The sequence below is a fragment of the Eriocheir sinensis genome, unplaced genomic scaffold (genome assembly GCF_024679095.1).
Source record: "Eriocheir sinensis breed Jianghai 21 unplaced genomic scaffold, ASM2467909v1 Scaffold353, whole genome shotgun sequence".
Lineage (NCBI taxonomy): Eukaryota > Metazoa > Arthropoda > Malacostraca > Decapoda > Varunidae > Eriocheir > Eriocheir sinensis.
Genome location: NW_026111669.1, coordinates 335,850 through 407,938, shown reverse-complemented (window position 1 = coordinate 407,938; position 72,089 = coordinate 335,850). Strand labels below are relative to the sequence as shown.

The 72,089-nt window shown below is 43.7% G+C and overlaps 1 long non-coding RNA gene across 1 annotated transcript; it reads left to right on the top strand.

The window, feature by feature from the left end:
* The first annotated feature begins 29,108 nt into the window (after positions 1-29,108).
* Positions 29,109-43,662, top strand: LOC126991874 (uncharacterized). The gene is made up of 2 exons (XR_007745900.1): positions 29,109-29,283; positions 43,490-43,662. It is a non-coding gene; the product is annotated as an uncharacterized LOC126991874 (long non-coding RNA).
* Positions 43,663-72,089: the final 28,427 nt, after the last annotated feature.

Here is a 72,089-nt window from a genome sequence, read left to right as displayed (position 1 = left end):
CCTCAGTCATGAATCGTGTGGCGGGTAAACGGCAGGGGTAACGCGCCGGCACCTGATGGCTCGCTTTGCCTCGTGAGCGCTGGCCGAGGCAAGCGGGTAATCTGCGGGGGTAGCTCGCCCGCCCGCCCGCCCGCGGGCGGGTAATCGGCGGAGATAGCTCGCTCGCCTTTAATGGTTCGTTTTGCTTCGTGAGCACTGGACGAGGCAAGCTGAGCGAGCCCGTTCACGTTACTTAAGATGACAAGGACGCATCGGTCACGTATGAATTGGAACTGAGCCCGTTCACGTTACTTAAGATGACAAGGACGCGTCGGTCACGTATGAATTGGGACTGAGCCCGTTCACGTTACTTAAGATGACGAGGACGCATCGGTCATGTATGAATTGGGACTGAGCCCGTTCACGTTACTTAAGATGACAAGGACGCATCGGTCACGTATGAATTGGGACTGAGCCTGTTCACGTTACTTAAGATGCCAAGGACGCATCGGTCACGTATGAATTGGGACTGAGACCGTTCACGTTACTTAAGATGCCAAGGACGCATCGGTCACGTATGAATTGGGACTGAGCCCGTTCACGTTACTTAAGATGACGAGGACGCATCGGTCACGTATGAATTAGAACTGAGCCCGTTCACGTTACTTACGATGACAAGGACGCGTCGGTCACATATGAATTGGGACTGAGGCCCACAAACATAAACATTCCCTTCCCCCTTCCCTGAAGGATCCACATGACGGGACCGCAGACTCCGGGTAAACTTAATCAGTCAATTCCCTCCCCCTTTCTATGGGACCCGTTCTATGGGACAAAACTTCGAGGACAATAGCTGAAAAGCGCCGGGTTGTGAAAGTCTCTCTCGTGACCGAGGCTCAGGACAAGCGATTGGTCTTTGAGGCGTTTTCAAGACCCTGTGGGAGCGAACTCCCAGTGTTGGAGGCATCTAACACAGCAGTATCTAATTTCCATGCACAATTTTTATACAATTCAATTTATGGTCACAATTTAAGTTATTTCGAAAGCGCTTTTAAAATTTGCCCAAACTGTTAATTCGCTTAAATTTCTAACAATGCCTTCGAACCTTAAGTGTGACGTCTGTCCCGGACGTTTTGCAGCTCAGTTCTTCCAGCTGAGTAAAACTTGCCGCCTCTGCGTTCAAAGATTACATCTTCAGAAGGCTGTGACTGAATGGAAAGTCAAGCACAATGATCTTGAAAAGAAATTTGTAGCCCTTCAGGAATTTGTTTTAACTAATGTGGCAGTGACTCCACCATCGATGGTGGAGAGGCCCTCCACCGAGACTGTGCCCTCTCCAGACGACCCTCCTGCTTCACGAGAGGACGTGTTACCTGCCTCACAGGTTGACTCCCAGCCTGCCTCACAGGATAACCCCCAGCCTGCCTCACAGGCTAACCCCCAGCCTGCCTCACAGGCTAACCCCCAGCCTGCCTCACAGGCTAACCCCCGGCTTGCTTCACAGAACAACCGCCAGCCTGCCTCACAGGCTGACACCCAGCCTGCCTCACAGGCTAACACCCAGCCTGCTTCACAGGCTAACTCCCAGCCTGCCTCACAGGACAACTTCCAGCCTGCCCCACTTAACGCTTCTCTTCCTGCTTCACAGGATGTCGGGTTCCAACCTGTAAGGAATGGAGCCAAACCGAAGCAGGCAACCAAGGATTTACTGACCCCCAAAACCTTCAATAGGTTCCAGGTGCTGGCAGGCACCATGGAGGATGAGTTCGAGACTCGCCTAGTTGGGAACTCCATGGTGCGTGGCCAGCTGGTTGAGTTCTGTGGTCGTTCATCAAACGGCCGCAGAAAACGTTACTGCTATCCAGGTGCCAGACTGGACGACATCACCGCAGCGTGCGATGATGTCACGAGAAATGCTGACCGAAACATCCTCTTTGTCATTCACGCGGGGACAAATGACGTAAAGAGAACCCTTTCTGAGAAACTGCTTGAGAAATACCGCCGCATGATCAAGCAGTATAAACGTAAAACGGATGCCAGTAACATCATAATCTCAGGAATCCTCCCGAGGGTCGGTGCCGAATCTAGCTTTTACAATAATCCCTTCAGCACAAACAACATACTTCAGTCCCTTTGCTCACAAGAAAACGTCCAGTTCGCTAACTTGTGGAACAATTTTACGACGATTCAGACTTGTTCCTTCCTGATGGCATTCACTTAAACCCTGTTGGAGCAGCCCGTTTCGGGAAGCTGCTCTGTGACCAAGTGGCTCTTCGAAAGCCAAAAAACGCGGAGGCGTGAATACCAGCAGCTCCACCGTAAGGGTGCACTCAACCCGCAAAACTCCCGACTCGAATCACATTAAAGCTTGCTATGTAAACGCTCGTAGCCTACGTAACAAATTTGAAGACTTAGAAGTCCTCGCAGCTACAAATCATTATCACATCATCGGAGTCACAGAATTTTGGATAGACACTTCAAATAGAGATTTCATTGCGGAATATAGAATACCGGGTTATACCATCTTTAGTCATGAAAGAGAGAACAGACAGGGTGGAGGCGTTATCTTTTATATCCACAACTCTCTCCATCCAGTATCCGTGATAACATATTATAACCAATGTAGACACGGTCTTCATTGAAATTAAAAATAAATCTCGTAAAATAGTAATTGGACTTATCTACAGACCGCCAAGGCAGACTCTTGATATCGACCACGCATTAAGTGAATTATTATTAGAAACAAGTAGCAGTTGCGAGGCAGTAATTGTTGGGGACTTTAACTTGCCAGTGAAAAGATGGGGTGAACCGTTGAACTGTCATACAGGGCTCAACCTGTACACAAATTTACTAGAAAGTGATTTGCATCAACACGTTCAAGAACCGACTCGGGAAAATAATATACTTGACCTTATCTTTTCAACGACAGCTGATCTAGTTAACGAAGTAAATGTTGGTCCAATTTTTTAGTTCTAGCGATCACCGATCAATCACATTCAGCATCAATATGAAAGAAATTAAAGTAACTCCTAGTAAAGAAAAGGTGCCTGATTATCAGAGAGCGAATTTCGTAGGACTCCGATCAATTCTAAATAATTCTGACTGGACTGAAATCACGGCGGAAACATATATTGATAAATATTGGGGGGCCTTCACCACAATATTGAACAATGCCATAAGCATATGCGTACCCCATCGAAACAGACGTTCAGCTTCTAAGAAGAAACCCAAATGGTGGAATAACGAAATTCAAAATAGCCTATCTCTTAAAAAATGCGTATACAGTAGATACATATCAACTCAGAGCGAGGCTGACAAACCAGAGTTGGACAGAATTCGCCGCGAAACCAAGAAATTAATAAAATGAAGCAAGAAAAATCTTGAAGAATATATAGCGGAAACAAGTAAATCGAATCCTAAAGAATTTTTTAGCTATGCAAATAATAAAAAGTCACTCACTTGTGGTATCGGATCGCTTGCTAATGAAAATGGTAACCACACGAACGATGAAAATGAAATGGCTACAATCCTAAATAGCTTTTTCGCATGCGTATTTACCGACGAAGATTGTTTATCACCTCAACCGCCGGAGGTTAGAAGGGCCGAAAAGATGTTAAGTGGCGTGCTCATCGTAGAAAGTGACATTTTACGCACAATTGAAAAGATTAAAGTAAGCAAAGCTCCTGGTCCAGACAAAATTACCCCTAGGGTCTTAAAAGAAATCAAACATCAAATTTGTAAACCGCTCTCCATCATATTCAATAAATCTTTAACAGCTGGAAAAGTTCCGTCGGATTGGAAACTTGCAAATGTCACACCAATTTTCAAAAAGGGGGACAAGTCTCATCCAGGAAACTATCGACCAATTAGCCTGACATCTATTGTTTGTAAGTTAATGGAGACTATCATTTGCGACAATATGGTGAAATTCTTCGAAGAAAATAATATAATAAATAATTCGCAACATGGCTTCCGTAGTAAACGTTCGTGGTTGACTAACTTACTTGATTTTTTTCACTATATTTTTGAGGTGTTCGATGAAAGCAGATCAGTAGATATCATATATCTGGATTTTCAAAAGGCATTTGATAAGGTCCCCCACTATCGATTGCTCAGCAAACTACTGGCGCACGGTATCTCGGTTAACATTCACAATTGGCTTGCGGACTGGCTCTCTGAGCGGAAACAGAGAGTAGTTCTAAACGGTGTTACATCTAACTGGCTCGATGTCAAAAGCGGTGTACCTCAAGGATCAGTGCTTGGCCCCATGCTCTTCTTAATTTATGTTAATGATATCGATGATGGGCTCACTTGCAAAGTATCAAAATTTGCTGATGACACAAAAATTGCAAGTAAAGTAACTGCGACACTCGACGAAGAAGCTTTACAATCAAATCTAGATCGACTTGCACGTTGGGCCAATCAATGGCAAATGAAATTTAACGTTGACAAATGTAAAGTGTTGCACATCGGAAAAAATAACAATCGCGTTCGGTACGTAATGAATGGCCAACAACTTTCTGCAGTAAGTAAAGAAAAGGATCTTGGAATCACTATATCAAGCGATTTAAAGCCCGGTCAGCATTGTTCAGAGGTAGTTAAAACTGCAAACAAATTGGTTGGCTTCATCGGACGAGTCTTTAATAATAAATCGGAAAAAGTAATATTAAAACTGTATAATTCGTTGGTTCGACCCTGTCTAGAGTACTGTGTACAGTTTTGGTCTCCCTACTACAGAAAAGACAGAAAAGTTGGAACGGGTCCAACGAAGAGTAACAAAGATGATTCCTAGGTTGAGAAATTTGTCATATGAACAAAGGCTTAAAGAAGTAAATTTATTCAGCCTATGAAAACGAAGAATGCGAGGCGATCTAATAGAAGTGTTTAAAATGTTTAAAGGATTCAGTGATATTAATGCGGAAGATTACTTTACAATTGATCGATCAAATAGAACAAGAAGAAATCACAATTTGAAGATTACTGGTAAAAGATTATCGTCGCACGAAGCTAAACACTTCTTCTTCAATCGAGTTGTTAATGTTTGGAACTCTCTACCTTGTGATGTCGTTGATAGTACAACAGTTACGGCCTTCAAGAATAGATTAGACAAGTATTTTGAATCCAACCAGCAACTAAGATATTACTCATTGTCGTAATAACGTTAAGTTCCTTCGAATACTGGTGTCCTTGTCCGCTTTTATCGCCCGGTTAGTGGTAGCAGTAATGGTAGTTCTTTCCTCTTTCCTACATAAATTCAATGCCCGTATTCCTTGCTGCATGGTTATTTTACCTTTCCTGCCAGCTTTGGCGGGACGGAGGGGGGGAGGAGCCTTCGCCTTTGCTGTCCTTCATCTTTCACCTTTGATTAGATAGTTAGTGTAGCTTGTCACAAACAACCTTGTAAGGACCAGCATGTCTGCTGTTGTTTGTTCTTCCTTTGTGTTACTTTGTGTTCGTGCGGACCGATCAGTCGCTAGCACGGAAAGGTTGGTATGTCGGAAGTGCGGAGTGCGCTTCTTGATCTTCATCACTGCTGGTTTTGTTTACATTTCCACACGACAACGAGAGCAGCCCCAGTTTATTCATCCGATTATTGGACCAGGTAAGCACATTTCCTTATCATAATGTTAGTTTTTAGCAGTTTAATGACAGAGGTTACCTATATGAACAAGTAAAACAGTCGAGTGTAGCCCTCATTGCTTAGAGTAGATGATGCCAGCCTGCACATGGACGAGACCCTCACAAAGATTATTTCCCTTCCATTATTTGCCCAAGTAAGCACATTTCCCTGTCATAGTTTTAGTTTTTAGCTGTTTAATGACAGGGTTGACCTATGTGAACAAGTAATAAGGTCGCGTGTGGCCCTCAAAACACACATGGATGAGGCCCAGACTAAGGCTATTTTCATCTCATTATTGGAGCAGGTGAGCACATTTCCCTGTCATAGTGTTAGTTTTTAGCTGTTTAATGACAGGGTTGACCTATATGGACAGGTAAAAAGGTCGAGGGTTGCCTTCATAGCTCAGAGTAGCCTATCATAATGTTAGTTGTTGGGTAATTATGCTGCTGAAATCGGCATGTCCTTTTCAGGACTCAGGGTCATCATGGGCAAATATGTTTTTTTTGGAGAAAGCAGTTGTATTTTATGGTTACCATATGCAAAGTTGTGCTAGTATGTCAGAATCTACAGGTACGAGTTCATGAATAAGGTTATTTTCAGCCCTTTATATGATCAGATTGAATCATTTTCCGGATAATGTTGACATAGCTATTGCCTTCCATCCCAGGTCTAGCACATTTTTTTTATTCATTTGTGCATCTATATATAGTCCAGGACAAACAAACTATTAACCTAGTAGCCTTAACCACCCCTGTAGTAGGGACTAGGTTACTGATAATGGGCTAAAAGTCTCATATTTTTTTGGCTAATTTACATTATTTATTTATTTATTTATTACTGCTTCATGTTTTGTCTTCTTTCTCAGGGAACGTAGGATTTCTAGAAATGGAAGGAACACTGAGTGCCAGAAGAAGTCCAATGTCACCTCCTGAGCGAGACCTTCTCATGGGCCTCATCTGTGAGGAGAAGATCCTCCAAGATAAGAGGACAGACGGGAAGGTCGTCCTCCAGAAGAGGGCAGCGTGGGCCCGAATCACGCGCCTGTTCAATTCCCACAACCTGGGACCGCAGCGCACTGAGCAGCAGCTCAAGAAAGAACGACTGAAAAATAATGCTATTTACATGACTTTCTAACTGAGAGATATATTCCATTGTTGAACACGTCGTAATATAAATAGCAACTTAATGCACTTAACCTGGAATGCAATTTTTGCACTGATCCCATGAATTACCTGTGATCGATCACTATTGTTCAGTGCATTTATGGATTTTCAGATCATATGTATAGAACATTCATCCATCCATTAATAAAATATATAGGTCTTTATGTAAGGGTAACTGCCAAGTTAGGGTTCAGGAAGGTAACCATACCCGTCAATTTCTTATTTGCATCTTTTTTTCATTGTGGGATAAAATAGATAAGAGGTTTCCAGGCCCATCAACCCATCCAATTAATCCCAATTCAAAAATCATATGAACTAAAGTGAAATTTTTCTTACAGGGTCTATGATTTATCCTAATTAAAGCACACATAAAACTACATTATTGAATTCGTTGAAAAAAAAAAAACAAAAAAAAAAGCACAAATACAATGTAAAAATATATATATATATATATATAGATATATATATATATATATATATATATATATATATATATATATATATATATATATATATATATATATATATATATATATTTACTGTTTCTTCATTTTAGGGCAAAACAAGAACATGCAGTGAAGAGGCGGGAGGACATGAGAACTGGTGGAGGTGCCCTCCTGCGGATCTGCCAAAGAATCGGACCAAGTGCTGACAATACTTGGCACGGATTTGCACGACATAGGAAATCCGTTTGACCTCGATGCAATGCCAGCCACGTGTGAGTTCCTATTATGACTTGTTTTGACTGCCATGTTTGTAAACTACGATCATGAGATATCAGAAACTGTGAAGTCGTAAGTATTCAGTCATGTAATATTGCAAAGTATCCAAAAATAATAAATATTTTTTGGTATATAGTAAGAAATTAAAGTAGCTGCACCACACAGTACTCTGCTTCTGTGTACTAAAATACATTTATTATCAGCCAAGTCGCACCGACAAAGTCTCCGATTTACCAAGTCTCTTTGTGAGAGGTAAGATTTTGGAGGTGATAAACCTAAGCAATATAGCTTTTATCAGTAAGCACCCTCTTCAGCCAGAAGGCTTTACAGCCTGTAAGCAATTTGTTCATGTAACCATAATTCAGTTGTTCACAAACTCATAAGTTTTAATGACAGTTGTGTGCAGTGAGAGATACAGTTGATTAACAAGATGTTCCAACTACCTATAGTGTGTTAATCTGCAACTGTGTTATTTTAGGGAATATTTTTCATATACTAATATTCCTCCCTGTTGACAGCAAATTCATATTCAGAAAGTACACTTGTAGTGTGCAGTGTTGTAGCACATCCTGCAACAAATTCCGTGGAAGAGGAGGTTCTAGCATCACCACAAGCAATAGAACCAGAGGAGGTGCCCGCCCCTTCACCATCAACTGTCAGGACAAGGCATCGAAGAAACAGAGCAGCAACCAGCTACAAAAACACGACTACCACACCAGAACTATTAGAAATTAGTAGGGAGAGGTAGATTACAAACAATAGGTTTCTGGAGAAGAGGGAGCATTTGATCGATCTACAAATCAAACACATGAAAGTGGAAATAGCTGAAGCAGAACAAAGGGAGGAAGAGGCTAGATTTAGAAGAGATAACAAAAAAAAGAACTTGAAAAGCTAAATAATAACTAAGGATGTACACAGGTAGGACGTCACAGGGAATGTTTATGTAATATAGACTAAGTTAAGGAAAGAATAAAACTATAAAGTAACTTGTGATGTAATTAACAATGAAAATAAAGATTTTACGAGAACATACATACACACTTCTTCCCACCTCATCATTCATTCATAAAACAAATACACACTCACTTGTCACCACAACATACCAACACTAACAACTACACTTGATTCACTTCCCTCCCCTGCACACTCGGCTCCCTGTCCCCCAACAGCCAACACAAATATGCGTGTTATGCACCTGTACGGGTGCCCTGCGCATTATTGTCCAGATCCAGATCCAGAACAATGGTGGTGTCTACATGATGCTTAGAAGAAGTCCCTGATGATTTGATGCCGTTTCAGTCTGCCTTCTACATTTCCTCGTCTATGTGCAGGAACTTCATTAGGGATGTTATTGACATTTAGGTTCACGTCCCTTCCATCTTGTGGTAAAACCAGCCTAGTTTTCACCGCAATATTGTGTAGTACCACACAAGCAACTACAATAGTTTTGGTGGTGTCTAAACTTGTCCTGACTCTCTTCCCTAAGTACCCAAACCTCCTTTTTAATATCCCAAATGCCCGTTCAACAGTGTTTCTGGTTTGGGAATGACTGTAGTTATAAGCTCTCTCATGAGCATTATCTGGAAATGACACAGGTGTCATTAGATACCTTTTCAAGGGATATCCTGCATCTCCAAGTAGATGATACCTGGGATTTAAATTAACTTATATTTCAGCACAGAGCCTGCTGTTTTCAAAAATTCGACTGTCATGGACGCTCCCAGGCCAACGGGCAACAACATTATGAAACTGCAGGTCTGGCCCACGCACAGCTTGGACATTTAATGAAAAATATCCTTTTCTACACCTAAACATCTCAGGGTTTTCCACAGATGGTCTCAGTATAGATATATGTACGCAATCAATTGCCCCTACCACACCAGGCATTCCACTGATGTCATGGAATTGCTCAATTGTTCGTCGCATGTCATTGCCGCAAGGAGGTTTTATATAACGCTGGCTCAAACTAGCGATTGCTCTTGACACAACCTTCAAATATCTGCTGACAGTCATTTGCGACACATCATGGCAGTCCCCTAATGTCATCTGGTGGTCTCCCGTTGCTATGCAACGTACTGCAATCAGGGTTTTCAGGTGTGGCGGAACAGGGCAGGCTGTAAAGAGAGGAAACTTATATAGTGACTGTAAAACGACCAATGTACTCCAAATTACAATGAAATTAAAGCAACCAGTTATTTTTACTTTACATTAAATTATAAATTACATTTGATCTCTATCTATCGATAGACTTTGGCCAATGTCCCCCATGAAGGGGAGTGGCCCACTCGGCAGATGTTCGTTCACTCCCACCGACACAACCATTCATATAATTTTAGTCCCAAGGGGCTTTAGGGCATTCACCTCTTGAGTCAGTTGGGGCTGAAAGCTGGTCTTTAATTTCTTGAATGAGATCATACATTGAAGTTTTGTTGCATCTGAAGCGCTCGACAAACTCGTCGTCACTCATTGCTGTGAAGGGGTTCATCCGATCTGGAAGTGTACTGTAGTTACGATTTTTATATCAAATGACATCTAAGAAGCATTAGTGACAACAGAAACAGAAAAAGATACAACTTGTCACCACATTTTACCTTTAACAATCCTGCGACGTTTACGTCCGATAACTCCCTGGGCATCTGCCTGATCATCCAGCTCCTCATCCAATTGATCCAAAACTTCCCAGTCATCTCACAGTTGCTGATACTCGTCCATGTTATCAGATATCTCTATAAACAATGACAAAAATTATAACACTCAAGTAACACTAGGTATATTTTCATACCCAACCTACCTGACCTAACCAACTACCATTACCGACTGCCCAGGAATCGAACCCGGGCCTGCAGATTTGTAGATAGGCATGCTAACTACTACACCACAGAGGCACTGAAGCCTACAACTACCCAATTTAAATGTTCACTTAGATTTAGGTAAAATGATACTTTCCCTACACCACTTCATTTCACTATTTATGACTTAATATTATAGTTAGGGGATGCAAATACATGTTCATTAACAATATTAAGGCACGCAGGGTCAGAAATATAAACTAACCTAACCCGACATGACCAAACTGAAGTTAACCTAAAGCAGTTTACCTAAGCTAACCTGTGTCTAGCTGAAACCTCCAATACATTATAAAATATAACCATGGTTATGTCATGTTAGTTTTTTAGGGGGGAGGTTAGATTGCCTTCTGTTATGTCTCGCTAGGTCAGGTTAATTTCCAAACCTGTTTGATTTCATAATACGTATAGTTAAGGGCAGGTATTATTATCCCTAGGGTAAAGTGTGAAGACCTAAATGATATATATAAGTTGTGTTTGGGATGAAAATAGCCTAGTAAGGTCCTCGGCCATGTGTATTTTGGCATATTCTACTCTGAGCAACGAGGGCCACAGGCGACCTTATTACTTGTTCATAGGTCAACCCTGTCATTAAACAGCTAAAAACTAACACTATGACAGGGAAATGTGCTTACTTGGGCAAATAATGGAAGGAAAATAATCTTTGTGAGGGTCTCGTCCATGTGTAGACTGGCATCATCTACTCTAAGTAATGAGGGCTACACTCGACTGTTTTACTTGTTCATAAAGGTAACCTCTGTCATTAAACTGCTAAAAACTAACATTATGACATGGAAATGTGCTCACCTGGTCCAATAATGCGAAGAAAAATACAGGAGAGGTCTCAGCGTCAGGGAGCGGGAAGGGGGAAGAGGCGCCGTCTGCTGTCCCTTCGTGCCTCCCCTTCCCCCGTGATGCGACGGGTTCCGTTGCGGCCCAAAACACTCTAAGATTACGGTTTGTGTGACGAAGGATCCTCATGCCCACGGAAGGGGGAAGGAAATGTTTATGTTTGTGGGCCTGAGCCCGTTCACGTTACTTAAGATGACGAGGACGCGTCGGTCACGTATGAATTGGGACTGAGCCCGTTCATGTTACTTAAGATGACAAGGACGCATCGATCACGTGTGAATTGGGACTGAGCCCGTTCACGTTACTTAAGATGACAATTCCCAGCAAACACAAGTACGTCGGCCCTCCCTCGGGCCGACGTGTGTTGTTGCGGCGGTCCGACGGTGCAAAACTCCGTCGGCCCATGTCCCTTTTGCTCATCGTTTTACCGGAGGCCCGACGTAGTATGCCGGTCATATGTCTCCCATATGCCGATCATATATAATATGCTAGCCCCAGCCCCCACTCACCCACATCGCCCTTCACTTTTACCACAAGCCACACTGGCATAAGGACATAAGAAATTAATGTATTGCAACGACTGAAATTATAACTATAATTCTAGACGAGAGTTACTTAACTAAACCAATAAAAAAATTGCATGAGAAATTATACCACGTGACAAACTTACTTTTTGCATGTTACATGTAAATCAAACGAAGTAAGAATCTTGAAGAGTATAACAGCATATAATGAAATGTCATTGTCCACTTTGAATTAATGAATGATTAAATTACAACAGTAAAATATAATGGTCTTAACAAATAAAATATATACACCTGTAATAGTTTGAGGTAGTTGTCATTACAACTTCAACTAAATTTGTTCCCATACATATATTCATCGTGCAACATACATATATGTCAAACCATTTAAATCTATATTAAATATGATGATATATCAGCTATATAGCTCCCATCAGATTTACCATATCCTCATTATTCTGGCTCAATTATCTGTTCCATAGTTAATGTTAACTTTCCCACAAATGATGCATGAACTATACAACAACCGTTATGTAACTGCTGCTCATTCGTAATTATTCTACTACCTGAACTTGTTTTGGTCCTCCGGCCCATAATTTGAACACAGAAATCCTAGTCATTGACAGTAGGCTGCATGTAGGTAGGCTACTTTAAGTAAATAATAAATAAATAAATAAATAAAATTTCAATTCTTAATTAGTCCGTATAAAATTGTTACTTTTTTTTTATCGCTGGTAGCATGCTGCTACCATCCTGAAAATTACTGGCATAAGTATGTTGTGAAGTCCTGTAGTTAATAAAATATAAAAAAATATAAATCATGCTGCACTTACATTATGCAGTAGGCTATGCGTACTCCTATGCCTACGGACACGTTCTGGAAATTAATAAAAAAAAGCATTATGCACTTACACTATGCAGTAGGCTACTATATTAATAAATGTTATGACAACGAATCTGCCACTAGCACATATAATATTACAGTATTAGGAAAAGAATGCGAGAATTTAAGTAAAAACAAAAAGAAAAAAATCACCAGAAAACAAAGTAAAGCACGTAGCTAGGCTATTGGGTTGTGAATGAGTCATTTCATCAGTTACAGCGAATCTTCTGCACTTATTACAACTAACTACCACAGTGCAGCATAAGATACATAAGAACTTCAGCAAACTTGCATTGCACAGAAACACGCACGTCTCACACCCGCTGACGCCCACGTCACAGTGCACACTGACTTGTGTCACGGCGGCGTGCAGGGAACACATCACCCGACTTTTTTTTCGCATCACAATATGGGTATAGAACTCCACGTAGTACACATGTTCATTTTAATTTACATATATTAATAATGATAACACACTAGTGAATGTTAATTGTGCTGTGTGTGTGTGTGTGTGTGTGTGTGTGTGTGCACATAAGTGTATATACTATATGCCCATGGTCGTTTGCAGTTTCTGAAAAGACCGATCGATTCATTATCCATCACATAGATACCATTGGGCCACATTCATAAAAAAAACGTCTTTTACACACGCATTTACAGCATGTCACTGCAGGACACGATAATTAAAGTCGTTGGAGTACGGAGGCCCTCCGTCGAATTGACGTCACAAATTTTGCCGACGGTGCTGGTTTGCTGGGAAGGACGCGTCGGTCAAGTAAGAATTCGGACTTAGCCCGTTCACGTTTATACTTAAGATGCCAAGGACGCGTCGGTTAAGTAAGTGTTTCAAAGCTTGTTTATCGAAACTCTCTTGCTCTAAGTAGAGGTGTATCTTAAGGATATACCTTAACGAACAGGAATTTGCAAAGCTTAGTATTTTTTTTTTATAATTATTTACTCTGCGCTGGCTTTACTTTGTATTGCAGCTGACCGGCCGCCCTGATGACCAACTCTTCCCTAGCTCGCCTCATGAGAAGGGCGTCTCCGTGGCCGAGTGGTTAAGGCGGGGTATACCCGCCTCGTTGATCGCTGGTTAATCCCCGACGGGAGCAGGATCTCGTGTGTTTCGTTACACAGCTTTCTTATGCATGCCATGACGTCACGCTGCCTTCCAATTGGGGTGGGGATCCGTTAGGATAATATACTATAAGGATAGCTCACTGAAACGTCACCGATGACGTCATGACTGCGGTATGCCACCTGGTTCACTCTCACGGGGTATGAAATGTACTAGAAAACCCTTATTTGTGCTTATTCATGGTCAGATTTTTGCGCTATTTCGATTGTTAAGGATAAGTCATTACATTAGGCAGTTGTTGTGTTGGCTAATAGTATACAATAACATAAATAATGTGGTAAACAAGCTGCAGAAATATTGATTGCTCTGTTTACCATCGATGTTTACGTTTTCTTCCTTTTCTTAACATTAGTTTTCTACAGCTAAATTTGCAGGGTAACTAATCCTGTCATATATATATATATATATATATATATATATATATATATATATATATATATATATATATATATATATATATATATATATATATATATATATATATATATATATATATATATATATATATATATATATATATATATATATATATATATATATATATATATATATATATATATATATATATATATATATATATATATATATATATATATATATATATATATATATATATATATATATATATATATATATATATATATATATATATTTTTTATACATACCTTTTATATTGTACAATATTTACGGAATTTTTAACTAGATCAATTTACCTTTACCAAACTTTCACTATGGAGCTTTATTGGCTTTTTTTAATGTTATCGCTTTCTTGGAAAATGTTTGGACCTCACCTGCGCAGACTTCATCCTCACTTTATTAATCTTTTCGTTTGCAGGCCAAAATCCACTTCTTCAAGGTGTGTTTGTCTCTAGGAAACCTAATTAACTTAACACCTTGACGACTTTCCGCAGTTGAGCAACTGTAACACCCATATACACCACAAATCACCATTTTCACTGAGCACGCTACTTTGATAACATATTGTTGTGCTGGAAGTTTCCCCCGGGGACTATTGGCCTCTGGAAGACTGCGGGAGGAGCGAGCAAGGGCGGGAGCAAGGCCCCACCAGCGCGGGGCCAGCGGTCAGGCGCCAGGCCAACTCGCCCAAACGAAGTATTTGTAACAGTTTAACTATAGCAGTACCCAATGATGATATACTATAAGGATAGCTCACTGAAACGTCATCGATGACGTCATGACTGCGGTATGTCACTCTCACCCTGTTGTCGCGGTATAAAATGTACTAGAAACCAACCCCTTATTTATTCATATTCATGGTCAGATTTTGCGTTTTTTTTTTTTATTGCTAATGATATGCAATTAAATTAGGCAGCTGTTGAGTTGGCAAACAGTACAGAACAGAATCATTTGATAAATATGTTAGAAAAAGGTACCACCACACAGCGACGCTGACGTTCTCTCAAAAATCCACCAACACCCACCCACTACAACTTTACAGGGGTAACCAATCCTGTCATCAATATCGTTATAGATAATATAGAAGTTGCTATAGTCTTTGTGTATTCTTACGTATACATTGATCCCTTTATACATTATTTATTAACCATTTGATACTTGATACTTCACTTAATATATATGTATGTTAGCTATTTTGATGACAGGACTAGTTACCCCTGCAAAATTGCAGAAAACGTAAGCACCGATACATGGCAGACAGCAACATTTCCCAGCAACCCCCACATAACATATTCCTCAAATATCTCCACCACTGGCCACCTCAACAGCTGCCCAATTCAACCACACATCCCCAGCAACCAAAAAAAAAATAAATAAATAAAAATCTGGCCATGAATGAATGACAAGATCAATAAGTAATGGCCCCCCAATACACTTTATATGAACCAGATTGCATACGCGCTGCACTGTGGGTAAAATAAATGCTTAGTGAGCTATCCTTATATTATATAATCCTTGGCAGTACCCGTGGCAATTCTGTGGTCCACCTTCTTCCTCTCACTCCTCCTTTTCTTTCTTTTCGTCTTGTCCTCCTTCCTTCCTTCCTTCATTCATTCCATTACTACAGAAGCCCTTGCTGCCATACACCTACTCTCATCAGCACAGCCACTTTTCAACCCTCCCACACTACTTACGACCCTCATATACCTTATGTTCAACACCCAACATGACCCTCTACCATACCAAACCCCTGCTGTAACTACTATAGCCCCTTGTAACCATCTGCCGTAGTACTGACTACCCTGCAAAACCTACTCCAAACTCGCTACCATACATTGCCATAACCACCTTGAAAACATCTCTCTCTCTCTCTCTTTGATGGCATGTAGCAACGATTATTCTGAGTGGGGGTTGGGGGGGAAAGGAACATGAATCTTCTATCTGTCTGTCTAGCTGGCTGGCTGGCTGGCTGAATCTGTGGATGTTCTCTCTCTCTCTCTCTCTCTCTCTCTCTCTCTCTGTCCGTCCCATGGCGTGAACCGTTACTACGTCTCCACCCCTGACCCCCCCCACCCCCCAAACGTTACCCCTAGAATAGAACGGTAGCGTGACTTTTTTGCCGACAGGGAAATGAATATTCTGTCTGTCTGTCTGTCTGTCTAGCTGGCTGGCTGAATCTGTGGATTTTCTCTCTTCTCTGTCCGTTCCATGGCGGGAACCGTTACTGTCCCCACCCCTGACCCCCCACCTCCCAAACGTTACCCCTAGAACGGGAGCGTGACTGTTTTGCTGACAGGAACATGAATATTCTGTCAGTCTGTCTGTCTGTCTAGCTGGCTGGCTGACTCTGTGGATGCTCTCTCTCTCTCTCTCTCTCTCTCTCTCTCTCTCTCTCTCTCTCTCTCTCTCTCTCTCTCTCTCTCTCTCTCTCACTGATATTAGGAGACTTTAACCTCCCCCATATCGACTGGGCGACACTGTCAGGTACAGAAGGCGAGTCACATAGAATGATCGAATTTCTAGAAGAAAATTATCTACGCCAAATGGTTTCTGAGCCAACTCGACAAAATAATATACTGACCTTGTTATAACGACCCAAGATAACCTAATCAGTAGTGTCACGGTAGGAGAACACCTCGGTTCTTGCGATCATAAATTAGTGCGCGTCGACATTAAAGCTCAATCATCAGTGACTGAAAATAAAGTAAAGGTGCCCAATTTCAAAAGAGCTAACTTCGTAGAAATCCGACAAAAACTAACAGAAATATAACTATCAGATGACGGCAACGTAGAGGAAGCCTGGCTAAGCCTTAAAAATCACTTACTCACTCAGCAGAACACATTCGTCCCCTTGTGCGAGAAGCGAATTAACACTAAAAAAGCCCACCGTGGTTTAATAGCGAAATTAAACAATCAGTCAATGAGAGAAAATTGTTTTACAGGTTAAAGAAAGAACAAAGCACACCCGAAAACATTAGACTTTATAATGATGCCAGGCGACGAGTAAAAAGACTAGTAGGTCAGGCAAAGCGTAGATACGAAGAAAATATTGCAGCCAACTGTAAAATAATCCGAAATCTTTCTTCAGTTACATAAACAACAGAAAGGCGATCAAAAGTGGTATTGGACCTTTAACAAACAGCGACGGTGCACTAGTGACTGACAGCCAACACATTGCAAACCTCTTAAACAATTACTTTTCCTCGGTGTTTAATACTAACAGTCTTCCTCTCGCTACCACCAACACCAGTACTATTGTAAATCTCGAGCATGCATTGCCTAATTTTGAAATAACAACCGATGAAGTCCTTAAAGCTCTCCATTCACTTAAAACAAATAAAAGTCCTGGACCTGACAAAGTATATCCAACTCTGCTGAAAGAAACAAAGAGCGAAATACTCTCCTCCCTCACAACCGTATTCAATATGTCCTTGCGACAAGGCATCGTCCCTTCAGATTGGAAAAGGCTAACGTGACACCGATTTTCAAGAAAGGAGACAAAAAGTACCAGGTAATTACAGGCCCATTAGTCTAACTTCGGTTGTAGGTAAGCTACTTGAGGGCATAATTAGAGACAAAATTGTGAATTACCTTGAAAGCCACTCATTGATTGGGGACTCACAACATGGCTTCGAAACAAAGATCCTGCCTATCAAACCTATTAACCTTTATAATGACCTCTTCACTGTTTATGACGTAACCAAATCACTGGACGTAGTCTATCTTGATTTCAGAAAGCGTTTGATAAAGTCCCGCATCATAAATTACTTTACAAATTAAAGCAAATAGGTATTGACGGTCAAGTAAACCAATGGATCGCGAATTGGTTGAGCAACAGACAACAAAGAGTAGTGATTGACGGATTTAACTCAGAGTGGGCGCCTGTCACTAGTGGCGTCCTCAGGGCTCGGTCCTGGCCCAGTGCTCTTCATTATTTACATCAACGACGTGGATGTTGGACTCAATAACCGCATTAGTAAATTTGCAGACGACACAAAGATTGGCAACTCGGTTCTCACTGACGAAGACAGGCAAAGCCTCAAGAGGATTTGCACAAAATTTCAGCTTGGTCGGATAGATGGAGATGCCCTTTAACGTAGACAAGTGCCAGGTCCTTCAAGTTGAACGAGGAATAAGAAGTTCGAATACGAAATGCGCGGCGTTAAACTCAAAAGCGTTCAATGCGTCAAAGACTTGGGGTCAAAATCGCGTCAAACCTCAAATTCTCACAGCAATGCATCGATGCAGCAAATAAAGCGAACAGAATGTTGGGCTTCATTAAAAGAAACTTTGTATTCAAGAATAAAGATGTAATACTCTGCTCTACAACAGTTTAGTCAGACCCCACTTGAATATGCGGTACAGTTTTGGTCTCCCCACCATGCAAAGGATATTGCTAAATTAGAAGGTGTTCAGCCTCAGGCAACGAAAATGATCCTTCCTTGCGCAACAAATCCTACGAAGAAAGGCTTTCACCCTTAACATGTTCTCTTGAGAAACGTCGCCTGAGGAAAACTGATCGAATTTTTTAAAATACTTAATGGTTTCACGAATGTAGACAGATCAACATTGTTTATGATCGATGACACTTTGCGCACGAGGAACAATGGCGTAAACTTCAGATGTAGACAAGTAAATTCAGACTGCACCAAATTTTTCTTCACCAACGTTGTAGTGCGAGAATGGAATAGCTTCCACCGTCAGTGGTCCAGTGTAACACGATTGACTCCTTCAAAAATAAGCTCGACCGTCACTTCCTTCAACTTAATATCAACTAGAGTAGAAATGCAACGTTTTGGAGTCTTCTGATTAATGTAAAATCACTTAGGTTTAAGGACAGACCACCAAGTCTGGACCATGGGGTCTGTGTGGTCTGATTTTCTATAAACCTATGTAAATCTCTCTCTCTCTCTCTCTCTCTCTCTCTCTCTCTCTCTCTCTCTCTCTCTCTCTCTCTCTCTCTCTCTCTCTCTCTCTGTCCGGCCGATGGCGGGAACCGTTACTTCGTCTCCACCCCTGACCCCCCCCCGACCCCCAAACGCTACCCCTAGAACGGTAGCGTGACTTTTTTGCTGATAAGAACATGAATACTCTGTCTGTCCGTCTGTCTGTCTGTCTGTCTGTGTCTAGCTGGGTGAACCTGTGGATGTTCTCTCTCTCTCTCTCTCTCTCTCTCTCTCTCTCTCTCTCTGTCCGTCCCATGGCGGGAACTGTTATTTCGTCTCCACCCCTGACCTGCCCCCCACCTCCCAAACGTTACCCCTAGAACGGTAGCGTGACTTTGCTGACAGGAACATGAATATTCGGTCAGTCTGTCTGTCTGTCTGTCTGTCTGTCTGGCTTTATGGTTGAATCTGTGGTTGTTCTCTCTCTCTCTCTCTCTCTCTCTCTCTCTCTCTCTCTCTCTCTCTCTCTCTCTTCCATTCACACCTGACCTCTGTTGAGAGAAGGTCGTGACCATTCTGCTGCGCCCCACAACATCGCTTGCCCTGTGTTTCGTCGTGCTCTTGGGCGTTTGTATGTTCTCGCTTAGGACCTTGTGTGTTGCCTGTGATTTGACACGTGTTTGGTGTGTTCGTGGTTTCTGCCTGTGGTTGCCTCTGTGATTTGTGTTTCCGGTGTTTTGTGTGATCTGGCTGTCTGGGTGTTCTATGGGTTTCAGAGTGATTCAAGTGTGTTGTGTTTCCGGTGTTTTGCGTGTGATCTGGTTGTTTCTGGGTGTTCTATGTGGGTTTAGAGTGATTCAAGTGTGTTGTGTTTCCGGTGTTTTGGTGTGTGATCTCGCTGTTTCCGGGTGTTCTGCGTGGGTTTCAGAGTGATTCAAGTGTGTTTCAGAGTGATTCAAGTGTGTTGTGTTTCCGGTGTTTTTGCGTGATCTGGTTGTTTCTGGGTGTTCTATGTGGGTTTCAGAGTGATTCAAGTGTGTTGTGTTTGGTGTTTTTGCGTGTGATCTGGTTGTTTCGTGTTCTATGGGTTTCAGAGTGATTCAAGTGGAGTGATTCAAGTGTGTTGTGTTTCCGGTGTTTTGTGTGATCTGGTTGTTTCCGGGTGTTCTGTGGGTTTAGAGTGATTCAAGTGTGTTGTGTTTCCGGTGTTTTTGCGTGTGATTTAGCTGCTTCTAAGTGTACTGCGTGGGTTTTAGAGCGTTTTGAGTGTGCTGTTTTGTTTCCGGTGTTTTTGCGTGTGATTTGGCTGTTTTGAGTGTTCTATGTTTCGAGTGTGTTGTGTTTCCAGTGCTTTTACGTGTGATTTGATGTTTATAGTGCTCTGTGTGGTTTCAGAGTGTTTTGAGTGTGCTGTTGTACCTCTGGTGTTTTAAGAGTGACTTGAGGGTGTTTAGTCGTGCTTGTGCTTGGGTTTCTGAGTGTTTCGTGTGTCCTGAGGTGACTTTGTGTTCCTGAGTGTCTCATTGCGTGATTTGGGTGTGTCGACACCCACCCTTTGAATTCCTGAGGATTCAATCTGCTCCTCCTCATTACACCTCTTTAAATCCCTAGGAGGATTAACACTCTACACCCCTTCCCTCACCTCACCTAAGCCCCCCACCCTCGCTCACCTCACATCCCTTTGCTCTCCTCATCCCCTAGAGGATTAGCCCTTCCTACCTCTCCCTCACCTCCACATATTTCTAAGCCCTTCCCCTCACTCACCTTACCTCACATCCTATTTACCCATCCTTTCACCCACCTTACCTCTGCCTCTTTCTTAACCTTTCTTGTTCTCACACACCTCACTCACCCTCACATCCCTTCCTACTCCTCCCTCTCCCACTTACCTCCTTTCCCAAACTCCCTCTCACCATCTCACCTATTTCCTAACCCTCTTGATCTCACACACACACCTCACTCACCGCCTCCTTCCCCTCTTTACTCACCTCACATCCCTTCCTAATCCTCCTCTCTCCCACCTCACCCATTTCCTAACCCTCCTTGATCTCACACACCTCACTCACCGCCTCTCTTTCCCCTCTTTACTCACCTCACATCTCTTCCTACTCCTCCTCTCTCCCACCTCACCTATTTCCTAACCTCCTTGATCTCTCACACCACTCACCGCCTCCCTTTCCCTCTTTACTCACCTCACATCCCTTCCTACCCTCCTCTCTCCCACCTCACCCATTTCCTAACCTCCTTGATCTCACACACCTCTCTTTCCCCTCTTACTCACACCTCACATCCCTTCCTACTCCTCCTCTCTCTCACTTTTCCTCCATTACTAAACTACCTCTAACACACCTTCACCCCTTCCTAATCCCCTTCACTCTGTGTTTTATCTTTCATTTCAGCTAAGATGGCGCCTAAGAAGTGCAGTACTTGTACCGGTAGCTTCAGCTCACTTTTTACAGGGCGTTCTGCTGTCTGTCGACTGTGTCTGTCCAGGCAGCATCTCGAGACAAGACTGCAGGAGCAGGAAGAGAAGATGGAAGAAGGACAGAATAAAATAATAGAGCTTTTCTCACCAGGCAGCATCTCGAGACAAGACTGCAGGAGCAAGAAGAGAAGATGGAAGCAGGTCAGAATAAAATAATAGAGCTTTCGCACTGTTGCCTCCTTGCAGGAATTCATCCAGGCTAACGTTGCTGTGGTGCCAAACCCTTCCAACCGCCCCTTGCCTCAGCGGTACTGTCGACACCAGCGGACAACACCACGCAACGGAGGATGCTAGTGGCACCGACCATGATGGCTTCACCGTCGAATGGAGGAGCCAGCCGCCAGACGTTGATTTATCCTGTTCATTGCTTCAACAGGTTTGCCATTCTGGAGGAGGAGGACGAGCAGGAGAGCACCTTCCTGGTGGGTGACTCCATGATTCGCCAGCAGGTCGTTGAGTTCTGGCGGCAGAGTTCCTCGTCGAAGACGGAACTATTGCTATCCTGGTGCTGGGATCGACGACATAACTGCTGCTCTTGAGGAGATCTCCCCAGGCTACTAATGATTCACTGTTTGTTATTCACACAGGTACGAACGACGTCACCACGACCTGGTCTGAGTGAACCTCTGGAGAAGTACCGTAGGCTCATCCAGCAGTATAAGACTAAATCCTAACATTTTGATTTCAGGAATTCTACCACGGATCATGGAGAGCGATTTTTTCAGTAAGGCCTTCAGCCTAAACAACCGCTTACAGACTCTTTGTAGGGAGCTTGACGGAGTTCCTAAACGCATGGGACAATTTCTATGACAAATGAGCTCTTTTCACAGGGACGGATTGCAATTTTCTCCCATCGGGGCAGCCAGACTCGGAAGGCTCCTCAACGAAGCAGTGCGTGTCATCCGAACAAAAACGAGTCACGGCCACGTCCTCCACCCCTGCCCGTGTAAATAGACGCTGCATCGCAACAAACCCGTAACCGTGATCCCGCAAGTACCACCCACCTCTATTACCAGGCCTCTAGATAACTTAAAATCCTTAGTTTCAATGCGCGTAGCCTAAGAAACAAATTTGATGAACTGAGATGTCTTGCTTTAACAGAAAATTTTGACATAATTGCTATAACTGAAACATTTATCGACACCACAAATATTGATTTAAGTTCCGAATACAACATAGATGGCTACAGACCTTCAACAAAGATCGTGTAAACTGTAGAGGCGGTGGCGTCGCCCTTTATGTCAAAAGCTATTTGCAACCCACTGACAAAACACTGGGAAACAGTAACGTTGAACATTTGTGTGTGCGAGTAAACATTGCAAAAGTCAATCTAAATATATCTGTCACCCACAGACCTCCTGGGCAATCACTCGATGACGACCTGAAATGTACAGCGTCTTAAGGCAGTCACTTAATAACAGCGACTCACTGATATTAGGAGACTTTAACCTCCCCATATCGATCAAGGACACTGTCAGGCAGAAGGCGAGTCACATAGAATGATCGAATTTCTAGAAGAAAATTATCTAAGCCAAATGGTTTCTGAGCCAACTCGACAAAATAATATACTCTGACCTTGTTATAACAACCCAAGATAACCTAGTCAGTAGTGTCACGGTAGGAGAACACCCTCGGTTCTTATGATCATAAATTAGTGCGCGTCGACATTAAAGCTCAATCATCAGTGACTGAAAATAAAGCAAAGGTGCCCACTCTCAAAAGAGCTAACTTCGTAGAAATCCGACAAAACTAACAGAAATACAACTATCAGATGAGCAACGTAGAGGAAGCCTGGCTGTTTTAAAAATCACTTACTCACTCAGCAGAACACATTCGTCCCTTTGTGCGAGAAGCGAATTAATACTCAATAAAAGCCCACCGTGGTTTAATAGCGAAATTAAACAATCAGTCAATGAGAGAAAATTGTTTTACAGGTTAAAGAAAGAACAAAGCACGCCCGAAAAACATTAGACTTTATAATGATGCCAGGCGACGAGTAAAAAGACTAGTAGGTCAGGCAAAGCGTAGATATGAAGAAAATATTGCAGCCAACTGTAAAAATAATCCGAAATCTTCTTCAGTTACATAAACAACAGAAAAGGCGATCAAAAGTGGTATTGGACCTTTAACAAACAAAGGACGGTGCACTAGTGACTGACAGCCAACACATTGCAAACCTTAAACAATTACTTTTCCTCGGTGTTTAATAGTACTAACAGTCTTCCTCTCGCTACCACCAACACCAGTACTATTGTAAATCTCGAGCATGCATTGCCTAATTTTGAAATAACAAACGATGAAGTCCTTAAAGCTCTCCATTCACTTAAAACAAATAAAATTCCTGGACCTGACAAAGCATATCCAACTCTGCTGAAAGAAACAAAGAGCGAAATACTCTCCTCCCTCACAACCGTATTCAATATGTCCTTGCGACAAGGCATCGTCCCTTCAGATTGGAAAAAGGCTAACGACACCGATTTCAAGAAAGGAGACAAAAGTACCAGGTAATTACAGGCCCATTAGTCTAACTTCGGTTGTAGGTGTTACTTGAGGGCATAATTAGAGACAAATTAGAATTACCTTGAAAGCCACTCATTGATTGGGGACTCACAACATGGCTTCCGAAACAAAAAGATCCTGCCTATCAAACCTATTAACCTTTTATAACGACCCCTTCACTGTTTATGACGTAACCAAATCACTGGACGTAGTCTATCTTGATTTCCAGAAAGCGTTTGATAAAGTCCCGCATCATAAATTACTTTACAAATTAAAGCAAATAGGTATTGACGGTCAAGTAAACCAATGGATCGCGAATTGGTTGAGCAACAGACAACAAAGAGTAGTGATCGACGGATTTAACTCAGAGTGGGCGCTGTCACTAGTGGCGTCCTCAGGCTCGGTCCTTGGCCCAGTGTTTCATTATTTACATCAACGACGTGGATGTTGGACCCAATAACCGCATTAGTAAATTTGCAGACGACACAAAGATTGGCAACTCGGTTCACTGACGAAGACAGGCAAAGCCTCCAAGAGGATTTGCACAAAATTTCAGCTTGGTCGGATAGATGGAGATGCCCTTTAACGCAGACAAGTGCCAGGTCCTCAAGTTGAACGAGGAATAAGAAGTTCGAATACGAAATGCGCGGCGTTAAACTCAAAAGCGTTCAATGCGTCAAAGACTTGGGGGTCAAAATCGCGTCAAACCTCAAATTCTCACAGCAATGCATCGATGCAGCAAATAAAGCGAACAGAATGTTGGGCTTCATTAAAAGAAACTTTTTATACCAGAATAATGATGTAATACTCCCTGCCTCACAACAGTTTAGTCAGACCCCACTTGGAATATGCGTACAGTTTTGGTCTCCCCACCATGCAAAAGGATATTGCTAAATTAGAAGGTGTTCAGCGTCGGGCAACGAAATGATCCCTTCCTTGCGCAACAAATCCTACGAAGAAAGGCTTTCACCCTTAACATGTTCTCTTGAGAAACGTCGCCTCCGAGGAAAACTGATCGAATGTTTTAAAATACTTAATGGTTTCACGAATGTAGACAGATCAACATTGTTTATGATCGATGACACTTTGCGCACGAGGAACAATGGCGTAAAACTCAGATGTAGACAAGTAAATTCAGACTGCACCAAATTTTTCTTCACCAACGTTGTAGTGCGAGAATGGAATAATCTTCCACCGTCAGTGGTCCAGTGTAACACGATTGACTCCTTCAAAAATAAGCTCGACCGTCACTTCCTTCAACTTAATATCAACTAGAGTAGAAATGCAACGTTTGGAGTCTTCTGATTAATGTAAAATCACTTAGAGTTTAAGGACAGACCACTAAGTCTGGACCATGGGGGTCTGTGGTCTGATTTTCATGTAAATCTAATGTAAACAAGTCTGATCCATGGGGTCTGTGTCTGATTTTTCATGTAAATCTATGTAAATCTCTCTCTCTTGTCCGTCCCATGATAAAACTACATTGCCCATTTCGTTCACGAATCTAGATTATGGCGCAAGCTAAATTGTTTTAAATCTTGTGTTGAGGCACATCCTATCACTGTTAATGCCTAATTAATATTACCAATCAACTATATAATCTTTTAAATAGAAAAGAACTATGAAACCACGTCGTTCTACAAGTAACGGACGAAAGAAACTTCTTTTGATGCTAAGAATATCGTTCACTTGGAAATTAGACAACAGAAGTCTTCGTTATATAGATTGGAAAGTAAATCATATATATATATTTTCAAGATATACCCAACTATGAGAACATTATAATTGAAATGAATCACCTATTTTATGTCATTTTAATCATCCTAAATAATGATATAATAATGATGCCTTTACAAACGCCTGCTTGACCGTGACTGGCGGTTGAATGCACACGACGCCATTTCTTTGCACACGGTACCGAGGAAGCTTCCTGGCAGGAAGGAGACAACTGTCGATGATTTGGGCCACGCTGATATGTTAACAAAGAAAATAGCCGGATGATGAAGATCAGTAAAAGAACAGTCCATCGATGGAAAAAGGAGGTATGAAGAGACTGAAAGCTTAGGAAAATATGTATGGAGGCCCTCGTCACACCACCCGGGAAGAAGGCGACTCCACCATTCAGTCAGCCACCCAGAACCCTCTACGATGGCAGTCAAGATAACTAAAACATACAAGTCAACGTTATGTGCACACAGAGGAGAGTGGCTCTTATCACCAACCACACGTCGCTGGCGTGGGCCCGTCTTCTATTTCGGCTTTCGGCCGTTAGAAGCAGGCAGTCGTCCTCGCTCCAACCCACTGGCTGGCGCCCAGCGATCAACTCTCAGAACTGGTACTTGAATTCAGGGAACCTTGATCAATTAATTAAACAAAGTATCAGTGATGGTCAGATAGATGTTGACGCAATGTGATTTCGCCCAGTGCTCTCAATATCAAAGTGAAGAGATTCAACCAAGCGCGGGTAAAACGGCGGGAGTAACTATGACTCCTAAAGCGTTAGCCAAAGAGTAGCCTGAAGGTCGAACCCAGGAGGCCTGGGGTAGACCAGAAACATAGAACATTACTTTTGGTGAGTGGCCTCCACGTAGGTCCCGCGCTAAGACACGCAGGAGTTGGGGTTTACTGCCGCGCTTCTTAATCCCTGCGCGGCAAGGCGCTCATCTCTGGCGATAGCTTTCTTTTTCCTCTCTGGCCTTCCTTCTCCACATCCCAGGATGGCCGGAAGCTATCGCCGGTCAGGGCCAAGGAACCGCTCCCTACCTGTCAGGTGTGTGTGGCTCGACCTACGCCTTCTTTGCAGGGCGCAAGGGTTCACCAACGAGAAGCACACCCAGAGACTTTCATGTCGCGCTTTATGCAGGAGACAATTATGAACCGACCGAGGGGCCAGATGGGACCCGAAGAGGATAGCCTGATGGCTGCTGCTGAAAGGGACCACCTGAGCTCTCGGTTGCGGAGAACCATGCGACCATTGCGCACAAGTTCTCCCCCACCACGTACTCTTGACTCGGTTACATCCCATCGTAAGAACCGGCAGTACCAGGACTATCTGAGATCACTACGCAGGAGTTCGCGGCGGCCTCGTAGACCTAGGGGCCGCTGTTGGTGGGTCCCGTGAGGGCACGGAGAGGGGTGTAAGAGCTGAGGAGCGACCTGCGGCTGAACTGGTCGCGCAGCCAGTAGAGGCCCCGGCAGCTTTAGAACTTGCGCTCAGCCGCAGTGGAGAGGGGAAGAGGCTGCACCGACGGAGAATGACGGGGAGCTAGCCAGAGCCCTGAAGAGTCCGTTGAGGCGGCCTCAGAAAACCTCTCCATTCCCAAACCTAGAAATCTGGCAGACATCCAGGCACAACTCGATGCCTCGATTCCTCCCTGCCCCCACGTCTTGCCCCACCAAGATCGGGGCATCACACAAACCTCACTCCATCGAGGTTGCGAAGGAGAAAATTTGCAGCCTTCCAAACCCAGTATCGAAGGGACAGAGGCCGGTGCTGAAAAGGTATTGAGTGGGGATGATCTTCTCATCACCCCGGCCCCTCCGGAGGGCTCTTTAACCTTCTGGAAGGGGCTGTTTAGTCAGCCGAGTCCAGAGGACCGCCGGACCCCGGATCTCGTTAGACGGGTCAGCCCATCAGTGATGGGCACCGTCTCGGAGGAGGAGGTCGAGGCGGCACTGAAGGCCACCCCAAACGGCGCCGGGCCCTGACGGTCGTCTCATTAGCGACCTGGCAGGGCTCGGGTCTGCCAGGCTTACCTGGGTGGTCAACGAGTGCATCTGGCTCGGGGCTCTGTCCTCCGACTGGGTCAAGGTCAGAACCATCCTTCTGCCCAAAGTACCATCTACATCGGAACCCGGGATCTCCGGCCCATTACAATCACTCCCCTGATCACAAGGCTCATAAACCGGATCTTAGCGAGACGGCTGGACCGGATACGCCTCTGCCCGCGCAGCAGAAGGGCTTTAAGAGGGAGGGCTGCGCCGCAAACATCGTTGTCTTACGGTCGATGATTAAGTCGGCGCAGCGGGCCCCTCTAACCTATATGTTGCGTGGGTGGATTTTAAAAGGCGTTTGACCCAGTGAGTCACCCATCCCTGCTGGGAGCGTGCAGGAGGTGGGGTTTTCCATCTAGACTCACTGAGTATGTCTGCCAGATGCACAAAAACGCTGCCACCCAAATTGACGTAGGCGACCCCACTAACATCACTAGGGGCGTCCTGCAGGGGGACCCCCTCTCCCCCTACCTATTTAATATCTGCCTGGACTGGGCCCTGGCTGCACTCCCCAACAACATCGGGGTACAGGCGGGTAACAATAAGAGCGGTTACCTCGCTCGCCGATGACGTGGCGCTACTGTCCTCAACCTGCTCGGGCCTGCAGGCTTCATTGAGTAAGCTCGCTGAAGCCGCTGCACTTAGGCCTCGAGGTGGGCTTTGGCAAGTGCGCCACGCTAGGCATTGCAGCCAATAAGAAAAAGAAGACATGGGCCCAAGACACAACCCCCTTTACCATCTTGGGGAGGCCTATCCAAGCACTGGCACCCGGGGAATTTTACAAGTAACTGGGTGTCAACTCCTACGGGGGGAAAACTCCTCCGAGCAGTCCACCACGCTCGAGGAAGACAGCTGAGAGTAGCCGGTGGTCCAGGCAGCTCTACGAGGCAGTTGACGGCTCCGGGCTCCGTCAACACCTGGGAGGCGCCTGGCCCGAAAATCGGACCTTAAAATCTTAGTAGCCCTGAGTCCTTGAGGGAGGGCTGAACATATACAGAGAGTTTCGAACACAAGTGGGGGGTGGTCCACCACCCCGGCTAAGGGCTACCAGTCCCTAGGGCTTGTTGTAAGAAACAAAATATTCTGGCGTCCATTGGTTTGAAGTTTCGGCGCTGTTCAGCGAAGGCCCCTGAAGAAGTAGGCGACGTTTTTGGACCCTGTCCCCTACTATACTTTAAACTATTAAAGTTAAATATAATATGCATACTAAGTAATAATGCTAAAGTAAAGTTATAATTAATTAAAATAATTAAATTTAAAAATATACTAAATTAAGAATTTCTTGTAATAAGTAAAAACTTTGCACAGAGAAAAAAAAAGCCAAATGCCTCGTCATCTAATTAGTGACGCGCATGAATGGATTAACGAGATTCCCACTGTCCCTATCTACTATCTAGCGAACCCACAGGCAGGGGAACGGGCCAGCGCCTAACAGCGGGGAAAGAAGACCGTGTTGAGCTTGACTCTAGTCTGATTTTGTAGAGAGACATCAGAGGTGTAGCATAAATGGGAGGTCGTCACATCAGGGGCTTGCTCCGTGCGGCCGACAATGAAATACCACTACTCTGATCGTTTCTTTACTTACTCGGTGAGACGGAATCGGAGCTTCCCCACATGGGATTGCCTCCTGCTTCTAGCCTAAGGCGGCGGAAGGGAGGGCGCTTGGTTTCGGCCTTACGTTAGCCTGACCAGGCGTTCGCGCCCGCCGCGATCCGTTCCGAGGACATTATCAGGTGGGGAGTTTGACTGGGGCGGTACATCTGTCAAACGATAACGCAGGTGCCCTAAGGCCAGCTCAGCGTGGACAGAAACCTCGCGTAGAGCAAAAGGGCAAATGCTGGCTTGATCCTGATTTTCAGTACGAATACGGACTGCGAAAGCAGGGCCTATCGATCCTTTTGACTTTATGAGTTTTAAGCAAGAGGTGTCAGAAAAGTTACCACAAGGATAACTGGCTTGTGGCGGCCAAGCGTTCATAGCGACGTCGCTTTTTGATCCTTCGATGTCGGCTCTTCCTATCATTGTGAAGCATAATTCACCAAGCGTTGGATTGTTCACCCATAAAAGGAACGTGAGCTGGTTTTAGACCGTCGCGGAGATCTCGATCGCGCTGTTCGCGAGCGAGAGCCAGCCATACTTATAGAGAAATTGTGTTTAGCCTCAGACCTTACTATTATTTCCGATTGGGGCAAGAAGATCCTGGTGTCCTTCAACGCCTCAAAACACAGTTTCTCCACCTATCCACTCGACACAATCTAAACAACTATTATTCTTTGACAACACCCAGCTATCACCTTCCTCAACACCTAAACATCCTCGTCATCTTAACTCAAAGAACCCAGACTCTAGTCTGATTTTGTAGAGACATCAGAGGTGTAGCATAAATGGCCGACAATGAAATACCACTACTCTGATCGTTTCTTTACTTACTCTGCTTCTAGCCTAAGGCGGCGGAAGGGTTTCGGCCTTACGTTAGCCTGACCGGGCGTTCGCGCCCGCCGCGATCCGTTCCGAGGACATTATCAGGTGGGGAGTGTACATCTGTCAAACGATAACGAAGGTGCCCTAAGGCCAGCTCAGCGTGGACAGAAACCTCGCGTAGAGCAAAAGGGCAAATGCTGGCTTGATCCTGATTTTCAGTACGAATACGGACTGCGAAAGCAGGGCCTATCGATCCTTTTGACTTTATGAGTTTTAAGCAAGAGGTGTCAGAAAAGTTACCACAAGGATAACTGGCTTGTGGCGGCCAAGCGTTCATAGCGACGTCGCTTTTGATCCTTCGATGTCGGCTCTTCCTATCATTGTGAAGCAGAATTCACCAAGCGTTGGATTGTTCACCCATAAAAAGGGAACGTGAGCTGGTTTTAGACCGTCGCGGAGATCTCGATCCCCGCGCTGGCCGCGCGAGCGAGAGCCAGGGGCCATACTTATAGAGAAATTGTGTGTTTGACGTAAGTATCGCCATAACTAGGTGAAAAAGTTGTGGCTCTCACCATAACATTCAGATTGCATCACTACCAACCACGGCGAGGTACCTTATCAGCTCTGTTCTTTTATATCAATACTTAGGTTAAATAATACCGTAAAATGGTTAAAACTATTTACTAAAAATACACTACATCCGTTATATAATTGTTTTAGACGGAATCGTGAGATTTTTAAATATAATGGCATGTTTTTGTCGGCCCCGTTGAAACCAGAGATTTCATGATGGCAGAAGGTTTTCTGAGCTGCTCAGCTCGGACGCGGCGATTTCTTCCCCTCTCTCCGCCGAGCTGAGGAGGAGGAAAGGTAACTGGGCTCAGGAAGAAATCTTCCTGGCCCAGTTATACCAAGAGCATAAGGCAGACTTTAGTGTCTGCAATGCCCGGGGAAATGCGGCTGCCTGGACGGCGATCATCGAACGCCTGACGGAGGCTTAATTTTCCCCGTGGCAGGACCACCAAGGACTGCCAAAAGAAGTGGCAGTCAATGCAATCAACGGCGAAAAGGAATATCTCCGCCCTTAAGCAAGCCTTCACTGCCGCAGGTAAGAAATGTTTCTTATGTTTCACGACATAAAATTATTAGTCAATCACTACACTATGGTACTTCCACTTTTGAAAAAGCAGTGGCAGGTAAAAGGTAAGACATATACAGCTTTATCTAGCAGACCACCCATCAGCCCGGACTCTAGAGGAAGCCGTCCAAGCGAATCAAGAACGAGTTCCGGGGGGCAGCATGAGCCAATGCAAGATGGCGCCACTATAAACATTCGCCTGCGCCAGAACGGGCTGGGCCGACCATCAGGCCCCACCTGGAAGAAGCCTTGGGCCGACCATCACGCCCCACCAGGAAGATGCCTACCGGCGCAACAGGCAGCGACGTAAAAAAAAAAAAAAGACAAACATAAATATTAGGCAGGCCCAACAAAACTTACCAGTAACATGATCATCTACATATTGCTAGGTGTTTGATCATTTCCCCTTACTCATCCTTAGTCATTTTCCTGTCCCAAGTTTACCTTGAAATATTACTGAAACAATGGTTTTAGAATTCATGATATTTCTTTCTATGAGACTCATGGACACTGCTGAAAACCAAAAGTGAAGGTTAGTATAACACCCATATAACTCATACAAGCTGAACCTCCCTGTCAGAGCACTAGAGTACTATTAGCATAGACCTTTACAGTAATACCTGTAAATCATTATAAGTAAAGAGGTTGCATAAGTTAAAGGTAAGTGAAATGTAATTCATATGATTTATTATCAAATATTGTCTGGTACGTGTGGTATTTAAGGCTGGGGTTGCCTCTGGTTGAGCATGTAGTTGAAGGATGTGGATAAATGTCACCCACATTATTCTAGAAAATGCTTTAAATTTGTTCCTGTACAAAATTGTAAATACTTATAAGAAAAGTTATGTTTTAAGTAATGCAACTTACATTGTTGAAATTACTACAATGACTTATATTAAATCTTAATTTCAGGTGATGGTACAGCTCCTCCTCTCTCACAGATTTATAGCATGCCAAGATCGGCCAGATGACGTCCTCGATGTTGGGCCACCTACTTCTCCCCTCGTGACCGTCAGCTTCAAGGATAAAAGGTATGGGCTACTTCATCACTTAAGATCGTATTGTTGATGCTATTTCTCGGGTTACCTTTTTTGTTTATTAACATACTGAGAAATACATTATATAACCCTCACTTTTACGGAACTCAACAAACTTTTCTGGTACAGTTCTGTGTCTGCGGAAAATCACTGATAAAGTTTGGCAGGTGAGTTCAGGGCAGTTCCTTAGTGGGCCGGCAGAATCTGTCCGCCCTATTGTAAACACTTTCATTGTTGTCCTTTAGTGAATCACCTTTAATCTGGAATCATGAATGGACATTTTTAGTTACAATAATGAAAATCAAAAGAGAACTTAAAGCTCATATACCGAACAAAGTTTGTAATATATGAAAAGTTTGGATTTTTGGATATGTCGCATCATTATCCCCAGTTAGTTTGTTATAGCGAGGATTTATCAAATTGCAAAGTTGCATGATTACTTGGCAGAAGAAAACATATTTGTCAAATTGGACTGTACTAGATTTGCACATTTCCAAGATTGTCGGGGACCCTAAAAGATATATGTAAGGTGCCATGAAAATAATTTCACAAATGATTTTTTTTTTTTTTTTTAGCCATGCGTAAGTGTACATGCTTTTAGTGTATGTCACACAGCAAAGTTGTTGAATTCCTAGAGTTAAATTTGCTGCTGAGCATATTTTAGTAATATTCGTGCATACATCATTTTTTTTTTTTTCATTATTCTTAGGGTGAAACCTATTTATAATTTTTTTTTTTAATTATTTTTAATACTATATATAGATATCAATTTGAAATTATTTTCTACCTCACTTGGATTTTCCCAATTCAATTTCAGTGTGCTTACCACAAACTAGTTGCTTTTCTTTGTTGTATAAGAGTATGAATAAAAAATGTAAATCAACAGTTACCATATCTTTTATTTACATTTTATTTATTAATTCAGTGCATGGAGTACCGTCATTAATTAATAATGATATACATTAATATTTATTATGGTTCTAAATATATTTTAACATATTAACACTTTTTCAACATGCATCACTTTGAACTTAACCAGCAGGTTACTTGAGGAGGAGGACCCAATACCCACGCAGCCCGGCCCCAGACAGTCAGCCCCTACACCAGCTACCACCCTCACTGCTTCCTCCTCAACCAACCCTCAGGCAGTTCCAGCTATGTATTTTATGTAATTTACGATGATACTTCATTCAGGCACGTGAGATAAGTAGAAGTGAAGATATAAAAAGATAAGTGAGGTATGCTTTTGCCTGAATATGCCCGTGGGAGGACAGACACGATAAACAAGCCCGCGCTTTTAAGGGTTAATCCTGAATTATCTATTTCATTCATTTATGTTGGAGTAAATAGATATTAATGATATACAATGATTATTTTTCTTACCCAAAACAGGATGTTTATTACACGGGTACATGCTGGGGCAAAATGGGGACGGTAAACAGTGTTCAGGTAAATGTTATACTGGCCCTGTATTGGGTTAATGGGTTCTTTTGTCACTGGTTTGAAGGGCCAACAGGACAGAGACAGCACCAGAACAACAGTGGTTGTTCCAAAATTTACTTAATACCAAACAATGAAGAAAAACTACTAAAATAATAAGGCATAATAAGAAATAATAATAACAATAAAGAATGAATTGTGATTGTCACTGACTTTGTGTAAGTTGTAGAATCACCCCAAAGGTCAAGAAACAGCCATCCATCCCATCCCCCAGAGTTTAAAGTGGTTAATATTGTCAAATAAATTGCATCAGAAAATGAAACGTTGTAGCAGTGATGACTTGGGCACATCACAACAGACGACCAGCAAGGAGACGATGTACACACTTTCAGCCGTTGGTATACTCAGAAGCTTCATCAACTTCCCCACCACTCCACAATAAACTGAGTTGAAGCAGCAGGAATGCAGGCAGATTGCAGGACTCAGTAGTGTCTGCCATAATTGAGAGAACACATAAGCAGGGAAAATTTAGGAATTAGTTTAAAATATCAATGATATGATTTCTAAAGCTAGGGTTAAAAGTAAATGATTCATGATCATAGTTCTCTCTATCTATCTCAGGTAAGTCTGGAGAAATAATGTTATGAGGAGGTGGATTTTACAACTTACATGTGTGGAAGCTTGCCATTTCTCATGGGGATGGTTAGGGTTGGGCAGGGACAGGGTGAGGACCAGCACTGAAAAGTACAGGCAAATTACTGTTGTATTCTAATACTCGTTTCTGAGGAATGTTACAAGTAGGGGGGTTAGTCTTTATGGTGAGGCTGTCAAGAGGTCATCGTGCTGGCGCGACATTTGGGTAGTCGTGAGTTCAATCCCAACACTCCCACCTGAATATTTTATGTCATCGCCGAGTAGCTTAAAAGTACCCACAAGCCTCCCAGACGACCATTCTCTGCCCGGAAAGGATCAATAATGATCTGCGGAGGAGTGCATGAGGCGAACAGATGGTGCCACTATAAAACACAAGTCTGTGCCATTACGGATTTGGGCCAGCCACCAAGCCCATCAGTATCGTCAAGACAGACGTAAAAAAATAATAAATAAATAAATATTATTTTGTAATGAATTATGAATAGCTACAGCACTTACTTGAAATGAAGATTGACGTATGCATCCCTCTAGCGCAGACCATCCCGCTGGCTCCGTCCAGCAGCAGGTGCTATCTGCACAACAGGTAGAGGCCGTGCACCCTCACCAGCCTCGTCACCCGCAGGATCCTCTTCCTCAGGTGAACCGATGCAGCAAAGCACACACTTCGATGATCCTGCACAAATATGCAGGGGACTTAAGCCTTATTTCCCCATGAAGTATGTGGAATCGTCGCTTCCACTGCCCGATGACCCTCTCCACGATGCATCTGGTCCTCTTGTGTGCACTGTAATGCATAAAATGTATACATTATTGCATTATCGTGAAAACTAACTCTACCACAATAATGACTGCTGATATTAATTAACAAGTGCAACCTCAGCATGGAAGAGTTACTGTTTTATCTAAGGTGATATGTACACCATTAGATGTGACACTCCATAGTATAAATATTAAGTAAGTGGAGAATTACCTCGTCATTACATTGGTCTATGCTCTCTGCTCATGTCTGGCCAATTATCAAGCAAGTTAGCATTTTATCATGCATGCAGTGTATATTGTACATAACTTACCTGTTGTAGTTAGTTTGTGGGCCAGGCAGAGGACCCAAGTAGTGAGTCAACAACCACCTCTGACTAGGATAACCTCTGTCCCCCGGAGAGACGACCTTGTTTCTTGATATTGGGGACGTTAATTCATTTCTTATTAAATCAGTAACAAACACAATTCCTTCCTTGTTCAGTCTGTATCTTTTAACAAGTTCTGCGTCATTTAAACTGTTCAATATGTCCCGCCTAGGATGAAAAGACCTTGGGAGACGCCGCGCCTCTGCCATGTTTACCTTGCAGCTGGTTCTTGATCTTGATGTCAAAGGTGACTGGGACCACGCTAAGTGAGTCTGAGCCAGTAACCATCTCACACCCAACTTTACAGACGGCCGATTCTGCGGCTCGAAACTACGCGACTTAGGACGCGGAGCCGGTCCTGGGGCTCGGAATACGAGGCTGAGACGGAGTCTTTGCTTTATAAGCATGGGCCCAGGAGCGGGAAGACCGTTACGCTCGGCCCAGCCGCCGACCAGCCATACCCCTTAATCTCGCAATTCCGCGCCAGCGGGCCGCTCCGAACGGTCACCATCGATTTGGTCGTCGCACTTCCAGACAGTGGCGTTTAGAAGCTCACGGCACCGTATCATGCCCCTCGCTCTAGCGATTCTAGGAGCCGAGTTATTAGCGGTTATTGGGTTGGGATGGTGTACAAAGTCTTGTATGTTTGCTAGTTATGGAGTACGTTGTCTGTTTGCGTTGTGTGAGTATGTTTGTGTGTTTGTGATCTTGTACATAAGTGTAATTCTGTGTGCTTGTCTGCCGTATGTGCAGAGGTTCCATGTTTATCAGTTGTTTGATTCGTGTTGTGAATCCAGACGTTCGAGTGCAATTGTTTGTAATGAACCTAGCCGCCTTGGTGTTGATCTGTGCTAGCGTATCACTGTTTCTGTGTGTGTGAGGATCGTGGAGCACGGACTGAGCTGAGCACCCAAAATTGCTCCTTTTCTCCCGAAGCTATTCCTACACATTACAGCTGAACCACATTTAACTAGACACTTGCGTAGTGTAGGTACGGTACCCGCAAAAAAGTATGCTGAAAAGGCACGGGTTGTGGCATAGGAGTGACCTTCCGTGCTGGAGTAGGTAGGAAGACACCTACCGAACGGGCGCAAGCCACTCCCGGTGAGGTATATATGGGAGGTGAGAAGGGAGCTGAAGCCCTCCAAAGTCCCTTCCCATGTCCTCACTAACCGTTTCCCTATTGTCTCACCAACACCGGAGAGTAGCTCAGCATGCTCTCTAAAGACAGATCCTCTCTTTATCCACACCACACTACATTCACACAACATATACACCTTTTCCCAAAATTCAAATTTCAAAATGGCGCACCTGTATCAAGCCTCGGAGTCCCCGCCTGGGGGGTATAAATTCACCCAGGGAGGACTCCCCTTCTGGCTGCCGACCCGAAAAGTGTCTTGATAACTCCTCGAACCTCTTTCTTCTCAATTTCTGCAACATTCGCGGTCTTCGCTCTAATTTTCATTCTGTGAAACATCATCTCTCCTCCTCTAAACCTCACCTTCTCTTCCTTACCGAAACACAGGTTTCTGAGTCTACTGACAGCAATCTCTACTCTGTTCCCTCCTACTATCTCTATCCTAAATTTCAATCCAAAGCTGGATGTTGCGCCTACGTGCGCAACGACATCACTTGCTCTCGTGCCCACAACCTTGACTCTTCTGAATTTTCTACCATCTGGCTAAGACTTCATTGTCATTCTATTACTAAATACATCTGTGCTGTTTATCTCTCACCTAACTCTACCAACTATGCAAAATTCTTTGACTATTTGAATTCTAAAGTGGAGCACATCTTGACCCACTCTCCCTTCGCTGAAATCTCCATCCTAGGAGATTTCAATGTTCACCACCAGCTTTGGCTTTCATCTTCTTTCACTGACCATCCTGGTGAACAAGCCTACAACTTTGCTATCCTCAACGACCTAGAGCAGTTGGTCCAGCACCCTACACGTATTCCCGACCGTCTTGGAGACCGGCCCAACATTCTAGATCTCTTCCTTACCTCAAACCCTTCTGCTTATTCTGTCAAACTGTTCTCTCCGTTGGGCTCCTCCGATCACAATCTTATTTCTGCATCCTATCCTATCGCTCCTGTACACCCTCTGGACCCACCGAAGAGGCGATGCTTCTGACATTTTGCTTCAGCTCGGTGGGACGACCTGAGGATATACTTTTCCGATTTCCCGTGGAATGATTATTGCTTCCAGGATAGAGACCCCTCTGTGAGTGCTCGGCGCATCACAGAGGTGATTGTCTCTGGAATAGAGGCATACATTCCTCGTTCTTTCTCTACTCCTCACGCTAAAAAGCCTTGGTTTAATCACGCTTGTTCTCGTGCTGTCAATGATAGAGAGGCCGCTCACAAAAGGTACCAGAGCCTTCAAACTAATGCTAATTATGAACTTTACATTTCTGCCCGAAGTCGTGCCAAATCTATTCTCCGACTAACCAAAAATTCTTTCATTAATAGAAAATGCCAAAAGCTTGCTTTCTCTAACTTTTCCCCGTGACTTCTGGCATCTAGCCAAAAACATATCCTCCAACTTCACTTCATCTTTCCCTCCACTCCTCAGTCCTGACGGCAACACTGCCGTCTCATCTATCTCTAAGGCTGAGCTCTTCTCTCAAACTTTTTTCTAAAAACCCCACTCTGGACGATTCTGGGCATTTTCCTCCTACTCATCCCCCCTCTGACTCCTTTATCCCTGTTATAAAGATTCTTCAAAATGATGTTTTCTATGCCCTCTCTGGCCTCAATCCTCAGAAGGCTTATGGACCTGATGGAGTGCCTCCTATTGTCCTTAAAAAACTGTGCCTCCGTGCTGTCACCCTGCCTCGTCAAACTCTTTCGCCTCTGCCTGTCAACATCTACCTTTCCTTCCTGCTGGAAGTATGCCTTCATACAGCCTGTGCCTAAGAAGGGTGACCGCTCCAATCCCTCAAATTACCGTCCTATAGCTTTACTTTCTTGTCTATCTAAAGCTTTTGAATCAATCCTTAACCGAAAGATTCAAAAACACCTTTCCACTTCTGACCTTCTATCTGATCGCCAGTATGGGTTCCGCAAGGGGCGTTCTACTGGTGATCTCCTAGCCTTCTTAACTGACTCTTGGTCATCCTCTCTTAGCCGTTTCGGTGAAACCTTTGCTATTGCGCTGGACATATCAAAAGCTATTGATAGGGTCTGACACAAATCTTTGCTTTCCAAACTACCCTCCTACGGTTTCTATCTTTCTCTCTCTACCTTTATCTCCAGTTTCCTTTCTGACCGTTCTATTTCTGCTGTGGTAGACGGTCACTGTTCTTCCCCTAAATCTATTAAAAGTGGTGTCCCACAGGGTTCTGTCCTATCTCCCACTCTCTGCTGTTCATTGATGATCTTCTTTCCAAAACGAACTCATTCCTACGCCGATGATTCCACTCTGCATTACTCAAGCTCTTTTAATAGAAGACCCACCCTACAAGAACTTAACGACTCAAGGCTGGAGGCTGCAGAACGCTTAGCCTCAGACCTTACTATTATTCCCGATTGGGGCAAGAGGAACCTGGTGTTCTTCAACGCCTCAAAAACACAGTTTCTCCACCTATCCACTTGACACAATCTTCCAAACAACTATCCCCTATTCTTTGACAACACCCAGCTATCACCTTCCTCAACACTAAACATCTTCGGTCTATCCTTAACTCAAAATCTCAACTGGAAACTTCATATCTCATCTCTTACTAAATCAGCTTCCTCGAGGCTGGGCGTTCTGTACCGTCTCCGCCAGTTCTTCTGCCCCGCACAGTTGCTGTCCATATACAGGGGCCTTGTCCGCCCTCGTATGGAGTATGCATCTCATGTGTGGGGGGGCTCCACTCACACAGCTCTTCTGGACAGAGTGGAGGCTAAGGCTCTTCGTCTCATCAGCTCTCCTCCTCATACTGAAAGTCTTCTACCTCTTAAATTCCGCCGCAATGTTGCCTCTCTTTCTATTTTCTATCGATATTTCCACGCTGACTGCTCTTCTGAACTTGCTTGCCTCCCCCTCTCCCGCGGCCCCGCTGCGCACGACTTTCTACTCATGCTCATCCCTATACTGTCCAAACCCCTTATGCAAGAGTTAACTTGCATCTTCACTCTTTCATCCCTCACGCTGGTAAACTCTGGAACAATCTTCCTTCATCTGTATTTCCTCCTGCCTACGACTTGAACTCTTTCAAGAGGAGGGTATCAGGACATCTCACCTCCCGTATTTGACCTTGCTTTTGTACACCTCTTTTGTTTCTTTTGTAGGAGCAGCTCGCCGGGGGCTTTTTTTTTGTGTGCCCTTGAGCTGCCTCTTTTTTTTTAAAAAAAAAAAAAAAAAAAAAAAAAGCTTGCCCAAGCAGGTAACAGGCTTAGAACTCGTTATAGTATTACTGGGCAACTACAGTCAGTCAATCAATGTCTAGCAGCTCTCCCAGTCCTGTTTCCCGCCAGTGCCGCATGTGGCTCCGTAACGAACGGATGGTGATTGAAGCTTGCCAGGAAAAGAAAGTTCTGCCTTCTCGTGGTGGGACTGGAGTGAGCAACATACGGACTGAGCTGAGCACCACAAATTGCTCCTTTTCTCCCGAAGCTATTCAGAGGGATATCTTATGACTGCGGTAGCGTATTTTAATTAGCACCGAAAGCACATTCATGCCAGACTTGTGTAGCGTAGATATGTCTAAAATTGAAGGAATTCCAAGGGATATCGCGTAACTGAGTGCTCGTATTTTCAATCAATCAGCACCGTACACATTGCAGTTGAACCCCATTAACTATACACTTGCTCACTCCATCGAGGTTGAGGAGAAGAAAATATGCAGCCTTTCAAACCCAGTATCGAAGGGACAGAGGCCGGGTGCTGAAGAAAGTATTGAGTGGGGATGATCTTCTCAGCACCCCGGCCCCCTGGAGGTTCTTTAACCTTCTGGAAGGTGCTGTTTAGTCGGCCGAGTCCAGAGGACCGCCGGACCCCGGATCCCGTAAGACGGGTCAGCCCATCAGTGATGGGCGCCGTCGCGGAGGAGGAAACATGGAAACATGGACTAGCAGGCAGCAGAAAGCCTGTTGGCCCATTACTAGGCTGCCTGCGTTCAGTGATTCAATCAATCCGTTTGCCATAGGAGTGGCTTGCAGGGAAGGATTAAAGCACTTGTGTATCTACTCTTGGGAACGTTCAGTTCACTCCCGATGCAGCAAAGTGGCGATCAATGCGTTCCTTGAAGGAGTTGATGGTCTCTGCGCTAACCACTTCTGCAGGAAGGCTGTTCCAGTGGCGAACAACTCTATTCGAGAAATAACTCCTGCCGATGTCGGTATTGCATCGCTTTGCTTGAATTGTTTTTCCGTTGTTTCTTGTTCTCAGGTTGGTTTGTAGCGTGAAGAGTTTGGAGTGATCAACGTTGCTGAGCTTGTTCAGGTACTTAAAGACTTGTATCATGTCTCCCCGCAGGCGTCTCTTTTCCAACGTGAAGAGGTTGAGTCGCTCGAGTCGCTCTTCATAGGGCTTCGTCCTCAGTGATGGTATCATCTTCGTGGCGCGGCGCTGTACTCTCTCAAGTAATTCAATGTCTTTCCTGTAATTAGGAGGTCGAGGGGGCACTGAAGGCCACCCCCAAAGCAACGGCACCGGGCCCCGACGGTCGTCTCACTAGCGACCTGGCGGGGCTCGGGCTAACAAAGCTTACCTGGGTGGTCAACGGGTGCCTCTGGCTCGGGGCTCTGCCCCCCGACTGGGTAAAGGGCAGAACCATTCTGCTGCCCAAAGTGCCATCTCCATCGGCACCGGGGGATCTCCGGCCCATCACAATTACTCCCCTGATTACAAGGCTCATAAACCATATCCTAGCGAGACGGCTGGACCGGGATACGCCTCTGCCCGCGCAGCAGAAGGGCTTTAAGAGGGAGGAGGGCTGCGCCACAAACATTGCTGTCTTACGATCGATGATTAAGTCGGCGCAGCAGGCCCCCTCAAACCTGTATGTTGCGTGGGTAGATTTTAAAAAGGCGTTTGACACAGTGGGTCACTCATCCCAGCTGGCAGCGTGCAGGAGGTGGGGTTTTCCATCTAGACTCACTGAGTACGTCGGCCAGATGTACGGAAACGCTGCCACCAAAATTGATGCAGGCGACCCCACTAACATCACCAGGGGCGTCCTGCAGGGGGACCCCCTCTCCCCCTACTTGTTTAATATCTGCCTGGACTGGGCCCTGGCTGCACTCCCCAACAGCATCGGGGTACAGGCAGGTACCAATAAGATCGGGTACCTCGCCTTTGCCGATGACGTGGCGCTACTGTCCTCGACCCGCTCGGGCCTGCAAGCTTTATTAAATAACCTTGCGGAAGCCGCAGCGGTTCAGGGCCTTGAAGTGGGCTTGGGCAAGTGCGCCACGCTAGGCATTGCAGCCAACAAGAAAAAGAAAACATGGGCCCAAGATACCCTTTACCATCTTGGGGAGGCCTATCCAAGCATTGGCACCCGGGGAATTTTATAAGTACCTGGGTGTCCAGAATGGCGCCGGCGGAGGAGCAACGGCGTACCAGGCACACGAAGATCTTGTGCGGAAGCTTGGTAGGCTATTGAGAGCACCGGCAAAGCCCCAGCAGAAGTTCTGGGGCTTAGTGAACATCATAGTACCTCAGGTGCTCTACCCGCTGGTAAACATGGCGGCTACGGCCGGCCAGCTAGGCCGAATCGACCGGGCCATCAGGCGGTTTACCCGGTCCTGCCTCCACCTGCCGATGGATACGCCCCTTGGGTATTTCCATGCGGCAGTAGTGGATGGGGGACTGGGCATACCTAGCCTGATCACACGGGTCCCTCGACTGAAGGAGGATCTCCTCCAACGTCTGAGGGTTTCCGAGGACCCGGTGGTGAAGCACGACGTGGGAGCCGGCGGGGGGACAAATCCTCCGAGCAGTCCACCACGCTCGAGGAAGACAGCTGAAAGTAGCCGGTGGTCCAGGCAGCTCTATGAGGCAGTGGATGGCTCGGGGCTACGCGGAGCCTCAGAGACCCCTGCCTCATCAAAATGGATAAACGACGGCACCCTTCTCCTCAAAGGGGGTGACTTCTGTCGAGCGGTTAAGCTGCGTGGTAACCTGCTCGTCACGAAGACCCGTTCTACGAGGGGGAGGCGGGTGGATGATATAAACTGCGACCTCTGCCGCAGACACCCGGAGAGCCTGGGCCACATCATGCAGCGATGCGCTGCAGTCCAGGTTGCTCATACACGTCGACACGACCGCATACTTGACTATGTTGCGGGTAGGCTTGAGGATGCGGGCTTTGCTGTTAAAAAGGAAACCGGCCATACCAATTGTTGTCAGGGTCCGCATCCCTGACATCATAGCCACCCGCCAAGGCCTGGGCTCGGTGGTGCTTGATGTACAGGTGGTCGCTGGTGCGGTTGCAGGGGATCTGTACAGAGCCCACCTTAGAAAAACCGCCATTATGATGTTCCTGACATCAGGCGGTGGGTCCAGGCCGAAACAGGGTTCCCTCCAGTATTTTCCTCCATTACATCTAGCTGGAGGGGGATCCTAGCCCTCCCAACCGTTAACATCTGGGAAGCGCTCTGGCTCCGGAAAACAGACCTGCAGATCTTAGTGGCAATAAAATAAAATTAAAAGATAACGTAAAATAAGAACTTCTTGTAATAAGTAAAATACTTTGCACAGAGTAAAAAAAAAAAAAAATAGACAAATGCCTCGTCATCTAATTAGTGACGCGCATGAATGAATTAACGAGATTCCCACTGTCCCTATCTACTATCTAGCGAACCCACAGGCAGGGGAACGGGCCTGAGCCTAACAGCGGGGAAAGAAGACCCTGTTGAGCTTGACTCTAGTCTGATTTTGTAGAGACATCAGAGGTGTAGCATAAGTGGGAGGTCATCACATCAGGGGCTTGCTCTGTGCGGCCGACAATGAAATACCACTACTCTGATCGTTTCTTTACTTACTCGGTGAGACGGAATCGGAGCTTCCCCACGTGGGATTGCCTCCTGTTTCTAGCCTAAAGCGGCGGAAGGGAGGGCGCGCTTGGTTTCGGCCTTGCGTTAGCCTGATCGGGCGTTCGCGCCCGCCGCGATCCGCTCCGAGGACATTATCAGGTGGGGAGTTTGACTGGGGCGGTACATCTGTCAAACGATAACGCAGGTGTCCTAAGGCCAGCTCAGCGTGGACAGAAACCTCGCGTAGAGCAAAAGGGCAAATGCTGGCTTGATCCTGATTTTCAGTACGAATACGGACTGCGAAAGTAGGGCCTATCGATCCTTTTGACTTAATGATTTTTAAGCAAGAGGTGTCAGAAAAATTACCACAGTGATAACTGGCTTGTGGCGGCCAAGCGTTCATAGCGACGTCGCTTTTTGATCCTTCGATGTCAGCTCTTCCTATCATTGTGAAGCAGAATTCACCAAGCGTTGGATCGTGGGAACGTGAGCTGGGTTTAGACCGTCGCGAGACAGGTTAGTTTAACCCTACTGTTGGCAGTTGTGTCGTTGATACAGCAGTCCTGCTCAGTACGAGAGGAACAGCAGGTCCGGACATATGGTTCCGCTCTTGGTCGATCGGCCAGTGGAGCGAGACTACGTCCGTGGGATTATACCTGAAAGCCTCTAAGGCAGAATCCCGGCTGGATGACCAACGATACCGCGTATGGCCTGCATCGGGATGGTCACCATTGAATTTTCGAGAGATTCGCTCCCCGCTCGTTCACTGGCGGGGCTAGAAGATGGACCCGTGCAGAGGGAACACGGGAGTGCCTCGACAAACAGGTTCAGGCTCTCTCCCCCCTAATAGAGAACACCCAGATGCTGATGTGCCGTACCGAATCGTTCGCAAACGACTTACGTACCGTTCACAGTGTTGTTGGCGGCAAAGCAACATCCTCACTGGGAACTCCCAGTGTTGGAGGCATCTAACACAGATGTATCTAATTTCCATGCACAATTTTGATCTAACTCAATTTATGGTCACACTTTAAGTTATTTCGAAAGCGCTTTTAATAGTTGCCCAAACTGTTAACTCGCTTAAATTTCTAACAATGCCTTCGAACCTTAAGTGTGACGTCTGTCCCGGACGATTTGCAGCTCAGTACTTTCAGCTGAGTAAAACTTGCCGCCTCTGCGTTCAAAGATTACAGCTTCAGAAGGCTGTGACTGAATGCAAAGTCAAACATAACAATCTTGAAACGAAATTGGAAGCCCTTCAGGAATTTGTTGCAAGCAATGTGGCAGTGACTACACCATCGATGGTGGAGAGGCCCTCCACCGAGACTGTGCCCTCTCCAGACGAATCTCCTGCTTCACGGGAGGACGTGTTACTTGCTTCACAGGTTGACTCCCAGCCTGCCTCACAGGCTAACCCCCAACCTGCACCACAGGCTAACCCCCAGCCTGCCTCACAGGCTAACCCCCAGCCTGCCTTACAGGCTGAACCCCAGCCTGTCTCACAGGCTAACCCCCAGCCTGCTTCACTGACTAACTATCAGCCTGCCTCACAGGACAACTTCCAGCCTGCCCCACTTAACGCTTCTTTTCCTGCTTCACAGGATGTCGGGTTCCAACCTGTAAGGAATGGAGCCAAACCGAAGCAGGCAACCAAGGATTTACTGACCCCCACTACCTTCAATAAGTTCCAGGTGCTGGCAGACACCATGGTGGATGAGTTTGAGACTCGCCTAGTTGGGGACTCCATGGTGCGTGGCCAGCTGGTTGAGTTCTGTGGTCGTTCATCAAACGGCCGCAGAAAACGTTACAGCTATCCAGGTACCAGACTGGATGACATTACCGCAGCGTGCGATGATGACACAAGAAATGCCGATCGAAACACCCTCTTTGTCATTCACGCGGGGACAAATGACGTAAAGACAACACGTTCTGAGGAACTGCTTCAGAAATACCGCCGGATGATCAAGCAGTATAAACGTAAAACGGATGTCAGTAACATCATAATCTCAGGAATCCTCCCGAGGGTCGGTACCGAACCTAGCTTTTACAGTAAGGCCTTCAGCACAAACAACAGACTTCAGTCTCTTTGCTCACAAGAAAACGTCCAGTTCGCTAACTTGTGGAACAGTTATTACTACGATTCAGACTTGTTCCTTGGTGATGGCATCCACTTAAACCCTGTTGGACCAGCCTGTTTCGGGAGGCTGCTGTGAAATGCACTTCTACGCTGGCAACAATAGAAGTAAAAAAAGTCCGTTCCAAGACGATGACAAGTAGGACGTATCGGTTAAGTACGAATTCGGATTGAGCCCGTTTACGTTACTTAAGATGACAAGAACGCATCGGTTACGTAAGAATTCGGACCGAGCACGTTCACGTTACTTAAGATGGCAAGGACGCGTCGGTCACATATGAATTCGGACTGAGCACGTTCACGTTACATAAGACGAGAAGGACGCGTCGGTCAAGTAAAAATTCGGACTAAGCCCGTTCACGTTACTTAAGATGACAAGGATGCGTCGGTTAAGTAAGAATTGGGACTGAGCCCGGTCACGTTACTAAAGATGACAACCCAGCAAACACAAGTACGTCGGCCCTCCAGCGGGCCGACGTGTGTTGTTGCGGCGGCCCGACAGTGCAAAACTCTGTCGGCCCGATGTCCTTTTGCTCATCGTTTTTACGGAGGCCCGTCGTAGTATACCGGTCATATGTGTCCCATATGCCGAACTTTGCCTCCCATATGCCGATCATATAGTATGCTAGCCCCAGCCCCACTCACACACTTCCCCCTTCACTTTTACCACAAGCCGCACTGATATATATATAGATATATATATATATAGATATATATATATATATATATATATATATATATATATATATATATATATATATATATATATATATATATATATATACTACAGCACCACGTATACATAGGGACATAATAAATAAATGTACTGCACCGACTGAAATTATAATTATAAATATAGTATACTAAGGTTACTTAACTAAATCAATAAAAAATAAATTTCCATGATAAATTATACCATGTTGCAAATCACTTTTGCATGTCACATGTAATTCAAACTAAGTACGAATCTTGAAGAGTATAATTATATATTATCAGTCACCTAATATATCTATTACTGGCGATAATGAAACTTCATTGTCCACTTTGAATTTATGAATGATTAAATTACAGCAGTATAATATAATGGTCTTAAAAAAAATTATAGACATCTGTAATAGTTTGTGGTAGTTGTCATTACAACTTCAACTAAATTTGTTCCCAGACATACATTTATCGTGCAATATACATATATATCAAACCATTTAAATTTATATTAAATATGATGATATATCAGCTATATAGCTCCCTTCTAATTTACCATATCCTTATTATTCTGGTTCAATTATCTTTCCCATAGTTAATGTTAACTTTGCCAGAAATGGCGCATGAATTATACAACAACCGTTATGTAACTGCAGATCATTCGTAATTATTCCACTACCTGAACTTTTTTTGGTCCTCCGGCGCATAATTTGAACACAGAAATCCTAGTCATTGACAGTAGGCTACATGTAGGTACTTGAAAAAAAGAAAAATCTAAATTATTAATTAGTCCGTATAAAATTGTCACTTTTTTTAGGAGCTGTTAGCTGAAACTATCCTGTAAATTATTGGCATAAGTATGTTGTGTGCAGTTACACTATGCAGTAGGCTATGCTTACTCATAAAAAAACAAAAACATTATGCACCTACACTATGCAGTAGGCTATGCCTACTCCTATGCCCACAGACACGTTCTGGAAATTAATAAAAAAAGCTTTATGCATTTACACTATGCAGTAGGCTATGCTTACTCATAAAAAAAAAAAAAAAATTGCACCTACACTATGCAGTAGGGTCTGCCTACTCAAATGCCCACGGACACGTTCCGGAAATTAATAAAAAAAGTATGCATTTACAATATGCTGTAGGCTACTATATTACTAAATATTATGACAACGAATTTGCCATTGACACATATATTATTACAGTATTAGGAAAAGAATGTGAGAATTTAAGTAAAAAAAAAACGAGAAATGTAAAGTAGCTAGGTCATCGAGTTGTGAATGAGTTATTTCACTAGTTACAGCCAATCTTATGCAGTTATTACAACTAACTTCCACAGTACAACATAAGATAGATGATAAGAACTTCAGGAAACTTACCTTCCAGTTAAGGATTGATTCAAAAGCTTTAGATAGACAAGAAAGTAAAGCAATAGGGCGGTAGTTTGAGGGATTGGAGCGGTCACCTTCTTATATATATATATATATATATATATATATATATATATATATATATATATATATATATATATATATATATATATATATATATATATATATATATATATATATATATATATATATATATATATATATATATATATATATATATATATATATATATATATATATATATATATATATATATATATATATATATATATATATATATATATATATATATATATATATATATATATATATATATATATATATATATATATATATATATATATATATATATATATATATATATATATATATATATATATATATATATATATATATATATATATATATATATATATATATATATATATATAAAAATAGTAGTAGGGGAAGTGACAGTGACAGGACTAAATAAATTCGCAAGCATGATCAAGAATTAGCGCCAGAAATTACGTCGAAAAATTTTATACGTTCAATTTGTCGGCCGGGGCAGCCAGCCAGCCAGCCGCCGAGGGGACCTCCCCACTACCCAACTGGGTAGTGGTCACTACAAATTGACCATCCTCCCCCCCTCCAAACCCCCACCACCTTCCGGCGTGCCCACGCCACCGTGTCTCCCCCTACCCCCCGGAGGCCTGACCGTGCCGGAGCGTCATCCTCCTGCCGGGGATTGGTTAGGGGCGTCCTTTCGCGCCGTGCCGGGGCGTCACCATCCTGCCGGGGATCGGTTAGCGCGAGCGGTGACTTGTTCGGGGGATCGGTTAGGGGCGTCCTTTCGCACCGTGCCGGGGCGTCCTTTCGCCCCAGTGCCGGGGGATCGGCTAGGGGCGTCCTTTCGCACCGTTCCGGGGCGTCACCCTCCTGCCGGGGGATCGGTTAGGGGCGTCCTTTCGCACCGTGTCGGGGCGTCACCCTCCTGCCGGGGATCGGTTAGCGCGAGCGGTGACTTGTTGGGCGGAGGCCTGTGGCTACCATTCCCCCTCCCCCTCCCTCTTCCCCTCTCGCTATTGATTTTTTTTTCCAGTTTGCCAGCATGGGTGTGCGTGTCCCCCTCTATACCCCACCCCTCGCGAGCGGTGACTTGTTGGGCGGAGGCCTGTGGCTACCATTCCCCCTCCCTCTCCCTCTTCCCCTCTCGCTATTGATTTTTTTTTCCAGTTTGCCAGCATGGGTGTGCGTTAGGGTGGGTCATATAAAACTTTTTTTTGAAATTCAAAATTCCTGGGGTGGTAAAAATTTACTTGTGGTGAAAAAATAACTGTGTAAAAATTTTAAAGTCCTATCTCAAAATCTTGAACTCCCACATCACCTTCAAAGTTTGAGTTTTTAATGAAAATATAGTATTATTGTATAAATTTTTAAAACATATTTTATGCATGAAACTTTTTATGCCTTGGGTCCTAACGTATGGAATAAACTTTATTAAACTCATATAAAAAGTTTCAACGAATTCCTTTGACATTCTGTACTTCCACAATTTGGGTGAATATGTGCAAAAAATGCATTTTTTTGTGTTTTTATAGCATTTTAAAAAATATTTTAAGTGTGAAAAGTTTAATGCCTGGGGTCATATTATGTTAATTAAACTATATTTAAGTCATAAAAAAAGTTTCAACGAGATCACTTATCATTTTTTACTTTCACAATTTAAATGAAATAATGTAAAATGTGTCTTTTTATTCTACTATTTAAATATAATCATTAGTTGCTGGTAGTACTTACATGAGTTTAAAATGCGAACTTTTATGTTCATAACGCATTTTATAAGTATGTAAGCTGGTGCTCTGCATGTTTTATCTAAGCTAATTATTATATGAAAATAATGGCTTAAAGAAAACACCCCAGGACTCACCACGTGGAGGCGACCGGCATAGAGTCCCACCCTACTCCAACCCAACCACCCAACCATATTGGAGTTTTGATATTACATTAATGATTTGAAGTCACATTTTGAGTCGAATTTTGGCATGACACTTCTGGACTTCAATTTATTCATAATGAAGCCATCTCTGTTTTTCACCCCAACCACGGAGGCAGATGCCTCGGTCACAATCTTGATATGGCGTTCCACTGCCTGTGTGTGACATGGAATTGGTGGAATGATGTCATTGGGAAATTCCTTACTTTTAATCATGGACTTGATTTCATCAGTTTCGATTTGTTTAGTGAATATTGGTTCATGAGTGTTCTTCCAGTCAATTAATTATGTATAATTGGTTGCTTGCCTGTTAAGAGTTGGTATTCTGAATGTTCGAACTCGACCAGTAGGACGGCTTTCTTCTCTTATCCTGAGAATCCGCCTCCACGCTAGTTCTTTGTAGGACAAATTGTCATCCGTTAGCATTGCAACAAGAATGCTCTCAGAATGAGCCCCAAAAGAGTTTCTTTCTAGTACAGGCATGACAATTTCTTGGATATCTTCCTCCATTTGTTGACATTTGCTAATCATCTTGAATGCATGTCGGGCAGCTTGAGAAATAGTTGGCTGGCATTTAATAGCGAACCATACAGGAACATACACAAACATGATATACTTGACAATTTTTTTCAAATTATCACTTGGCTCTTCTGATGACACATAAAGCCGCAGGGCTCGAGAAGCTGTTGTCAGCCACCTAGAATGTGCCATTTTACCAGGAGAGCGAGCTGCCACTGCAGAACTGCATTCACCTTTAGACACAGCCAAATATAAGTCAAGTAGATATTTCTGGTCAGAGGAGAGATCTTGCCGGAGGTCATCACTCACAGCAATATCTTCTGATGGAATAGCACAAAACTGAACAATTGGGAGGTTTTCACAATGATCAATATTAGCCAATGCTTTGCCAATAGGTCCTGTGAACTATTGTGGACCACTGGTCTTTCCGTCAAGCTGAACAAGCAAGTGTCTGAGAGGTAATTCATTAGCATGTAATTGGCACACAGCCCAGTGTAATGGTCGTTTCAAATGTTCCTCCAATCTCTTGATGATTCCAGCCCTCCATCCTGTATTGACATTTGTTCCATCACATCCAATTGCTTCAATGTTTTCAAGATCAATGTGATTTTCTTCTGTGAATGATAAAATAGACTTTACAATATCCCTTGCACTCCCGCTGTTTGGTACTATATGCCCTAAATATATGTTGCCTGGTTCAGCGATGAGGGTCACATGTTCTTCAGTCACTTCTGTCCTTGTTTTTTTGTTATTTGATTCCTTGAGCTTTAGAGTCAAATCTTTACGACCATCAAAGTATATACTTTTTATGTTGCTGAAATCAATGGAGGCCAAAGCTTCATTCCTGGACTTAGTTCTTGCTCTCATTACTTTGCTTTTATCTATCACCTGCATTTCATTTCCAACAGTGAGATCGTCAATAACTGCTGAAGCAATTGTCGCTGCAGCTCTGCTGGAAACTCCAACTCTGTCGCAAGCAACGGCAAAGTTTGACAGAGACACATTTCTCTGCACTTTCTTCATTTCAGTTACACCTTTCTTTTCCTTCATATAATTAGGTAAACTACTTTCAAAGTCAGAGGCGCAGGAATCCTCATTTTCATCTGATGTTGATGAGGAAGAGAGCATTACTATTTCATCTAGGGATTCAGAATCAACAGGTTTTGGCAAGCACCTCACATAGTCTTTTGATCTACGATCTAAGATTCTGCGCTTTTTGAGAGATGAAGCTTTGTCAATGGCATGACTGATAAACATTTCACGTGTTGTTCTTTGATCTTGTAGAAAACATTGTTCTTGGTAGGGGATTTTTCTTTCTGATGTGCAGTTACAGTTATCAAACCTCGAACACTTACATGTAGCTAAATCAAACAGGGTTTCAGATTTGTTCACAAATGATGCTGCATTAGCTTTGAATTTATCAGTATTGCGGCGCTTGACAGGAACTTTAAGCAAATTTTTATATTGTTGAAAATGCTTCTGGAACACCTCTGTTGCTCTCTGTTTAGAAATTGTTGGCAATGAGCTTCGCTCCCATATGCGAAGCACATCATCAATTACTTTTGTGACAAGCCCTTGGGGCTCTTTCTTGCTGACTTTCAAAGTATGATGCAAATGCAAATAGTGCTTTAGCACGTCTGCAACTGTTGGAAGAACATCTTCTTTAAGGGATTCAGGCATTCCAAGTAATGGACATTTAGTCTTCGATCGTGATATGGGCGTTTCTTTCTCAGCAGCCATATTGTAGTTGAAATCGGTTGCTTCAGTAACACACTAAGGCAGACCTCACACCACGACAGCTAGCGGAACACTGAGGGAGTGAGATGACAGACTGAGGGTAACTCACTCACTTAGGCAGTAGGCTACTTCTTCACATATTTTCGTTCAAACTGTGGAAGTAAAGAAAGTAAACGGATTTTGTTGGAACTTTTTATACAAGTTAAATATAGTTAACTTAAAATAATATGACCCCAGACATTAAAATTTTCACGCTTAAAATATTTTTTAAAAATGCTATAAAAACACAAAAAATGCATTTTTTGCATATATTCAGTCAAATTGTGGAAGTAAAGAATATCAAAGGATTTCGTTGAAACTTTTTATACAAGTTTCATAAAGTTTATTCCATATTTTAGGACTCAAGGCATAAAAAGTTTCATGCATAAAATACGTTTTAAAAAATTATACAATAATACTATATTTTCATTAAAAACTCAAACTTTGAAGGCGATGTGGGGGTTCAAGATTTTGAGATAGGACTATGAAATTTTTACACAGTTATTTTTTCACCACAAGTAAATTTTTCCAACCCCAGGAATTTTGAATTTAAAAAAAAAGTTTTATACGACCCACCCTAGTGTGCGTGTCCCCCTCTATACCCCACCCCTCGCGAGCGGTGACTTGATGGCCAGTATAAGGGTACCATTACCCCGCCCTCTCCCTCTACCCGCTATTGATTTTTCAGTTTGCCAGCATATGTGTGTGTGTGTGTGTGTGTGTGTGTGTGTGTGTGTGTGTGTGTGTGTGTGTGTGTGTGTGTTACTGTTGATTTTCATATTGACTGGAGTTATATCGATTGTCTTTTCAGTGAGGGAGTAGAAACGGGAAAAGTAGATTTTATACATTTTTTATTGAAATATAGTGGAAAAAAAATGGTATGACAAGTTATTATATTACCTTAATCTAGTCTATTTTATTTGTTCTTTCTTAATCCAGGCTAATTTGTTCTTTCTTAATCCAGACTAAATACATGCTAAGCCTAAAAACAAAAACACACAGTCGCCATAAAGAAAGACATATTACAAACTCACACCGTACAGGCTCAAAGAAATACAATGGAAACCCACCCACCCAACCCCCTTTTTTTCCCTCCCCCAAAATAAATCCTAATTGAAAGAGACATATTACAAACTTATGTCGTACATGCCCAAAGACAGCCCATAAAAAGATGACAACACGAGTACATATACAAGTGAAGAAAAAAAAAACACAATACAAGTACATATATATAAAAAAAATATTACACACAGAGCGAGTACATATATAAAAAAAATGATTGTTCAGCACTAAATATAGGACTCTCATCAAGAACATTTATAATATTATTCACGTCCATGCTATGAGAAAAATTCAAAGAATTGAAAGCTGAAGGAAGGACAGTGCTTGAGAAGCTTTCATTTGTTTCGTCCGCACGAGCCGCATTGGAAGGGCCCAGTTGTGGCGCGAGATTTTCTTCAGCGGCCGCAGTTGCTACACGCTGCGCTGGTGGGTCTTCAAAGACGAGTTTCTTGGTCACAGAGATTTTTTTTTTCATTGGTTTTCCCCGACCGTACGCCGCTGCCGAGGAGAAGAGACCCGCCTCACGTTTGGCCACCTGAAGTTTTTTTCTCCCAACTTTGTGGAGGCTCTTCTTCTATACAGTCTTGGGTCCCGGTGTTCTTGCTGCTTCGGCAAATTATTCTTTGTCATTCTTCGCCGCCGTTCTTGTCCCCGGTCGCGATCTTGTCGTCTCTGGTGCGTCTCCTGCTGCTCGCTACGCCCCTGCTGCTGGAGCTGCCGCAACACTTCCGCCATATGCCGCATTTTTTTTTCCAGTCGTGATTGACGCATTTCATGATCTTTTTGGTGCAGACGACTTCGCCGCCGCTCTCGCGATTCAGCGCCCGACGGAGAGTCGAGACACACCATCACCGAAGCGTGTCTGTTGTTGTTGCCGTGGACTTATGAAAAGATAGAGAAACATTATTAGACAAAAAAAAAAAATCAATCTCTCTCTCTCTCTCTCTCTCTCTCTCTCTCTCTCTCTCTCTCTCTCTCTCTTGTAAGAATACAAAATACTTACTATGCGTTACGCTGGCCGGTGGGTCGTTCTTCAGATGAGACACTGGTAATGGAGGTATCACATCCTTCAGAAGTCGCAGAAGCCCCTCTCTCAGCACGCGCCGCCCCATTTTACCAACACCTCCCAACGCGCCGCGGTTGTTGTTGTTGCCCAATGACTCGCCCGTGATGTGTTCACCGGTAGACTTGGGAGTTTCTGGAACATCCCCCACCTCACCACCACCAACATCCGCTGAAATGACAAGAAATAAATATATATTTTTTAAACACAACGAATAAGAAATACACACACACACACACACACACACACACACACACACACACACACACACACACACACACACACACACACACACACCAGCGCTTGTGCGCGCAGAAAAAAAAATACAAGAGGCGGATATCTCACCTCCATTTCTGGGATGTGATGTGTTATCCACGGCTTCAGCTTGGGATGTGTTATCCATGGGTTCAACTTCTAATGCGGCTTGACCCATTATCTGATCGTCAACATCGTCAGCATGAAGAGTTGCAGCGGCAGCGTGGGGCTGTTGTTGTTGTTGTAAGTTCATGACGGCGAAGACATCCTCCATGATGCTCCTCTCGCAACGTTAGGGGACTGACTAAGCTACCCGGGGTTATTTGGGGCATATGCGCACACTACCACAAGCCTTTTCTTTTGCCGAGGCTACCCCAGGTTATAGGGGACACGCCCACACATGTATGCAAACACGCGCGCACATGCCCAAAACCACAAGCCATTCTTCTTCCGAACAATAGGAAAGCGTGAACAAACTCACACCCACCCGGTCACGTCGCACGAAAAAAAGAAACAGAATCCTGTTCTTAATAACTACATATAATTGCACACACACACGCCATAAATGAATAAGCTACATGCTACTTCTCTACATTTTTTACACATAGGAAAGCGTGAACAAACTCACACCCACCCGGTCACGTCGCACGAAAAAAAAAAAAAAAACAGAATCCTGTTCTTAATAACTACATATAATTGCACACACAAACACACACACGCCATAAATGAATAAGCCACATGCTACTTCTCTACATTTTTTACACACACATACACATTATTATCATGTAACATTTAATAAGTTAGCCACATATCTTAGAAATACAATGCTTGTAAGTCAGTCCTTGACTAGATTGACAAAATGTTTTTATACATGGGGGCATTTTAAACATTCTATAAGCATATGTTAACACCTTTCTGTCATTCTTCAAAAAAATTCCTAAATCATAATTATCTTTCAAAAACTGACTAGTCCTCTCTAAGCCTATTTTATTACATAAGTATACGAATTGAAGGCAATACACGCCACACACCAGAGTTTTGTCCGACTGTAATCTTGCAGCAAATTTAAAAACAGGATAATCTTTATGCTTATTTAAGAAACTTCGAAAGTACTTAGAATATAATGATGGGGTCAGGGCGTATGTGTCGAAGAAATATATACACTTATCACTAACATAGAACACCACCCAGTGACCCATTTTCGATGCTTGCGACGCGCCTAACACATTAGCAATAAAGACAATGGGCTTGTCTGACTCACTCCTTAGATTTAATTTCGCTACATCGTCAGCGGGAAGACAGCCTAAGAAATATATATTATTGTGATAAAGTCTTCCTTGCAGAGCTTTCATAATTTGTTGATTATTCATTATGCTCTAGTATCGCAAGACACGTGCCTCTCCGAGTTGATTGACAACACTCCCTTTGTATCCCCAAAACAGATAATTACTAAATTTTCATCCAAGCCTTTTTTAAGCTGAAGACTTATGCGTAAGTTTCCACTGTGTTCAAAAGGCACTGTGCTTCGTATGTCTTCCGGTAACAAACTAAAAACAAACACTGTCCTTCCTTTCCTAAAGCTATCGTAATCAAGCAATGTGTCATTTTCTACTCCTAAATTATCTAAAATATCATAATAGACTCGCGTACACTCGTGGGGAAAAGAAACCGTATTTTTATACATATTCATACCATTGACAGAGACTGTTAGTTCAGACAAATCAGCATTCTTGAAATACAAGTCATTTTTATTATATACACCCGAAAAGGCCCTCATGTCAGCCATAACGATATATAAACGCTCTGGAATGACATTTCCCCATTTGTTGGTCACAGACAATACTTGTCTGCTGTTTGCCGAGAACCAGAGATTTATATAACGTCTTGTTAAATATTGTACGCGTTATTTTTCCTGTCTCTAATTCTTTATTTAATGCAAGCAATGCTGACGGATAGGGTTGGAGTCTGGTGACCCAAAGTTTAGCAAAATCAATATGGGCACGCACAGCACTCTCATCGCCGTCAGTGTTCAAATACCAAGCTTCGTTAGCTAACTCAAGCCTTATTCTCAATGGGATGTCGTCGCATAAATACTGATCACAAGAAGTAATGTCCGACATTAATGGGAAGATGAGATGAAGACCGTGATTTTTGATATCTTTTAAATGTCTCTTGTATTTGCTCCCAAGGCTAGTGAAGTATGCGGCGTCATAGGTTTCAGCTACGCCTGCTCCACCCGACCTGTTATCTTTGAGGAGGTTTCCTATTTCTCCGAATGATTTGAGTTTTAACGTGGAGAAGGTGGTGAGCATTTTTAGGAATGACCAGTGATTAAAGTATGGGTTACTTTCAACCATTTGATCGCCTATATACACCTGAATTGATTTGAACATGGTATTAGCAGTGCCATTGCAGAATTCGACATTGACAGCCTCCTCGACTTTTGTTTGTCCATCAGCTTGAGTGACACTTAATTTCAACTCAAGAATTAATTTAGCAAGATCGATAAATGCCCCCTTCACCCCCGGCACGCGGAACTCTAGGTACTTATCTTTTAACCGGGCGTGGCTGGACAAATTTACAGGTAAAATGTCGACAAGAGTTTTAGACGCAATAGAGCTCTCAACCTGGCGTTGTCTGTTGATTCTAGGGAATTCGTCAACCACACTGAGCGCATAATCAGAAATCGGAACGGAGGGAGCGGCGGAGGCCATGCTGTTGTCGCTTTCGTCGCCCGCTATATACTAATGGAGACACTGGTCGCGGGAGCGGGCGACGTGTTAACTTGATAAGAGACCACTCGCTAAAAAAAAATAGCAAGCCCACGCTCGATCTCAGGTCAGAATGTTTCCACCCCACTTTTTTTTTCATGAGTGTCCACCTCACCTCCACATTACTAAATTATATCAAACACATCTCTGTTCTTTCTCTTGCAACCACTTTTCCTTTTATTATTTTTTTTTTCTTCTTGTTTCGCGAAGTAACTTCTTTTTTTTCCTCCTTTAATAATTCTAGCACCTACGTCACTTAAGGCTTCAATACCTCTTTTCTTTAAAGCGCCTCTCAAACTTCTTTGTCCACTGCTCACATCCTGGATAACATCTTGAGTAAACTTAAGCGCTGAGGGCTTAACGGTTCTGAATAGAAAGGGCATTACACTCTTGGCTAGGTTTGCGAGCGTACTAAAAATACCGCCACCTCTTTGATGTAGTCTTGCAGGATGGGCGAAATGCACAGTTCGAATATTGCCAAAACCACCCCCCACCTGATGTGGAAAGCTACTCAAAAGACTTGAAAATTCACCCTCCGTAGGCGGAAGAAACACTTTTCGCGACGATGACTGCATGACCACTAGTTAAAAAAAATATAAAACGTCATTTTTATAGCTACACAGTGGTTTGTGTCTGTCGCCCATCCCCGGCAGTTGAGGCTTTCGCGAGGAGATTCTTCGTCCCCTCTTCCTGCCCCATGAGCATTACCTTAACGTTATTCAAATCTAGTTGGTGGGCAAAAGATCTTAGCTCCTTCAAGTAGGCCACGTTCCATTCATGATCCATCTTTCCCTTCGTCCTACGCCAGTAGGAAAAATGACTTTTCGAATGTTTTTTTCTGCTTTACATAATCACCTAGCTCACTGAGGCAACATTTAAAATTATCGCGTCTGCTTTGCTTGGTGTCCGACATTAAACCGTTCACATAATGCATATCTCTGCTGGTTTCAATAAAATATCTTGACACGTCATTATATTCTACAGATTCACCCTGACAAAATTGAGTCAGCATACCCACCACAATGGGATAATTTGATTCCGTGGGTGGTTCCTTCACTACCAGCGACCCCACATTCGGTCTGTCACTCCAAACGACTCTGTTCAAATTATAAAGTTGTTTCCGATTTTCAAAGAGATTAGCATAGCCATACACTTCAGCCAAGTCCTTGGCTATACCGCTAAGTTTAAAACTGCTGGCGTTGATGGTGGCTACTAAACACACACTGTCGCCAATGAACTGGCGATCGGCCATTCGCCCCTTCACAGGAATAATGGGATAGTCTGACATGTTTATAGAAAAAATATATATTAATTATCGCTCTTACTCACGCCTAGTGTCTCCCTGTCCCGCGAGGTCACACAAGTGTCTATATCCCACCCCAAAACAAAATCCTTTTTATACGCGATAATTCCCCCACGTCATACCCGGCATCCGCGGGGGCGGAGAAAGAAGGCGTGGGGCGTGGCTTTGCCCAAATTGAGGCACTTCTTCTTCCTCCCCCACCTCCTCCTCCTCCTCCAAACAGTTGCTTCCTTGCCTTATTATTGCGTATAAATGAGGGATCTAAGTTTGTGTTGTGGAAAAGCATTTTAATAAATGGTATATCATCAGCTTTGAAACCTAATTTGCTGTTGACGTCACTTAAGGTTTGCAATATATCAATGACGTTAAAATTATTAATGGGGCTCAAAAGATTTCCATTTGTATCCCATGTAATTCCTGGAGTATGTTTCATGAGAGCTAAGAAAGCTTTGGCATAATCCCTTTGAGTTGCTTTCATTCTAACATCAATCCTGTTATCTATGGAAGGTTTCGAATCGATAGTATTTGTGGGGAACGTCGTGCGAGGACCTATGGCCGCTATAGATGGCGGGTGGTTGTTTTGGGTTAATACATCTTGCAGCGCGCGTCTCTTTATATTTTTTAATGCAGTTGACGCCTTGACCGTCGAACCCGACAACGGTTTCCGCACTCTCTTTTCTTTTTTTTCCTCGTCCGTCTCTCTGTTTCGTTTTATGTTACGGCTCCCCGTAGAAGACTTGAATAAAATTGTTCTGCTGTTGATTTCGGGATGAGACAATATTCCTTCATTTTGCTAAAAGACCAGTTATGACACTAGCTGCCAGAGGTAACAGCACAGAGAGTATAGCACCGCCCCGCTGTGTTCGCAGTAGTTTTTTTTTTTTTTAGTGTACTTACCCCCTTGTTGGCGAGTTTCCTTATGTGTTTTTTATATTTGTTCAGGGATTTCACAATCTTTGTATTTCGCGTAAAATTAGTTTTTAGGAAATTTAGAAACACTTCTGACAAGCAATTTATATGTTTCTTGTTCAACACCGCAATTACTTTTTTCCGCTTGTCGGGGGAGAGTTTAGCCAACAACAAAACAACATCCTTGTGAACAAAGGCGAGGGGAGGTGCTTTTTTTTTCTTCTTGTTGGTGAACTCGAGGTCATTAGGAAATATCTTGAGCGTCTATCCAACAGTCTTGACTCGGATCATAACCCAACCAAGATACAAAAAATTGTTTGCGACCGTTCACCACTCTCGATTTTTTTATGATGATGGGGAAAACGTCCGGTAGCTGAACTTTGATAAGCTCCTCTTTGTAAAACAAGCCTTGGATGGGTTGATTGGATAAATCTTGCAAGGTATAACCCAATGGGGATTGTCGATAATCCACACTTGCAATTTTAAATATTTCTTCTGTGTTTTGGATATGAAAGCCTCGGTAAAATTTAGAAGCTTTATCCGCGCCCACGAGTCGAACGTAGTCCCCGATGTTCAGCACACGACTGGTTTTACCTTGACGCTTTTCTCTGTTTTTATAATTATGCATTTTCTTAAACTGACGAATGATTCCTCGCGGGTCCTTCATAGCATGTACTTCGGCTGGGGTTTTTCCTAGACGTGCGTGAGGCGTGCGGTTATAGCTCTTGAGTACCTTCTGCAAGATGGAAATATACTCGAGTTTATTGTGAGCTGTCATATACCTATATATTCGACCTTTCAGAGTTCTGATAAATCGCTCAGCAAGGCTGCTTTTTATCTCTTGGGAGTAAACGCTGTACATTTTTATGTCTTTACTTTGCAAATAGGTTTGATGGGCGATTATATAGAACTCTTTGCCTCGGTCAACACAGAGCCTAGAGATCCCACTGAAAGCAGCGTCTTCCTCTAGCAATGTCTTCATTGCCATTACCATCGATTTTGCACCTTTACGTTTAAGTTAGAAGTCGTACATTTCAACCTTAGAAAGCCTGAGCTTGTTATGGTTTAGGCTTTAGCTTTTAAGTAACAGATCAATGATTGCTTTTAGCGCGAGCTCTGTCGCCGTTACAGCCACTCGCGTGAGCTCCTTTGTCTGAAACCCAGCCCGGTCGGGGAGGGAATCTCCATGCCATTCTCGGGGGTGGGGAGGGTGAGGATAAAGGCGACCGTGGAAATGATGTTGACGCTGCTGGTAGCTGGCGCGATGGGAAGACATTGGTTTCTCTCCTCTTTCTTTTGTTTGATCGATTAACGTTATCTACGTTGTATTTCCTATATCTTTTTTCTCCATAGATTACACGCCACTGGTCTAGTTCCATGACTATACACACCTCATCACCACTTTCACTTAAAGTATCCCCGACAACATTATGAGTAGTACTAGTAGTAGTACTAGCAGTAGTGGCAGTAGTGGCGCAACGAGTAGAAGCAGTGAGAGATGTCCACCGCATTTGACTCAGATTCTCAGGTAAATCAGGGTGGCCATAAGCTCTCGTACAAACACGAGAAGGAGTACCCGGCCTGCTTACATCAGAGCAGATGCACTCTTTTGTTGTCTAATGCGCTTAAAGTCGCCTTCTCAATGGAGGTAGTGCATACCTGACCTTTCAGGGTGCGGATGCTATAGAGGCGTGCCTTATCCACCCCCGCCCCTTGCAGTACCTGTCTGTATTTTTCATGATTATCGTTTCTCAAACTATAGTGAGGTACCCCTTTAGCTTTTTTTTTATTTCTGCATCCTCGCCGCTTGAGGGATCATGCAATTTGATAGAGTACATCTTAGGTTTCAGGCAAAGCACTTCCTTTATATGGCGCGCCCACTTCTGATTTGACATACCCTGCTTGACCTTTCTTGGAAGTGTCATAGGCAGGGGTGGGTGGTGGAAGTTACTAAAATCCATTATGGATTTTATGAGTGGAAGCGAATAAAATTCACTAATGTCTTGGAAGTTAGAGACGCATATGGCGGCCGAATCTGTGTCGCCGTAAATATATGAGACATTCTCTGCGCCACAGGCTTTTCGAATTATGTGGTAATAGAAGTCGTACATTTCAACCATAGAAAGCTCCAAAATCTAATAACCAATGTAATTTGGTTGGTTGATGCGAATGTTCTTCCTTCCTCGAACAACAAGGACTCTGTCGTTACTAAAAGGTATGAGTCTCTTGAATAATGGGTCTCGTAACCTGCGCCGTAGTGCTGGCTTGGAGGTTACAATGTCTGTATTTATGCTATATTTGACTGGATCCATAAGGGTTCGACCAAATATACTATTTGAAATGACTTTATAGGCTTTCTGTAGGATTTTACTGCTGGCCTCGCGTCGTGCTTTGATGTTACCCTCCATAAACTCTTTAAGAAATGTGGATTGGGTAAACTGATAGATATCGCGATTTCTGCATTTTACCTCCCATTCCCAAGTAAAACTGCAACATGGGTAGCGTGGTGGGGACACCATTCTGAGCGCAATGCGATCCAACAAGCTTTCGCGTCACCCTAGGAGTTGCCATCCTGTTTTCGCCATAAATGCCTTGCTGTGTTCAGACAGGTGTTGCTCGCTACCTATGTCCATGTGGTGGATGTGTAAGGAAACTCATCCGTTGACCTAGCCACATCGGGCTCAATTGGGTGTAAGTCGCAGGAAACCAGTACCCCACGCTTCCACTCGTCTCCACATTTGCTATGTCATGAGTTCTTAACCACTTCTTTCTTTCTTCTACCGATATTTTTTTAATCCCAATCAAAACAACAACAAACATAGCAAGAATACGAAGAGGCTTTCAGCAAATCCGGGCCTCTAATGCTCATAAATAACATTTCCATAAATAAGAACGCATTGATGCCATCTGGAGGCTAGGGAGGGAGGAGGAGACAGAAAGGGAAAGCAGGGGCGCAGGGTTAGTTGAACGTCAGCCAATCAAGAAGACAGCGAGGTCACAGTTGAGCCAACCCCTGCGTGAAGTGTTATGTGCAGCCTTTTCCAGGGACGGAGGGAGGAAAGGAGAGAAGGAGGGGAGGAAAGGGAGGGAAAGCAGCAAGAAGGGGAGGTTGGACAGTCGTAAGTTGGATTGAAGGGAAGAATGGGAAGAGGGGAGAGAAGGAGTTGGAAGAGGAAGAGAGTAGTAGTGAGAGTGAGAGAGAGAGAGAGAGAGAGATAGAGAGTTAGAGAGAGAGAGAGAGAGAGAGAGAGAGAAGGAGAGAGAGAAAGCAGAATATTCTGAATGGTGGATTTAAAAAGTTATGAATGAGAATTAGGAACATGCAAGAGAAATGAGAGGATTGAGATGGAAATGAAAATGGAGGTGATGGCGTAAAAGTGACAAGAGGAGTAGGAGGAGTAGGAGGAGGAGTAGGAGGAGGAGGAGGAGGAGTAGAAGGAGGAGGAGGAGGAGGAGGAGGAGGAGGAGGAGGAAGCAGTGAATATGTACATCTTGAGCTATGTCTTGTCTTCTGTGTGTGTGTGTGTGTGTGTACCTCTTCATCACCAAGTCGGCGTGTGTACATAAGTCAGAGCAGGAAATTTGTATATGGAGATGAAATTGATCCTAAATAATCAGTTCCAGAATCCTTCCTTCCTGCACTGTACAGGGAATCCAATCGTCTTTGTGGAGGAACCAAGTTACATTTGCAATTCATATCATTTTTTTCTCATTTATTGATTGTGGCGTAGTTTGTTTTACTCCTCCGTGTGTGTGTGTGTGTGTGTGTGTGTGTGTGTGTGTGTGTGTTGCTCATCACCATTTTACTACCTAATATATCTCATGTATTCGTTTTTCTTTTTCTTTGTGTTTTAATGTGAATGTTTTATTTTTCTTCTTTTCATCATTTGCATTTTTATGTTTGTTTTGTAAAGTGCCATTCTCTCTCTCTCTCTCTCTCGTCTCTCTCTCTCTCTTCTCTCTCTCTCTCTCTCTCTCTCTCTCTCTCTCTCTCTCTCTCTCTCTCTCTCTCTCTCTCTCTCTCTCTCTCTCTCTCTCTCTCTCTCTCTCTCTCTCTCCCCTCCCCTTCTCTTCTCTTCTCTTTTCTTCTCTTCTCTTCTCTTCTCTTCTCTTCTCTTCTCTTCTCTTCTCTCTCTCTCTCTCTCTCTCTCTCTCTCTCTCTCTCACTCTTACCCTCTCACTCTCTCTCTCCCTCTCTCTCTCTGTGGGGTTCTCTCTCTCTCTCTCTCTCTCTCTCTCTCTCTCTCTCTCTCTCTCTCTCTCTCTCTCTCTCTTGCCACCCCTTCCACGTCCTTTCCATTTCCCTCCCCCCACCACAAGCTCCTTTTCCGCCTCATAAATACCCCATTCTTTGTCTCCACTTTCACCAGTAAATCACCCCTCATCTCTCCTGCCTTCCTCCCAGCCCTCCCCGTTGCCTCATACCTTCCTGTACGCCCTTCACCCTCATACTCTTTCCCTTACCGTCCCTACTCCATTGGCTCTTTCCTTCCTCTCTCTTTCTACTTCCTCTTACTGTGTCTCTTTCCCTCATCCTTGTTCATGCACCCTCATTTACTATCTCTTTCCTTACCACTCCATCCCATTTTTCTCCTCCTGTAACGTCTACTCATCCTTATTCACCTTCTTTCCTTCCTCTCATCGCTTCACTTCCTCCTCTGTGCTCTTCCTCTCCTTGTTCCTCCTTCCTTTATAGGCTTTTATTCTCTGTTCACTTCTTTCCTATCACTCCATCCCATTTTCTTCCTCACCTGTAACCATATCGACCACCATCTCCTCTTTCCTCCATCCTTACTCTCCCTCCCTCCCACCACCCATCCTCTCTATCCATACTCCTTACTTCTCCTCCTTCACCATTTTTTCCCTTTCTCCAGCCTGCCTCCCCTCCCTCCCACTACGCATCCATGATTCCTCCCTCCCTCTCTCTCTCCCTCCTCTCTGGTCTCCCTCCCTAACACTCGCTATCGTGAATGTTAAATGGACGATCCACTTGATTCTGATAAATAATGTCATATTCCACGCGGGGCTCAAACTTCCCCATCCCAGCTAATGAAGTGGTGGTTTATGCATGAAGTTAGCGCCCCCTTCACTTTCCTCCCCTCTCCCTCTCCTTCCCTCCCTCCCTCCTTTTTTCTCCCTGCCCAGTGGACACCCTCAGATTGTCGGGACCCAGCGTGTGTCTTGCATATCAAATGACTGAAAGAGTCACTTGTCTTCACTTCAGTTTTTTTCTTTCCTTCTTTCGTGTTCCTCGTGCGGGGTTTGTGTGGGATTTGTGTACGGGGTTTTTTTTTTAGTGGTGTGGTGGTGGTGGTGGTGGTTGGGGTGAGGGGGTGAAGATCCTCCGTTCAGTCTCGTTTGTTTGTTGTTATGGAGATTGTCTCGAGGTTTTCATATTCTTTATTAAGGGTGATCATCTCTGTTCTTGTTCTTCTTTGGTCATCATGTTCTTGTTCTAATTATATTCTTTTTGTTGTTGTTGTTGTTCTTCTTCTTCTTTTCCTTCTTTTTTTTTTTTTTTCTTCTTCATTTTGTTATTGTTTTCATCAATGTCTGTGTGTGTGTGTGTGTGTGTGTGTGTGTGTGTGTGTGTGTGTGTGTGTGTGTGTGTGGACGCGCCGGGGACCTCTCTTAGCCCCAGTACCTGCTATTGTCACGTCGTGTTTAATAATGTCATCTTGGAGGAGGGGGAGGGGAGAGGGGACAAGACGTGAAGAGCAGAAAAAATATCGGTTATCCATCGGGGGGTCGAGGCTCTTGTTGTTGTCCTTGCTGCTGTTGTTTTTGTTATTGTTGTTGTTGTTGCTTTTGTTGTTATTAGAACTTTTGTAGGCAGTGATTCCATTATTGGTATTGGTAATGGTGATGGTGAGGGGGGGAGGGTTGTCTCTCTGGTGAGTGTGGTAGGTGGTGTGTAGGAGTGTAATATTGATGGTGTAGTTGGTAATGGTGTTGTTGTTTGTGATGGTGGTGGTAGGAGGTGGAGATTAGGGGGGCTACTTGGATGTTGTGGGTGGTAGTGGTGATGGAAGCAGTGTTAATTGCGATTGTGATGATGGTTAGTGTGGTGATGGTGTTTTTGTTCGTGGTGTTGGGGTGGTGACGGAGGTGATGAGGATGCTGTGATTTTGGGTGTGGTAGTGGTAGTGGTGATGGTCGTGGTTGTGGTGGTGGTGGTGACTGTGGTGGTGGTGGTGGTTTTATATGCCTGTGGTGGTGGAGTTATTGTCAAGGTAAATCAAAAGTTCTCGTGTTAATTAAGACGCGGCCAGGTGAAGTGTGCTCCCGCGTACCTGTTTTATGGTCAGGTGTGTGTTGCGAGGCCCTGACGAAGATGGCCCGCGAGCTGTTGTTGTTGTTGTTGTTGTTATAGTTGTTGTTGTTGTTGTTGTTGTTGTTGTTGTTGTTGTTGTTGTTGTTGTTGTTGTTGTCGTTTCGGGGTTCAGATGTTCGCGGCAGTGTGTCTTGGTGCTTTGTCTCAATCCTGTTGCCTCGTCTGTTCTGTTTGTTACTCCATTTATTGTCATCTTTATCTCTGACTCTTTCTTTCCTTTTCTTTTTCAAGGTATAAACTCACTCTTTCCTTCTCCCTTTTTTTTCTTTATTAATTTCATTCATATATCTCGTATTCTTTGATTTTTTTTATAAGCTTCATAAATATGTATCAGTCCCTTGTTATCCTCGCCCATTTTGTTTATTTACTGCTTTAATAATGAGTTTGTTTACCTATTCATCAGTATTTATTTATATTTGGGAGGCGTTTATTACTTTTCCCGCCTCGAGTTCCTTTCCTCCTTGCCTCCGCTGCTTGTTAGTCAATGAACAAAACTGCATGACATTTATGGAGGCCACAAATTCTCATTCTGGCTGATCACTGAAATTGTTTGCAGTTGTTTTCTCTCTGCGTGAATATATTGCTGAACCTTTACAGGGTGTCTCCAACATTTCTATTTTCCTCACCTTGAAAATACTTGGGCAGATAAATGACGGGGATTTTTTTCTCTGTTTGTTCATTTGCCTTCCTTCTTGTTGGTGAGCCTGACTTGAGGACATAATAGAAAAAAAGTAATAAGTGGCGAATAGAAAACGTAGTGAGTGAAGGAGGAAAAGTAGTGACAGTAGTGGTAGCAGGATGAGGAAAAGTAGGAGGAGAAGAAGGAAAAGACGTGGTCGTAGAAGCAGTTATTAGAGTATGAGGAGACAGACAGACGAGGAGGAGGAGAAGCAGAAGAAAAGAAGAGCACACCATAAAAGAACACAACCAAAACAAGACGAAAAGAAGGAGGAGGAGCAGGAGCAGGAAGAGAAGATGGAGGAGGAGGAGGAGGAGGTGGAGGGAGAGGAGGATAAGAAAGGAAAGGTACACCATAACGGGAGAACACACAAAGAAGAATAAGGAATAGGAAGAAGCAAAGGACGAGAAGGGAGAGGAGAGGAGGAGGAGGAGGAGAAGGAGGTGGAGAGAGAAAAGGAAGAAAGAAAAACACACCATAAACGGAGAACACCAAAAGAAGAAAAAGGAATAGGAGGAAGCGAAGGACGAGAAGGAGGAGGAGGAGGAGAAGGAGGTGGAGATGGATAAGGAAGAAAGAAAAACACACCATGAAAGGAGAACACCAAAACGAGAAAGAGGAAGAAGAAAGAGGAACATCAGGAGCAGTAGGCGGAGAGGAAGGAGGAGAGAGGAAGAGCACACCAAAAGGAGAAAGAGGAAGAAGAAAGAGGAAGATCCGGAGCAGTAGGCGAAGAGGAAGGAGGAGAGAGGAAGAGCACACCAAAAGGAGAGGAAAAAAAAGTGAAGGCTAAACAGGAAGAGAAGTGCAACAAAGGGGGAGGAGGAAGAGGAGGAGGAGGAGTATTGGGAGGATGGGAAGGAGAATTAGGAGGGAAAGGAGAAGAACAGGAGGAAGGGTAAACACGAAGAGCAGAGGGCAAGGAGGAGGCCAGGAGTGGGCAGAGGAGAGGCAGAGGTGGGTAGTAACAGGGCACAACCTCCACAGCCTTCCTCTGCCATGTTGCTGCCCGACCACCACCGCCACCTCGGGAGCTTAGGGCGCGGCACCCAGGGAGGAAGGCGGGGGGGCGGCATGGGCGGGCGTGGAGAGAAGGCGTGGGTGGGAGAGAGTGAGGCAGGGATGGGAGTGACAGTGTGTGAAGTGCGGAGTGCGTGTGTGTGTGTGTGTGTGTGTGTGTGTGTGTGTGTGGAATGGTAGGTACATAGGAATTCGTAACACACAAAGCTATATATCATTTGTTCTTAGGAGTGTAAAAATAGTATATCAGAATGTACAAATATGAAGAAAATTATTACCAAAACACCAAAAAAGACCTAAAACTCTTAATTATTTCACATCAACACCTTTCTTCACCTAATCAAGAAGTTGTTGTGGTAGTGGAGGAGGAGGAGGAGGAGGAGGAGCGGAAAGGGAGAATGAAGCGTAAAGAGTAGCCAGAAGAGAGAGAGAGGAGGTTCTTGGTGGTAAGTGGTGGTGGTGGTGGTGGCCAACTAACTGTCCACCACTTACAGACGAGGGTGGGCTATGGCGGGGGGGGGGGGGGGGGTCTATGGGTGGTGGTGGTGGTGGTGAGGCGAGGAGCGTAAGAAGGCGTAAGTGACAACCCTGATTGATGATACCAGAGAGAGAGAGAGAGAGAGAGAGAGAGAGAGAGAGAGAGAGAGAGAGAGAGAAAGGAAAGTTCGAGATGGAGAGGAGGTGGGAACAGGCGGCGTGAATGAAGAGGAGGAGGCGCGTGGAGAGGGAAGGCGCGAAGGGTGTGGACGGGGAAGATTAATGATGATGGCGGGACATGGGAAGGAAGAAAAGACGCGAAGTAACACTGTGAGAAGGGAGTAAATATGCACGGACGAAGAAAAATGAAAGGAAGGGAGAGACGATAAGTTAAAGTGTAGGAGTAACTATCCATGCAAGAAGAAAAATGATGAGAGGAAAGTAAAAAAAAGATAAGTAATAGTATGAGTGTATGAGCGGTAAGTAGCGGGGTTTTTTTTTCATTATTGTTTTCTTTTTTTCTACGCCCTTGCACTGTCTCCTCTGCTGTGAAAAAATGAGGAAAATGAATCGGAAAAGAAAAAATATCGTAAATGAGAAACGTTAATCACAGTAAAGGAGAAAAAAATGAATATGTAAGAAGAAAATGACGAAACAAAACAAGCAACCAACAAAAGAAATCAAATGTAGAAGTAAATATCCATGCAAGAAGAAAAATAATGACGAGAGGAAAGTAAAAAAAAGATAAGTAATAGTATGAGCGTATGAGCGGTAAGTAGCGGGGTTTTTTTTCATTATTGTTTTTTTTTTTTTTTTACGCCCTTGCACTGTCTCCTCTGCTGTAAAAAAAACGAGGAAAATGAATCGGAAAAGAAAAATAATATCGTAAATGAGAGACGTTAATCACAGTAAAGGAGAAAAAATGAACATGAAAGAAGAAAATGACGAAACAAAACAAGCAACCAAACAAAAGAAATCAGATCAAACTATTAAATTACTAAAAACTCAAGTGTTCTCTTCATTGAACGGGATTACAGACTTTTTACAGGAAGGCTTATTAGTATATTATTCAGGTTATTTGCGGGCGACCCAGAGAGAAAAAGGATTATTAACTTTTTCATTATTATTACGATAAGAGACGAAACAGGTAGAGAGGAGGTGCAGACAATATGAGCCGCCTTTTCAGCAACCGCCCCCAAACACCTGATGTACCGAGAAAGATAACATGAAAGTGAGAGCGATGAGAAGGAGAAAGGGAAAGGCCGCGAGAGAATATAGATTACAGAAATAGACGGACAGGATGATATTTCAGGAAGGGATTTCAAGACATATCTCGTACTTAATATTATAATCTCACTTGGCATCCATTTGTTTTTTCTTCTCCTGAGAGCAGTTAATGTTGTGGGAACTTCTTGATGTTTATCCAATCCTTTACGAGGAGATAATGGCAATTTCAACGAAGACTGTTAACCGAGGAAAAAGAAACTTGGCAAATTTAAAACCAACCAGCATGAAATAAGCATAAAATAAGGTTAGAAAATATGGCAACTTGAAGCGAAAGGGGAGGATCCAGTCGGTCTCTTCTACAAACTAAACGAACGTAGCATCTAAAGCCCACCTAAAATAATACAATAATGAGTTAGTTATTCATGAGTTCCGTTGCGTGCTGAGTCAATACGTCCTGCTGATGGAGGTAACGAAGCAGAATCCACGAAATGTTTTTTAATGCGTATGTAGCCAATTGTTTGGGCAGCTAATGACTGCGGTGATTGTAGGTGTGGCTGGTGGTTGTGATGATGGCGGCGATGCAGTGGTTATGCGAGTGATTGAATATTCGTTACTGGTGATGCTGGTGAAGTGTAAAGGGTGTGGTGGTGGTGGTGGTGATGGGAGGAGAGGGAATGGGACAGGAGGGAGGAAGGCGATGTATGCTGGCTTCCGGTATAATTGTGTTGGTTACTGATAATCGGATGGGAGTAGCAGTGAAAGTTGGTGGTGGTGGTGGTGGTGGTGGTGATGAATAATGAATGAGAGTAGCACTAATGAGGTGGTGATAGTTTGCGTGTAGTTAATGAAGGTTGTGAGTGGAGATGGTAATAGATGATGTGTGGTAGTTAGTAGTCGTGGTGAGTGGTGATGATGGTGGTGATGATGAATGGTAGATGAACAGCAGCAGTAATGGAGGAAGACTTATGTAGTGATGGCAAAGCGTGTTAGTTAATGATGGGCGTGGTGGTGATGGTGGTGATGGGTGTTATATGAACTCAGCAGCGGTAATGAGGAGGCTTAGGTAGGAAAGGGGCCTGATAGTTACTGATGGTCATTGTGGTGATAGCCATGCTTATGTTAGTAGTAAGGCACTTGTATGGGTAGCATGGTGACTGTTTTAGATACCGTTGGTGGTGGAGGTGGTGAGTAGATGAAAGTGGCGGTAATGAGAAAGGTCTTTAATGATAATAGTGTTTGTTAGTTACTGAGGGGGCGTGGTAATGATGGTGATAGATGGCTTTGGTGATGATGGTGATGACCAGTGATGAATGGTTTGGGTGATAATGGCAGTAATGAGGAAGTCCTTGCAGTAATAGGTAACTGTTTCTGTCGTTGATTGTAATGTATGGTGGTAGGATGGTGGTAATGGTGACTGTTAGGTACTGGTGGTGGTCGTAGTGGTGGTGGTGGTGATGAGTGTGCTGCGAGTGAGATGGGAAGGAGCCTGGAGGAGATTGATGACCGCGAGAAGGACCCCATAAGCAACAAAGCCTCCCTCCTGGTGGTCACTTCACCGGCCTGACTCTCAATCCATCCCTTATACGCGGTCTGTCTCTTGCTGCGCCACCAGCCCAATTAGGATTGGACAGGACGGAACAGGAGAATTAGGACAGAGATGCTCTCCCTCCCATAATTAATCTGCAACCCCAGGCCCCGGCGAGGGAGGAAAAGAGGAGAGAAAAGCGGAGGAAAGAGGAGGCGCTTTGAGAGGAAGGGAGCTGTAGGGAAGATAAGGAATGCGATAAAGGGAAAGGGTGAAACGCGTGACGAAAGGACGAAAATTTATTGGTCTTTGTTTGCAGGACCGATAAGATAAGGATGACAGGAATGTTAAGTGCGAGATAAAGGAAACTGGAAGGAAAGGAAAGAATGCTGTAAAATGAAAGAAAAATGTAACGAGAAATCGAAGAGGAAATATTTATCCAAGTTAAAAGGTGTTGAATTAAACGAAGACTATGACAAAAAAGAAGTATGACCGTGATGTGAAGAATGTAAAATACGAGATATGAAGGAAACTGAAAGGAAGATAAAGAATACTATAAGCTGAAAGAAAGTAGCACGAGAAATCGAAAGAAAATATTTATCCAACTTAAAAGGAGGAAATGAATAAAACGAAGATTGTAACCAAGAAAAAAATATTGGGACAGGTATATAACCGATCAAGATTGAACTACCTGTGAGAATAAAGGAAAAAAAATAGCTGATGAAACAGGCAGGATGCAATTAGGAAAAAAAATAAAGAGAATAATCTGAAATGAAAATAGAAACTAGGGCAAAAAAAAAGTCAGATTCAAACAACAAAAACAACAAAAAAATAAACCCAATAATCTAGAGAAGGTAACCAAAAAAAAAAAAAAAAAAAAAGAGCCCGAAAAGTCAAGCGAAGAAAACACGACTCAAAACAACAACAACAACAACAACAACAACAACAACTTTCTTAACAACATATGTAAGAACAACAAGAACAATAATCAATACCCAAGTCAGACAGAATACGGAGTGGAGGTGAGTAGTGGTGAGTGATGTAGTAAGCCGGACACAGTATGCAGGAAATGCGTAACAGAACGGCAGTTAATCTTGGATGTTTCTCGACCCCATACAAGACTACCAATGGCAGGTGAGGGCGGCAGGGGAGTGAGGGGAGGCGCCGCGCGAGGACGACGAAGAGGAATTGCTGTGGTCATTCCTCACTAATAGCGGGAAAGGGCCAAAGGGGACAGATAAAGGGTCGCGCCGCCACGCCGACGATATACACTGAAAGGAGGCGAAAGGAAGGTCTGAATCGCCTGAAAGAGGATCGAACACGAGAAATTTCAACAGAGTATTATTGACAAAGTTGTGTGTGTGGCGTCGAAGGAAATGTTTTGAGTCGCCCAT